This window comes from Lepidochelys olivacea, assembly GCF_965140295.1.
Source record: "Lepidochelys olivacea isolate rLepOli2 genome assembly, chromosome: 13".
In the NCBI taxonomy this organism is placed as follows: Eukaryota; Metazoa; Chordata; order Testudines; family Cheloniidae; genus Lepidochelys; species Lepidochelys olivacea.
Window position 1 is genome coordinate 36,489,537 of NC_140423.1, and position 72,089 is coordinate 36,561,625.

General features: G+C 43.5%; 1 protein-coding gene and 2 pseudogenes across 3 annotated transcripts; all 3 read left to right on the forward strand.

The window, feature by feature from the left end:
* Window positions 1–22,538: 22,538 nt before the first annotated feature.
* LOC311529903 (olfactory receptor 6N1-like) lies at window positions 22,539–48,581 on the forward strand (the record flags this gene model as incomplete). The annotated part of the gene is given in 5 exon segments (XM_084646210.1): window positions 22,539–23,007; window positions 23,010–23,023; window positions 23,027–23,238; window positions 44,031–44,166; window positions 47,616–48,581. Coding segments are annotated over 5 exon segments (1,797 nt in total).
* Window positions 48,582–53,450: 4,869 nt separating this feature from the next.
* LOC311529904 (olfactory receptor 11A1-like) lies at window positions 53,451–54,441 on the forward strand (annotated as a pseudogene). Its single transcript has one exon. The product of its transcript is annotated as an olfactory receptor 11A1-like (transcript).
* Window positions 54,442–65,363: 10,922 nt separating this feature from the next.
* LOC311529905 (olfactory receptor 14C36-like) lies at window positions 65,364–66,108 on the forward strand (annotated as a pseudogene). The gene has a single exon. The product of its transcript is annotated as an olfactory receptor 14C36-like (transcript).
* Window positions 66,109–72,089: the final 5,981 nt, after the last annotated feature.

Below are 72,089 nucleotides of genomic sequence, written 5' to 3' on the forward strand. Positions count from 1 at the left end.
GGTCAGCTGAAACTCCGGTATGGGGTTCGATAGTCCCTGGTGCCACGCCATGCTGCTTCAGTGCCGGTCGCACACACCGGGCCGGAACCCACAACGGTCCTTCAGGGAGAGACACAGCAGCATATCCCCGACCCCAAGTGATTAGAGGTACTGGGCCCAGCCATTGCGGATCAGGCAGCTGACGGTAATAGACACGTGGTCTTTCCAGCACCTCGGATTTATGAAAATGCCGATCCGCGGGGGTCTGCTGATCTGCGTTTAGCGTTAAGTTATTTAAAGTGAACAAAAGGATATGCAATTGTTGCTGAATGTCTCCCAAGGTTCGGAGACACAGCTCCCCTTGTTTTAATTGTTTGTCAAGCAAGGTTTTTAGCGTGCGATTTGCACGTTCAACAATGGCTTGGCCCGTGGAGTTATAAGGGATCCCGTGTGTGAGACGGACGTCCCATTGGACACAAAAGGAGGAAAGGGCTGTGGAGCAGTAGGCTGGGGCATTATATGTTTTTATTTGGCTCGGGCAACCCATAATAGCAAAACAGGCTAGCAGATGGTGAATAACTTTAGGAGTGGCTTCCCCACGCTGTGGGGTTGCCCAGAGGAATCCCGAATAGGTATCAATGGAAACATGTAAAAACGAATAGGGGCGGAATTGTGGCACGTGAGTGACATCCATTTGCCACAGCTGATTCGCTGCGGTACCTCTGGGGTTAACGGCATAAGAAAAGGTAGGGGCAGCAGCAGCACAGTGGGGGCAGGAACGAACAATGGAACGTGCATGATCAGCAGGAATGTGAAACTGTCAGGCCAAAACAGAGGCAGACTGATGAAAAAAGGCATGGCTTTCAATGGGGTCAGAAAAAAGAGAATTTACCTCACCACATAACGCGCGATCGGCGCGCGCATTGCCTTCAGTGAGTAGCCCAGGCAGAGGGGTATGACTGCAAATATGAGCAACAAAGTACGGGAAATTACGAGTGGTGATGAGATACTGTAAAGACAAAAACAGGCGAAGGAGGTCTGCATCGACCTGAGGGGTAATGAGGGCTAGGGGTAAATGATCAATTACTTGATAAACATAATGGGTGTCCACAATCAAATTAAAGGGACAATCAACAAAAAGTTGAAAGGCCAAAACAACAGCAGCCAATTCTGAGCGCTGCGCAGAACGCTGAGGCAGCGTAAAGCGAGAATGCCAACGAGGGGGGTCACCTAATTGATAGGTGACAACACCACGACGTGGAGAGCCATCAGTAAAAAGAGTGACGGCTGAAACAATGGGTTGAGAGCGACTAAGACGATGGACAACCAGGGGCACCTGTTGGGTAATTACCAATCGGGGATCTTTAGGGGGATTATAAGAGATCTCTCCCATATAATCACAAAGAGCAACCTGCCAGGCCAAGGAGGTGTCGCACAAAGAGTCAAATTCAGTATGGGACAAGGGGAGCACAATGGCAACCAAATCAGTGCCAGTAAGTTGCATTGCACGGTGGCGGGCTTTACGAACAAGATCAGATAGGGCATCTAAATACGGATAAATATTTCGAGGAGGGGTGGATGAAAGGTATAGCCACACTATAATAGAGACGGCTGTGTCTGTACGGGGTACAAACAGAGCCGCAGTTGGCGTATGAGGGGTGGCAAGAAGAACCAACCATAAGGGACGGACCTCTGGGAGTCTGTCCACAAACTGCTGACTCAATGCTGCATTGATTTGTCGAATGCAGGCAGTATGCTTTTCAGTGATGGCAATAACCGCACCCGGTGCCCGGGCTCCACGCAGGAGCTCGAACAACGGCTGCAGCATTGAAGTGGGGAGACGAAAGTAGGGCCGAATCCAATTTAAATGACCCAAAACTTGTTGTAATTTAACAAGGGTTAGGGGTTGAGGTAGAATTAATTCCGGACGAACCGGAGCAGCATAGGTTTGTAAAACCCTATGTCCGAGGTAGTGCTAGGGATAAGAGTGTTGGATTTTTTCTGGTGCCACTAATAGGCCATTTTGGCCGAGAATCTCGGACAGAGATTCAAGTTGTTCTGCCGTAACCTGGGGACCACTAAGCAAAATGTCATCCATATAATGGTAGACCTTTAGTGAGGGGTACCGGGCACGAAAAGGGGCAAGGGCCCGATCCACAAAGAGCTGACACAAGGTCGGAATATTTTGCATTCCCTGGGGCAAGACTTTCCATTGATACCTATGAGAGGGTTGCTGATTATTATACTGTGGCACTGTAAACGCGAATTTTTAGTGTCCAGGAAGTGGATCTCTTGTGTGGACTGTTCCAGGCTGAGGTTGATGGTGGGATGGAAATTGTTGAAATCATGGTGGAATTCGTCAAGGGCTTCTTTTGCATGGGTCCAGATGATGAAGATGTCATCAATGTAGCGCAAGTAGAGTACGAGAGCTGAGGAAGTGTTGTTCTAAGTCAGCCATAAAATGTTGGCATAATGTGGGGCCATGAGGGTACCCATAGCAGTGCCGCTGATTTGAAGGTATACATTGTCCCCAAATGTGAAATAGTTATGGGTGAGGACAAAGTCACAAAGTTCAGCCACCAGGTTTGCCGTGACATTATCGGGGATACTGTTCCTGATGGCTTGTAGTCCATCTTTGTGTGGAACGTTGGTGTAGAGGGCTTCTACATCCATAGTGGCTAGGATGGTGTTTTCATGAAGATCTCCGATGGATTGTAGTTTCCTCAGGAAGTCAGTGGTGTCTCGAAGATAGCTGGGAGTGCTGGTAGCATAGGGCCTGAGGAGGGAGTCTATATAGCCAGACAATCCTGCTGTCAGGGTGCCAATGCCTGAGATGATGGGGCGTCCAGGATTTCCAGGTTTATGGTTCTACCCAAGACACAAATCAGATGTCAAGAATTATAATATTCAAAAACCAGTTGGAGAACACTTCAATCTCTTTGGTCACTCGATTACAGACCTAAAAGTTGCAATTCTTCAATAAAAAAACTTCAAAAACAGACTCCAAGGAGAGACTGCTGAATTGGAATTAATTTGCAAACTGGATACAATTAAATTAGGCTTGAATAGAGACTGGGAGTGGATGGGTCATTGCACAAAGTAATATTCCCTCCCACCGCCCGCTGTTCCTCAGACATTCTTGTCAACTGCTGGAAATGGCCCACCTTGATTATCACTACAAAAAGCCCCCCCCCACCACCACCCGCTCTCCTGCTGGTAATAGCTCACCTTCAGTGATCACTCTCCTTACAGTGTATATGGTAACACCCATTGTTTCACATTCTCTGGGTATATAAATCTCCCCACTGTACTCCTTTTCTTTTTACTGCTCTAAAAGCTTCTCAACTCAGCTTCTTGTTTTGTGCAATTTGCAACATGACCTTGCAAATATACAGTGTGCACCTGTCCCCTTCTCTTCCTTATCTTCTGCTGCCTCCTAGTGCCCATTGTACAGTATAGTCACCCCTTTCCCACTCCCACTCCTCCTGCCCCTAGAGCCCATTATACAGTGTAGCCGCCCCTTCCCCACCCCCACCCTCTGTTGCCCCAGTGCCCATTATACAGTATAGCCACCCCTTCCCTATCCTTCAAACTCTGCTGCTCCTATTGTGCATTATACAGTATAGCCACCCCTTTTTAGTCCCTCATCCTCTGCTGCACCCTAAGGTCTACTGTCCAGTATACACTGTACAACAGTCTATTCTTCTTCACAAAGAGAAGGATGAGGAATGACTTGATTACTGTCTATAAGTATCTACTTGGGAGAAAATACTGAATTGCCATCTATTCAAAATAGCAGAGAATAATAGAGTCATAGAAATGTAGGACTGGAAGGGACCTTGACAGATCTTCTAGTCCAATCCCCTGCACTCATGGCAGTACTATGTATTATCTAGAGCATCCCTGATAGGTGATTGTCTAACCTGTTTTTTAAAACCTCCAATGCTTCAATTTAAGACCAAAGTCACATAGGGAAGGCTTTTAAGTAGAGGTGCTTGGGAATTTTTTGTAGGATGGATTTTCTGGCAAAAAATGCAGTTTCCACAAAAATGAATTCCGTTGGAAAACTTAAAATAGGAATGTTATGATTTGGGTCTGTTCGACTCAGATGATAATATTTTGTTTTTTGGAACTGAACCAAAATGATTTGTTTCAAAGCAGTTCAACAAAACATTAAACTGTAATTTCCTATCAGTGCATTACCTTCTGGGAGTTGTAATTCCAGCCCCCATTCTTTCTTAAGGGCCAGGCTCCCTGCAGGTCTACATCACCAGTAATACAATGTGGAATTCCACCTGCCCACATTCCATGGTGCATGATGGAGAATTATGTCTCTGGGTGGATTATCAGAAAGGTAGTACATTCAATGAGCCTCTTTCAGATGGGAGAATGGAGCCATCTGGTCAGCTTAACGAACAAAAAAAAATATTTTTTGTCTTTCAGAAAATCAGAGAAAACTGATGCCAGCTGAAAAGCAATTCAACATGATAGCCACCCTCATGTACAGCATCATCACCTCTGTCCTGAACCCCCTGATCTACACCCTGAGGAACCGGGAGGTGAAATCTGCCCTGAGGAAAGTGGTAGGAGGAAAACTGTTCCCTGGAAGGACATGAAAAAACTGAATGTTTTTCTCTGTCTCTAAGGCTGAGAATGAGAGTGGGTAATGTGCTTTCTCCCATTGAGTCTATTGTGCACTGGGAGCTGGCCATTAATGTGCAAGGAATCACTGTGCATTGGGCACTGGGAAATAGGCTGTAGATAACCTTCCTAAACTGGAGAATGGAGGTTAATAGTGTTAAAGAAAAGTTAGCATATGTGCATATGTGACTTCATTTTGGTTTGGGGCCCATCCATTGTCTAAAAGCAAACACATCATGTACCAGGAGGAGTGTACCTTAGATACTGCATTCCTGTGAAAATCCTCCTTCTTGTCTCCAGCCTGCCTTGACTCCCGGTATCTGTTCTTTGTCTGTCCCTAACTCCCTATCTCCTGGCCTTTGATGTGAGGCCTCCCAGCCTGATAATAAAAGTTACTGATGCATTGCTTTAGGACCATGTTGTGTAATTAACATACTAGTTTAGCACGAGGAATGCACCAAGCAGGGATAGGTGATAGATAAGAAAAGGGTTTGTTTATTGGCTAAGGTTTCCAATGTACGAGGGCAACATGCTTTGCTAAGAGGTATATAACCTTTGTATAATCTGTATTCGGGGTCCCCTCCTGGCTAGCAGGGGGGCACCACGCTCGAGCGTAATAAACTTGGTGTTTTTTGGGAACTCTGCAGTTTGGACTTTATTTATGTGCCTCAGCCTAGATTCGAACTGTGTGTGACCTATCAGGTATAATTCGTAGCATTTGTGTGCGTGACCTATCAGGTATAATTCGCAGCATTTGTGTGTGTATCCTACCAGGTATAATTTGCAGCAGTTGTGTGAGTGTCCTATCAGGTATAATTCGTAACCATAGTAAGGGAGAGGTTAATAGCAATGGAGGTTAATAGCAAGAATGGAGGTTAATAACAAGGGAGACTTTAAAGTCATAAAGAAAAGGAGGACTTGTGGCATCCGATGAATGCATCGGAATGTATCCGATGAAGTGAGCTGTAGCTCACGAAAGCTTATGCTCAAATAAATTGGTCAGTCTCTAAAGTGCCACAAGTACTCCTTTTCTTTTTGTGGATACAGACTAACACAGCTGCTACTCTGAAACCTTTAAAGTCAGAAGGGACCATTGTGATCATCTGGTCTGACCTCCTGTACATTGCAGACCACAGAACCTCACTCATCCACTCCTGTAATAGACCCCTAACCTCTGGCAGAGTAACTGAAGTCCTCAAATCATGGGTTAAATACTTCAAGTAAAAGAGAATTCACCACTGACACTAGTTGTGCACTGGTCAGCAGAAAATTGACAGTAGGGAATAAGAAGCCTGGGTGGAAATAAACAATACATTGGAAATTGATGGGGAACCTTTTCATTTGACAAAAAGAAACAAACTGAATAATTTGCCAACATTTTCAGTAGAAAATCTTGATTTTTCATGGAAGAAATGAAAATGGCCAAAACTCAAAAATGTACTGCCATAACTGAGCGGTTTTGTGGTTCAGCGGTGTTGGTTTCCCAATAGAAAGTCTTTCTTTTTGAGAAAAACAGACAGTTTGCACAAAAAATGTAGTAAAAAAAAGAAGGATGTTGAAAAACCCATTTTCCATCAGAAAGATTTCAATGGAAAAATTCACTCATACCTATCAAGAAGCCTTCTTCATTTGCATCTGTGGGTGGAGTCTCGGATTTTTAAAGGTGTCTGGTTCAGAAGGGCACCTATTGGCTGTTAATGAGAGTTTTAAGGGCACCCTTAAATCCCTTTGAAAATTTCATCCTCCATGCACAATTGCATAACAAGCTCAGCCCCCAACATACTGCAGAGCTCAATCCCTAAAGAACATCAAGCTCCCACCGAGATCTAACCTATATCAAGCCCACATAGGTCCCAAACCCATGTTCCCTACTGCAGCACAGACAAGTAGTTGTTCCTTGCAGTGTGCCATGAGGGTCAACAGAACAGGGCTATTTTGGATCTAAAAGGAAGAGGGATGGGTATATACTTGTATAAGTAGGGGCATAGCGAGCAGATCGAGGGACGTGATCGTTCCCCTCTATTCGACATTGGTGAGGCCTCATCTGGAGTACTGTGTCCAGTTTTGGGCCCCACACTTCAAGAAGGATGTGGATAAATTGGAGAGAGTCCAGCGAAGGGCAACAAAAATGATTAGGGGACTGGAACACATGAGTTATGAGGAGAGGCTGAGGGAGCTGGGATTGTTTAGCCTGCAGAAGAGAAGAATGAGGGGGGATTTGATAGCTGCTTTCAACTACCTGAAAGGGGGTTCCAAAGAGGATGGCTCTAGACTGTTCTCAATGGTAGCAGATGACAGAACGAGGAGTAATGGTCTCAAGTTGCAGTGGGGGAGGTTTAGATTGGATATTAGGAAAAACTTTTTCACTAAGAGGGTGGTGAAACACTGGAATGCGTTACCTAGGGAGGTGGTAGAATCTCCTTCCTTAGAGGTTTTTAAGGTCAGGCTTGACAAAGCCCTGGCTGGGATGATTTAACTGGGAATTGGTCCTGCTTCGAGCAGGGGGTTGGACTAGATGACCTTCTGGGGTCCCTTCCAACCCTGATATTCTATGATTCTATGGGCAGAGCTTCTTCTACAGTTGAGGCTCTCACAGAGCAGGCTTTGGACTAGATCCACAAAGGCATGTAGGCGTCTCCATCAAATTGGAGAAAATCCACAAGAGAGCAACAAAAATGACTAAAACATGACCTACGTGGAAAGGTTGAAAAGACTGGGTTTGTTTAGTTTGGAGAAGTGAAGACTGAGGGGGAAACATGATAACAGTTTTCAAGTACGTAAAAGTTTGTTATAAAGAGGTTAGTGATTAATTGTTCTCTGGAACCACTGAGGACAGGACAAGAAGTAATGGGCTTAAATTTCAGCAAGGTGGATTTTGGTTAAACATTAGGAAAAAAACTTAAGAATGGGTTAGACAAACACCAGATGGGGCAGTCTAGAGAATGCATAGTCCTGCCACAGTGAGGACTGGACTAGATGACCTGTTGAGTTCCCTCCCAGTCCTATGATTGTATGATTCTATGAGTAAGCTCTATGCACTCAGTATTGGGAAATTAAAGAGATAGCTTGAGAGTCCAGTGATGACTCAGAGTATCTGGAGAACAAGGGTGGTGCAATGTGGGGAAGGGTACCTGGAGACCTTGAACAGGGCCCAAGCCAGGATCACAGTAACGTGGTGGTAGGGATCTGGAGCCAGTTCTGTGGAAAGAGGAGGTACTGAGACAGAGGCGCATGATGCCATGGTCAAGCAACCCAGTGCAGACAATATAGAAGGCGTCATTGGTGTCAGATGAGGGTCTTCATGCTGAAGCAAAGGCGAGAGCAATAAGCAGGTGGAATAAGTCGCTATCCGCGGGGTAAGCATCTGACATAGTCAGTACCAATGTGGCCTGCTGACCTGCAGTGATCAGGAAAGACTGCTGTGTCAAAGAATTATCCAGACCCCATAGTACCTGAGAGAATACCAGAGTCAATGGCTCAGGTGTCTCTTATTCAGTCAGTATCAGAAGAAACAAGCCAAAGGGCACACTTTGCCTTTGGTACCTGATAGATCGTCTATGGAAGAATCTGTGACCCAGGGATTTCTTGATGCCAACTGGCAGAGGGCAGAGGGGGTGCATATGGGTTTACAGGGAAGACTGATGCTCACAGGCCTGCTTTTACTAACTGCAGCCAGAATATAACCCCATGGATAAGGACAGCAGCTTATTCAAAGAACTAGGCCCTTGCTGCTTGTTCAACTCAGGACGGTGCGGTGACATTAATTCCAAATCAATGCTGCATTGTTTTAAATGCATAGGATTTGTGGCCTGCATATGGACTGGTACTGAAAAAATCTGTATGTTAAATACTATTATTTGTTTGTTTGCATAGTACTTGCTGTGTTGCTGTAATGAGAAGATTGTGTTTAGATTTATGAGGAGTCTTCAATAACCCTGAAATTGTCCTCTTATAAATATCTAGATTTTTTTTAGTTGGAGCCCCTTTGCTGCATTGTTGTTTCTTTCTTCCAAACTGGACCAATTCAGGTTACAGGCATCCATGACTGTCCCAATTTGCATATTTGTCTGATGTGGTATTATCCACAGGAGGGAGTTCCATGGTCAAAACATACCAGACTCACTCACCATTCCTGCTCTAAAATGGAATTATTGTGGGTACTTGTGTAATCCAGATTGGGTGGGTCATGCCATCTCAGCCCTTCCTCACACACACACACACAGAGAAAGAGACCTCGTCCCACCAAATAGCCTGGTGGTTAGGGCATTCTGCTGGGAGCCAGGAGAAATGGGTTTCAGACTGTGATGGGTTGTTACCCTGGGGTGTAGTCTGGGAGCAGTTGGAATCGTTGTGCCCCCTAGCCATTCAGCTGGGTTGGCCTCTCTCACACTGCTCTGCTGGTGACTCTGCCAGCCTCTCCAGGCCCTGTTATCACCCAACATGACAGCAGGTGGTGCCACACACCTAACTGAATTAACTGAGTGCTTTATGTACCCCACTCATGGACAAACAGGGGGCCCCTAGCCAGCTTCCCAGCTCCCCAGCCTTTCACCCCTACTGAGGGATAAACCCAGAATTATACCATCTTGCACTGCACAGGGATCTGTGCAAAGTCCAGTGGAGGGCAACAAAAATGATTAGGGGGCTGGGGCACATGACTTATGAGGAGAGGCTGAGGGAACTGGGCTTATTTAGTCTGCAGAAGAGAAGAATGTGTGGGGGGAGGGATTTGATAGCAGCCTTCAACTATCTGAAGGGAGGTTCCAAAGAGGAGGGAGCTAGGTTGGTCTCAGTAGTGGCAGATAACAGGACAAGAAGCAATAGTTTAAGTTGCAGTGGGGGAGGTCTAAATTGGATATTAGGAAACACTATTTCACTACGAGGATGGTGAAGCACTGGAATGCGTTACCTAGGGAGGTGGTAGAATCTCCATCCTTAGAGGTTTTTAAGGCCCAGCTTGACAAAGCCCTGGCTGGGATGATTTATTTGGGATTGGTCCTGCTTTGAGCAGGGGGTTGGACTAGATGACCTCCTGAGGTCTCTTCCAACCCTAATCTTCTATGATAAACAAAACTGCAAACTAAGTCTTTTACAAACTAGACACGATTTGAATTAGCACTATCTCACCCTGTCTGGTGATACAAGCAGGCTTGCAGATTCTTGAGGCACAAGCTGCATCTGCCTTGCACTTTGGGTTCCCCTCCTTCATTCCAAGTCCTTTGTCTTCCATTACTTCTTTCAGGTGTTGAATTGTGGGGGAATGAGAACAAATCATGTTGTCGCTGCACACCGTATAGAGTTTCTCCATATGGTGGGAACCCTTTGTTACAAGCTAAGTTCTCAGCCCAGTTTGTGGAAAAATACAGGTACCAAAATGGAGTTCAGTATCATGTGGTCTGGTCACATGCCCTTGCCGGCCTTGCTGAGTCACAGCAGCCATTATTCATAGGCTGGTTGAAACGTTCCCAGGTGAGGACAAATCTTTTCCATGGTCCATTGTCTTTGCTGATGGGCCATTAGCACTGTCTAGCTTCTTCATTGTTGTGCATGAAAGGCTTGTTGTGTGTGTCACCCAGAGTAGGTACATTTGAAATACAGATACATAGTCAATATTCATAACTTCAGATATAAAGATGATACATGCACACAAATAGGATAATCATATTCAGCAAATCATAACATTTTTATAGACACCTCACATGACACATTTGGTACAGGATGCATCTTAATTATGTCAAAATCTATCATAATGATACCACTATGATGAATACGGGGTGTAGTGTCACACAGACCCGCCTCCAAATTAGGCAGAGGGCGGGATCCAGGGCTGTGGGTCTTCCACATCCCAGCTGAGTGCTCTAACCACTGAGATATCAGGTATAATGGGACACCTCACCAAAAAAATCTTATCCCCTGTTGACCTTTGTGTGTGGCACCTCCCAGAGGTACTCAAGGTTGTGAGATGCCTTGCCAGTGCCTGCCCTTAGCGTGAAGCAATCTTTTTCTATGCCTGCTGTGGTTCCGCTCCTGGAAACCAACAGCCTCTGTCCTCCAGGTCTCTGCAGACCTCTCCTTCTCTGTGTCTCTGTGCCCCTGCCACTGGATGGTCACAGTAATTACCAAGTCAGCTGCCACCAAAGAGACAGTGCACACACCAGCCTGTTTGATCTAGCTATGCAGTCACACTTTGCTTAATGTTACAGCACTGAGATCTACTTCTGATAAAACAAAGATTCATAGATATTTAGGTCAGAAGGGACCATTATGATCATCTAGTCTGACCTCCTGCACAATGCAGGCCACAGAATTTCACCCACCACTCCTAAAAAAGACCTCACACCTATATCTGTGCTATTGAAGTCCTCAAATTGTAGTTTGAAGACCTCAAGGAGCAGAGAATCCTCCAGCAAGTGACCCGTGCCCCATGCTACAGAGGAAGGCGAAAAACCTCCAGGGCCTTCCAATCTGCCCTGGAGGAAAATTCCTTCCCGACCCCAAATATGGCGATCAGCTAAACCCTGAGCATATGGGCAAGATTCATCAGCCAGATACTACAGAAAATTCTTTCCCGGGTAACTTGGATCTTACCCCATCTAAAAACCCATCACAGGCCATTGGGCCTATTTACCATGAATATTTAATTACCAAAACCATGTTATCCCATCATACCATCTCCTCCATAAACTTATTGAGTTTAATCTTAAAGCAAGATAGATCTTTTGCCCCCACTACTTCCCTCGGAAGGCTATTCCAAAACTTCACTCCTCTGATGGTTAGAAACCTTCGTCTAATTTCTAATCTAAATTTCCTAGTGGCCAGTTTATATCCATTTGTTCTTGTGTCCACATTGGTACTGAGTTTAAATAATTCCTCTCCCTCTCTGGTATTTATCCCTCTGATATATTTATAGAGAGTAATCATATCTCCCCTCAACCTTCTTTTAGTTAGGCTAAACAAGCCAAGCTCCCTGAGTCTCCTTTCATAAGACAAGTTTTCCATTCCTCGGATCATCCTAGTAGCCCTTCTCTGTACCTGTTCCAGTTTGAATTCATCCTTCTTAAACATGGGAGACCAGAACTGCACACAGTATTCCAGGTGAGGTCTCACCAGCGCCTTATATAACGGTACTAAAACCTCCTTATCCCTACTGGAAATACCTCTCCTGATGCATCCCAAGACGACATTAGCTTTTTTCACAGCCATATCACATTGGCAGCTCATAGTCATCCGATGATCAACCAATACTCCAAGGTCCTTTTCCTCCTCCGTTACTTCTAGTTGATGCGTCCCTAGCTTATAACTAAAATTCTTGTTATTAATCCCTAAATGCATGACCTTACACTTCTCACTATTAAATTTCATCCTATTCCTATTACTCCAGTTTACAAGGTCATCCAGATCCTCCTGTAGGGTATCCCTGTCCTTCTCTAAATTAGCAATACCTCCCAGCTTTGTATCATCTGCAAACTTTATTAGCACACTCCCACTTTTTGTGCCCAGGTCAGTAATAAAGAGATTAAATAAGATTGGTCCCAAAACTGATCCTTGAGGAACTCCACTGGTAACCTCCCTCCAACTTGACAGTTCACCTTTCAGTAGGACCTGTTGTAGTCTCCCCTTTAACCAATTCCCTATCCACCTTTCAATTTTCCTATTGATGCCCATCTTATCCAATTTAACTAATAATTCCCCATGTGGCACAGTATCAAACGCCTTACTAAAATCTAAGTAAATTAGATCCACTGCATTTCCTTTATCTAAAATATCTGTTACTCTCTCAAAGAAGGAGATCAGGTTGGTTTGGCACGATCTACCTTTTGTAAAACCATGTTGTATTTTGTCCCATTTACCATTGACTTCAATGTCCTTAACTACCTTCTCCTTCAAAATTTTTTCCAAGACCTTGCATACTACAGATGTCAAACTAACAGGCCTATAATTACTTGGATCACTTTTTTTCCCTTTCTTAAAAATAGGAACTATGTTAGCAATTCTCCAATCATACGGTACAACCCCTGAGTTTACAGATTCATTAAAAATTCTTGCTAATGGGCTTGCAATTTCTTGTGCCAATTCTTTTAATATTCTTGGATGAAGATTATCTGGGCCCCCCGATTTAGTCCCATTAAGCTGTTTGAGTTTCGCTTCTACCTCAGATATGGTGACGTCTACCTCCATATCCTCATTCCCATTTATCATGCTACCATTATCCCTAAGATCCTCTTTAGTCTTATTAAAGACTGAGGCAAAGTATTTGTTTAGATATTGGGCCATGCCTAGATTATCCTTGACCTCCACTCCATCCTCAGTTTTTAGCGGTCCCACTTCTTCTTTCTTTGTTTTCTTCCTATTTATATGACTATAGAACCTTTTACTATTGGTTTTAATTCCCTTTGCAAGGTCCAACTACTTGACTTTTAGCCTGTCTCACTTTATCCCTACATATTCTGACCTCAATAAGGTAGCTTTCCTTACTGATCCCTCCCTTCTTCCACTCCCTATATGCTTTCTGCTTATTCTTAATTACCTCTCTAAGATGCTTGCTCATCCAGCTTGGTCTACAACTCCTGCCTATGAATTTTTTCCCCTTTCTTGGGATGCAGGCTTCCGATAGCTTCTGCAGCTTTAATTTAAAATAATCCCAGGCCTCCTCTACCTTTAAACCCATAAATTCTTCAGTCCAATCCACTTCCCTAACTAATTTCCTTAATTTTTGAAAGTCAGCCCTTTTGAAATCAAAAACCCTAGTTGTAGATTTATTTTTGTTAATCCTTCCATTCAATTTGAACTGAATTAGCTCATGATCACTTGAGCCAAGATTATCCCCTACAACCATTTCCTCTATGAGGTCCTCATTACTCACCAAGACCAAATCTAAAATGGCATCCCCTCTAGTCGGTTCAGCAACTACTTGCTGAAGGAATCCATCAGCTATCGCATCTAGGAAAATCTGAGCCCTATTATTATTACTAGCACTCGTCCTCCAGTCTATATCTGGGAAGTTAAAGTCTCCCATGATCACAGTTCCCATTCGTATTTACTTTATTAAAAACATTAAAAAGGGCTCTATCCATATCCAAATTAGATCCTAGCGGTCTATAGCACACCCCAAGCACTATCCCAGGGGAGGCTCTAATAGTTTTCTTCCCCAATTTAATTGTTGCCCAGACAGACTCAGTCATATCCATTTCATCGCTTCTTATTTCTTTACATTCTATCTCATCATTGATATACAGTGCTACTCCACCACCTTTACCTTTATTTCGGTCTTTCCTAAACAGCACATACCCTTCAATACCTGTAGCCCAGTCATGACTACTATTCCACCAGGTCTCTGTTATACCTATAATATCTGGTTTCACTTCCTGCACCAGTAACTCTAGTTCCTCCATTTTGTTACCTAGGCTCCTTGCATTAGTGTACAAACATCTTAATTTTTGCTGTTTGGCCTCACTCACATTCTGTACCCTGTTAGGCACGGTTATTTTACTACCAGTATAACCTATTAGACTTGTATCTACACTGCCCTTCCTCCTACCTACAGCTGTATCCACTCTTACTTCATTTTCTTTCCACTCTATGCTAAATTCTGGCGTGGAGATTACCTGGACATCTCTCAACCATCTCCCCCAAATTCCTAGTTTAAAGCTCTTAATCAGTTGTGCCAGCCTCCATCCTAGAAGTCTATTTCCTTCCCTACTCAGATGAAGTCCATCCCGAGAGAACTGTCCTCTATCCATGAATGCCTCCCAATGGCCATACATCCCAAAGCCCTCCTTATAGCACCACTGCCTAAGCCATCTATTGATAGTCATAATCTTGTCACACCTTTGTTGCCCTTCTCTAGGAACAGGCAGAATCCCACTAAAGATCACCTGAGCCTCAATTTCCTTAAGCGTCCTCCCCAGCCTAGCATAGTCTCCCTTAATACTTTCCAGCGAGAATCTAGCCGTATCATTTCTTCCCACATGAAGGATAATTAGGGGATTCTTTCCCGCTCCCTTTAGAATCCTTTTCAACCTCAGGTCTACATCCCGTATCTTAGCACCTGGAAGACAGCACACCCTCCTATTTTCTGGATCAGCTCTGGTTACAGGCCTATCTATTCTTCTCAGTAAAGAGTCCCCAATCACATAGACCTGCCTTTTCCTAGTGATGGTGCTATTCTCCAGTCTATCCCCTGTTCCCTCTGGCTGCAAGTTTTTTCCATTCCCATTCTCCCTTGTAATTCTTTTTAACCCATCCTGTATCCTCCTGGGGCTCATATTTGGTGTAATCTCTATTAACTCTTCCCCTTTTCCTATAGGACTAACCGCTCTTCTCTTCTTCCTTGCCCTGTCACCTTCAGTGACTACCTGCTGAGCCCCTTCTTCATTTTCCAACTCTGCAAACCTATTCTGAAGCTCTATTTCTCCTTCACTAGCCCGTCTTTTCCTCTGCCTAGTTCTTTTAGTCACATGCTTCCACTGACCACTTTCCTCACCCAGTCTCCCCTCAGAATTCCCTAGTCCTGCTTCCATCTGCAAGTCTGAGCTTTTCCCTTCGGATACCTCATGTCTTTGCTCCATAATCTGCTCAAACCCCTTCCTAAACTCTACCAGACTTTCCACCTGCATCTCCAAACCTCTGATCTTTTCCTCCATCAGCTCTATCAGACGGCATTTCATGCAGACAAAACTCTTACCAGGTGCCACCTCCAGGATCATGTACATACCACAGCTTCCACATCCAGTCATTTTCATTGTGTCATCTGCTACATGGGTCACTCCCACTGCCACCTCTGAATCTGTCATAGCCTTCCCACCTAAATCCTGTTAATCTGGGAAACACAAACCACACCAAAACACCACCACCCACAGCAAAACCAAACCCCACACAAGCACCACAAGACAAACTCCCCTTTCAAACTCCCACTCAAACTCCCCTGTTTACAGCTCTGTTTGCTAGCTCCTGTGCCGCTGCCTGACTGGCTGCTACCTTTATAGGACCCCTAGTCAGTGAAGCCCCGCCCCCTAATCAGGGCTCAGCTTCTCTCCCAGCACAAAGCCCCTACAAGCCTCTACACATACAGATACTACCAATACAAAACCAAACACACACAAATACCTTCTCCTCCAACAGAACTCCCACTCAAACTCCCCTGTTTACAGCTCTGTTTGCTAGCTCCTGTGCCGCTGCAGCTGTCTGTGCAGAACTCCCACTCAAAGAGTTTATTAACAAAGATTGGAGTGATACTGAGTAAGGGCCAGAACTAGAGACTGTGTCTGGACTCTTCTTAGACCTAATTGATTTCAAAGCATCCACCTGGAGGACTCAGCCAGAGCTGTAACCTTATTGTTTGTTTTTTACCGTTCAACCAGGTCATCTGTGTCGATCTCAGTTTCTTGAAGGAACACTTGGCTTGTTTGTTCATTCAGTAACTCTCCAGTGGTGCATGAATCCTGTCCCAGAAGAGCCATCCACTGAATGGAAATCTTGCTTCCCTGATAATGCCATGGGTACTCCATGGAATATGGACATAATAAAAATGTTTCTTGCCTGCTCAGTCACCAAAGGTTTTCAGAACAACCAGGGCTCACTCCTCTCCTATGTTCTGAACTGACTGAAATTCCTGCAATTTCCCCACAACACACTTTGTCACCTGTCACTGTTGAAACAACTCATCTAGAAAGAGGACCAGTATCACTCAGGTAAGTGCTGGAAGGGGAAATAGCAGGAAAGCGCCCGCTAGTTTTCTAAATCCACAAATACAAGTATGTTCCTGATGTCTGGAATTACTGGTTTCTTTCTTTCTTTCTTTCTTTCTTTCTTTCTTTCTTTCTTTCTTTCTTTCTTTCTTTCTTTCTTTCTTTCTTTCTTTCTTTCTATTATAAAAAGGAGAGGCTGAGTAAGAGCTTGTCTACATGGCCCCGTGTTTTGGTCTATGGGGGCATGAATTGCAGAGTTCACTAGTATGCTGGACTGTAATTGTCCTGTGAGTGCAAATGCAAATCAAGTAGCTTTTAGTTCACACTTGCAGGGGGTACATGGGGCATTTACAACCAATCATGCTAGAGAGTGCTGTGACTTACACTCCTGTTGTCCAAACTGTGGACATGTCCTAAGGCACCGGTTTTCAACTTTTTTTTTCATTTGCAGAACCCTAAAAATGGATGTGTGTACCCCATTGGAAATATTAGACATAGTCCGTGGACCCCCAGGGGTCCTTGTACCATGTGTTGAAAACCACTGCACTAAGACAAGGTTATGGGAAATTCCTTAACACAGTTAGGTCCCTTATTTGCTAGGCTGCCTCCATACACATGAGAATGGTGCAGTGCACAGCAAATTAAGGTTAGATTTAGGGATTAGAAAGTTAGACACCAAAGTACCTCCCATTGAATGTCAGTGAGAGTTTGGCACCTGCTTCCCCATCGCTATAGTGAACATACAAATCTACAAAGAAATGTGGGAGATGACCGTGACAACAATGATGATGATTCTTCACTGATACGGCAGTTTCACCTGCAGTCTACAAGAGAGCAAGTTGAACCTCAGAGTTACAAACACCTCGGGAGTGGCGGTTGTTCGTAATTCTGAAATGTGCATAACTCTGAACAAAACGTTATGGGCAGCGATGAGCTGCCAAAATCTTAACAACCGGTTCCCTATAAAAAGCTCTGATTTAAGGGATGTGCCCCAGTATGTATTTTTTGTCCCAACAGGGTTACCATATGTCCGTATTTTCCTGGGAGGAATTTTTAAATTTTAAAAAATTTTAAAAATTCCTCCTGGGCGGCGATTTAAGAACCAAAAAGCCTGACCTGTCCGGGAAAATACGGGTGTGTGTTAACCCTGTCTAAAGTTCTTTGTTAAAAAGATGGGCCTGAACTAGAAATGAGCTCCGTGTCACATGTGTGGGGCCCCGCCACGCCCTGGGGGTCTGCTAGGGTGACCAGATGTCCCGATTTTATAGGGACAGTCCTGATTTTGGGGTCTTTTTCTTACATAGGCTCCTATTACCCGCCACCCTCTGTCCTGATTTTTCACACTTGCTGTCTGGTCACCCTAGGGTGTGCACATGTGTGGGTCCCAGCTGCTCCCTGCCCCCCTCATTGAACCAGGTGTGCAGGGTAACTGCCCTGGGAACTGCAGGGCACCAGTGGACGTGGGGCCAGCTGCAGAAAGGGGCATGAGGCAGGGATAGCTGGAGGCGGGGGTGCAGGGCTGGCTGCGGGCAGGGTAGGGGGTGCGGAGCTGGCTGGAGACTGGAGGGTGCGGGGTTGGCTGGAGACAAGGGGGAGCAGGGCTGGCTATGGGCAGGGCAGGGGGTGCGGAGCTGGCTGGAGACTGGAGGGTGCGGGGTTGGCTGGAGGCAAGGGGGTGTGGGGCTGGCTGGACACAGGGCAGGGGCTGACTGGAGGTAGGGGCTGGCTGCAGGCAAGGCAGGGGGGTGCAGGGCTGGCTGGAGACAAAGGCTGGCTGTGGGCAGGGCAGGGGGTGCGGCAGGGGCTGGTGCGGGCAGGGCAGGGGGTGCGTGCAGCAGGGGTTGGCTGGATACAGGGCAGGGGGTGCGGCAGGGGCCGGCTGCAGGCAGAGGGTGCAGGGGTGGCTGGAGACAGGGGCTGGTGCGGGCAGGGTGGTGGGTGCTCACAGGGAGAGCGGCTCAGAGCAGCCCGAGCAGCAGGACGCAGCCCAGGCCCAGCAGAGCAGCCGGGGACCCACCCGGCAACAGCAGGAGCCCCAGGGCCAGGGGAGCAGCAGCAGCAACAGGGCTCGTGCCCAGGGCCAGGCAGCAGCCCACGTGGCTCCCACAGCGCAGCGCCCCCGGCGTCCGGAGGAGGAATTACATCACTTCCCGGCCAGAGCCCATCAAAGCCTCAGCGCCCCCTGCAGGGAAGCGGGTTAACAACCCGTTCTAAAACTGCTCCAAAATTTAACAACTGGTTCACGCGAACCGGTGCGAACCAGCTCCAGCTCACCACTGGTTATGGGTGTTCTTTCAAAAGTTTACAATGGAACATTGATTTAATGCAGTTTTGAAACTTTACTATGGAGAAGAAAAATGCTGCTTTCCCTTTTTTTAGTTGTTTACATATAACACAGTACTGTACTATATTTGCTTTTTTTTTTTTGCTTCTACTGCTGCATGATTGCATACTCCTGGTTCCAAATGAGGTGTGTGGTTGACTGATTGTCATCCCATCCTCCTGCACTCCTGAGCTGCTGCTTGCTGGAGAGACACTGCCAAAGCAAAGGAAATAGCCCAAGAACTTAAATATGTATGGAAATGTTTCTCAGCCAAATATTTCAACCTGCTCTCTTGCAGACTGCAGGTGAAACTGCCGTATCAGTGCAGAATCATCATCATTGTTGTCACGGTCATCTCCCACATTTCTTTGTAGATTTGTGTCATCTGCAAAATGTTGTCCCTGTATTTAATGTTCACCTGCTTGTCTGGATTGTTAATAAACATAAAATAACGACACCAGCTCCTATAGGGAACCTTGTGGTGCTTAAATTATTTCACTTTTCCTAGTGCTTACGAAGGACAGTCGCTGCTCAGAAGGAGCTCATAGTCTCAGGTCAAATGAATACAAAGAAATCAGGGAAAGGGGAATAACAACGGGAAATTGTATTGAGTGTAAATCCAGAAGAGACCAATAGATAATCTAGTCTGATCACCTTTATAGTACAAGCCATTTCATTTCACCCTGCCGCCTCGGTACATAGCCCAATAATTTGTGTTTGGCTAAGGCATAGCTTGCAGAAAGGCAACCAGTCTTCATTTAAAGACATCAAGAGATGGAGAATCCATCTCTTGTTAGTGATTTCCTTGTTAGTGTTTTCTTATGGTTCAGCATTATTGCTGTTAAAAAAAACATTGTGCCTAACTCTCCATTTTGAATTTGTTTGGCTTTAACTTCCAGACATTGGTTCTTGTTCTACCTTTCTCCACTAAATTAAGGAGCCCTTTAGTATCCAGTATTTTCTCCCTATGAAAAAAGAAAAGGAGTACTTGTGGCACCTTAGAGACTAACTAATTTATTTGAGCATAAGCTTTTGTGAGCTACAGCTCACTTCATTGGATGCATTCAGTGGAAAATACAGTGGGGAGATTTATACACATAGAGAACATGAAACAATGGGTGTTACCGTACACACTGTAACCAGAGTGATCACTTAAGATGAGCTATTACCATCAGGAGAGCGGGGGCGGGGTGGTGGTGGTAAACCTTTTGTAGTGATAATCAAGGTGGGCCATTTCCAGCCGTTGACAAGAACGTCTGAGGAACAGTGGGGGGTGGGGGAGAGAAATAGTTTTACTTTGTGTAATGACCCATCCACTCCCAGTCTCTATTCAAGCTTAAGTTAATTGTATCCTGTTTGCAAATTAATTCCAATTCAGCAGTCTCTCATTGGAGTCTGTTTTTGAAGTTTTTTTGTTGAAGAATTGCAACTTTTAGGTCTGTAATCAAGTGACCAGAGAGATTGAAGTGTTCTCCAACTGGTTTTTGAATGTTATAATTCTTGACGTCTGATTTGTGTCCATTTATTCTTTTACGTAGAGACTGTCCAGTTTGACCAATGTACATAGCAGAGGGGCATTGCTGGCACAGGATGGCATTTATCACATTGGTAGATGTGCAGTGAACGAGCCTCTGATAGTGTGGCTGATGTGATTAGGCCCTATGGTGGTGTCCCCTGAATAGATATGTGGACACAGTTGGCAACGGGTTGTTGCAATGATAGGTACCTGGGTTAGTGGTTCTGTTGTGTAGTGTGTGGTTGCTGGTGAGTATTTGTTTCAGGTTGGGGGGCTGTCTGTAAGCGAGGACTGGCCTGTCTCCCAAGATCTGTGAGAGTGATGGGTCGTCCTTCAGGATAGGTCATAGATCCTTGATGATGCGTTGGAGAGGCTTTAGTTGGGGGATGAAGGTGATGGCTAGTGGCGTTCTGTTATTTTCTTTGTTGTCCTCTGTTCCTCAGATGTTCTTGTCAACTGCTGGAAATGGCCCTCCTTGATTATCACTACAAAAGGTTTACTGCACCCCCCCTCCCCCGCTCTCCTGCTGGTAATAGCTCATCTTAAGTGATCACCCTGGTTACAGTGTGTATGGTAACACCCATTGTTTCATGTTCTCTATGTATATAACTCTCCCCACTGTATTTTCCACTGAATGCATCCGATGAAGTGAGCTGTAGCTCATGAAACCTTATGCTCAGATAAATTTGTTAGTCTCTAAGGTGCCACAAGTACTCCTTTTCTTTTTGCAAATACAGACTAACACGGCTGCTACTCTGAAACCTCTCCCTATGAAAGTACTTAGTCACCTCTCAGCCTCCCTTTTGATAAACTAAATGGACTGAGCTCTTTGAGTCACTCAGGATTTGTCTATACTTCCAGCTAAATCAGCACAGCTGTGATAAATGCAGCAATATCAATTTAGAGGGTCTGGTGAAGACAAGCTAAGTCGATAGCAGAACCCTCTTCCATCAATGTCTGTACTCCACCTCCCCAAGAGGCATAAGGTAAGTCATTGGGAGAGTGTCTCCTGTCAACATAGCGTGGTGTAGACATCACTGTAAGTTGACCTAAGTTATGTTGACTTCAGTTATGTAACTTATACGTAAGAACATAAGAATGGCCATCCTGGGTCAGGCCAAAAGTCCATCTAGCCCAGTATCCTGTCTTTCAACAGTGGTCAATGCCAGGTGCCCCAGAGGGAATGAACTGAACAGGTAATCATCAAGTGACCCATTCCCTGTCACTCATTCCCAGTTTCTGGCAAACAGAGGCTAGAGACACCATCCCCACCCATCCTGGCTAATAGCCATTGATTGACCTATCCTCCATGCATTTATTTAGTTCTTTTTTGAACCCTGTTATAGTCTTGGCCTGCATAACTTAGGTCAACATACAGCTTTCGTGTAGACAAGCCTCCCTTGAAAGGCATTTTCTCTAATCATTTTTGTGGTTCTTTTCTGAACCCTCTCCAACTTTTTAGTGTATGAACAAGTCAGCTTTGATCATGGTGGGCAACACAGCAGAAATGGGGCTGTGAGAGGGACTTAAATGCGGGTAGAATAGGGGATTTATGGATGAGTTTGCAGAGGTTTACAATACATGGCACGGTGTGAGAATGGGACAAACAGAAGGACTATGAACTGGAGAGCATTGATGGAGTGAAAGGAACTGGAGGCATCAGAAAGCATGACAAGGGAGGATATACAGGGAAAGGCAGAGTTACTTAGAGCTTTCCAACTGGTGCCTAGAACCTGAGCTTTGATACAATATCCAGTGGGAAGCCAATGGATGGATCCAAAGAGTGAAGAGCTGCTAAGCTTGTTACTTCATGAAAATTGGCCCTTTAATGCTGCCCTTTGTTATCTCTCATACTTTTCCGCTTACCCCATGACCTCATAGATCCTTTCATAGCCTACTGTGAGGCACATAAAGGAATTTTGAAGGTCTAAATAAATGTCAACCCATTCTGCTTTATCTACTGTTTCGGTCACACAGTCACGTAATTCTAACAGATAAGTGAAACCCAATTTTCCTTTGCAAAATCTGTGCTGCTTAGACACTATCATATCATGATCCTCTGGGTCTTTTATTAATCTATCTGTAATTATTCTTTCAACCTCTTTATCGGGCTCATATGTTAGGCTTACTGGTCTGTAATTCCCTGGATCACCTCTAAGGACTTTTAAAAATGTAGGGAAAACATTTATTAGCCTCCAGTATAATAACTGATTCTGAGATTCTATCAAACTAAGAGAATGCTGAAGTAAATTTCAAAAGAATTATTTTTTTCTTGAAATTATTCATTTAATTTTTTTATTCAAAAAGAGAAAACTTTCAGCTCTACTCCTCATGTGGAATGATATGAGACACCCTGCAGCTATTCTGTCTCCTTTTCTTGTATATTCCAGTGATGGAGAACCAGACGGAGATAAGCAAGTTCATCCTCCTGGGCCTGACCAATCTCCAGGAGCTGTGGTGCTTCCTCTTCATTCTCTTCCAGATGCTTTACTTGGCCAGCATTCTGGGGAATGGGGCAATCATGGCCATTGTAATGGCTGAACCCCGGCTTCACACCCCCATGTACTTCTTCTTGGGCAACCTCTCCTGTCTGGACATCTTCTACTCAACAGTCACCGTGCCCAAGATGCTGGCTGGTTTCCTCTCAGGGCACCAGACCATCTCCTTCACTGATTGCCTGGCTCAGCTCCATTTCTTCCACTTCCTGGGAAGCAGTGAGGTCATTCTTCTGGCTGTCATGGCCTATGACTACTATGTGGCCATCTGCAACCCGCTTCGCTACATGCTGGTCATGAACCCACAGGTCTGCCTGCTCCTGGCAGCAGCCACCTGGACCACCGGCTTCCTACATGCCCTGCTGCACATGTCATGACCTCCTGACTGCACTTCTGTGGCTGCAACCATGTCCACCACTTTTTCTGTGACATCAAGCCCCTGCTGAGCCTGGCCTGCAGTAGCAACCGCTTCAACCTGAGCCTCCTCAACATCGTCACGGGGACCATCGCTCTGAGTCCCTTCATCATCACGCTCCTCTCCTACCTCTACATCATCTTCTTCCTCTTCCTGAAGGTCCAATCACAATCACAATCAATGTGATTTGGGCACACAACTTCCTTGGGCTCCATTGAAAATCCAAGACATAGACAATTACTCTCAGCCTGTTACACTTCCAAAGTCAATGAACAAATGTGGGAGAACTTTTGCATTTTAATATGGCTACATGTAAACATAAATCTCAGAGCAAAGAATGTAGGCCATGTCTATACGATGGGGGGCAGAATCCTGGGAAGCAGTGACTCTGAAACAGATTTGGTCGGGGGTGGATAATCAGGTGAACCTGAGGTCCCATCAAGATGCTGTGGGCAAAACGGTTAATGTGATCCAGGAATACATAAACAAGGGACTCTCGAGTAGGAGTAGAGAGGTTACTTGACCTCTGCATGTGGCACTGGTGCAACTGCTGCTGGAATTCTGTGAGCAATTCTGGCATCCAGAATTCAAGAAGGATGTTGATAAATTGGGGAGGGGTCAGAGACGAGCCATGAGAATGATCAAAGGATGAGAAAACTTGCCATGTAGTGGTAGACTCAAAGAGCGTAATCTAGTTAGCTTAACAAAGAGAAGGTTAAGGGGTGACTTGATTACAGTCTGCAAGTACCTATATGGGGAGCAAATATTTAATGCTGGGCTTTTCAATTTAGCAGAGAAAGGTAAAACACAATACAATGGCTGGAAACTGAAGTTAGACAAATTCAGACTGGAAAAAATGTCTAAATTTTTAACAGTGAGAGTAATTAACCATTGGAACAATTTACCAAGGACCGTGGTGGATTCTTCATCACTGGTAATTTTTAAATCAAGATTGGATGTTTTTTCTAAAAGATCTGCTCTAGGAATTATTGTGGAGAAATTCTATGGCCTGTGTTCTACAGGAGGTCAGACAAAATGGTCCCTTCTGGCCTTGGAATATGTATATCTATGTACTCCACTCCTTTTAAGTTTACCACTGCCCGCGTTGTGAGATTATTATTTGATGTTATTCTATCAGGGCCAAGCCCGACCTTGTCCATATTCAGAGTTGCATTGGTTTCTATTTAAATTGGTTTGAAATTTATTTAGCAGACCCAGTGTAAAACCATGTGCGGATGTTTTTTATTTGGATTTAAGAGAGGCTAATCTCAATTAGACTTCTGCTCCTAACACCTTAGGTGCTTTGGAAAATCTCACCTGACATTTGTTTTACAAACACACCTTCAGTTAAAACAGTGCATGCTTGTGTGCAGTCAGCGCCTCATTGAAGCCGGTTTTGACTGGAGCTGGTCAAAAGTTTTCCTGTGCAATGTTTTTCCATCAGAAACTGCTGTTTCAGTGACACTGAAACTTTCTGTGATAATGTGCCGAACTTTTTGTTTTGAAAAAATTGGAAAAAAACATTAATCGATTCATAGATTCTGCAGCCAGTAGGGACTTTTTTGTGATAATGTAACCTGACCGCCTGTATAGTACAGGGCATAGAAATTGAACCTGACAAGGTTCAAACGTTCCATTGTCAGAATTGAAAATTTCAATATTTTGTTTCGAAATGAAATATTTAATGAGTAACTAATCCCTGGGTGAATGGTTAGAAAATGTAACACCTGATGTGTCACTTTCAGTGGCTTTCTTTAGCAGACTTCCCCAGAAAGCGATGGTCCCTATGGATTGAGCAATTGATCATTCGATAATAACCTGTCTGTCTATGTGTTTTAGTTTCGTATATAGCACCTATCGGTGTGTTATTGAAATGCTTCTCACATCAATTTTATAGTGGTAATCATAGGCACCGACTTACTCAGATCCTGGGGGGTGCTCAACCCCCACTCCACCCCTTCCTCCAAGTTCCCTCCTCACCACACTTCTTCCCATCCCAGGCCACACCGCCACTCCACCCCTTTCTCCAAGCCCCCACCCTGCCCCACCTCTTCCTTCCCTTAGAATCATAGAATCATAGAATATCAGGGTTGGAAGGGACCTCAGGAGGTCATCTAGTCCAACCCCCTGCTCAAAGCAGGACCAATCCCCAATTTTTGACCCAAATGGCCCCCTCAAGGATTGAACCCACAACCCTGGGTTTAGCAGGCCAATGCTCAAACCACTGAGCTATCCCTCCCCCCAAAAACAACTGTCAAACAGAATGGCCCCGTCAAGGATTGAACTCAAAACCCTGGGTTTAGCAGACCAATGCTCAACCCACTAAGCTATCCCTCCCTCTAAACCCACTAAGCTATCCCTCCCTTCTCCTCCTCCTCCCTCCCAAGACCCTCTGCACACTGCTAAACAGCTGATCTGTGGGCAGGAGGTGCTGCGGGGAGGAAGAGGTGCTGATCTGGGGGGATGCCACAATTTTTTCTGTGGGTGCTCCAGCCCCAGAGCACCCTTGGAGTCACTGCCTATGGTGCTAATCTTGAAATCCTTCCTTGAACAGAAGTTCTAACATGCCTGATTCTCCCCTCACCCATCCTGGTGTAAATCAGGAGTGACTCCATGAGAGTCTATGAGTCTGATTCCCCTCTCACTTACTCTAATTCTCCAATAACGCTACTGGAGTCAAGGGAGCTGATTCCCAACTCATGGCCCCTAGTGTGAAGCAGGAGTAACTCCATTGGAGTTAATGCACTTACACTAGTTGTGAGGGAAGAGTCTGACTCATTTGGGCTACAGAGAATGTTTAGCACAAAATCAAATAACAGGAGGCAGAGGACACTGTTGGGTATAAATAATACATCTCAGTGGTGTAAAGACACGGGGGAAATTTTGTTCTCAACTATACTGGTGTAAATCTGGAGTAAGTTCCTTAATGTCAATCTATGTAAGGCACCTCTATTGCCTGTTATCCACTGTAGGTGCCGAAAGGCTTTTAACAATCCCACTAGGTGCCTTAATACCTTTAAAAAACCAACCCCAGGTGACTTGTTTATTATCACATAGGGAGTTTATAGCAGAGGAAAGATCTGAACCTTGGTCTCCTGAAAAGTCTTAACCACTAGCCTGCAATTCCTGTGTGCTTAGAGTAGTCTGGAGTTACCAGTATATCTGAGAGTGAGATGTGGTCTATTGTGTGATGAGATAATTTAAATCATTAAAGAGAGAAGGTGGGTCAGGTAATATCTTTTATTGGACCAACTTCGATTGGTGAAAGAGACATAGAGCTCTTCTTCTGATATTATGGGACCAACATGGCTACAACAACTCTGCAAATGTTAAAGTATTCAGACACACAAGCCAACAGCAGTAGAGTGAAGGCAAACTTAAAGGGTGTTCTTAATAAAGTGAGTGTGTAGAGGTATTTAGCAAAGAGGTGGAGTGATAACTGGTAGAGTTGGTCAGAAAATGGGATTTTCCCGTTCAAAGCTACCTTTCTTTTCAAAATTTAAGCTAATTAGAGAAAACTATATAAGCAATGGTCAAAGCAATGGTCAAAGCTGAAACAACACATTTGGAAATTATCAAAACAAAATCTTTCAACAGACACAAATGGAAAGTTTTTTGCAGATTTTCTGTTCAGGAACATTTCTGAGATTGGTCAGTTTGGATGAGCTATTGCCAGCAGGAGAGTGAGTTTGTGCATGTGTGTGTGTCCCTGGGAAAAAAGAAAGGGGGGGGGGGGTGAGAAAGCCTGGATTTGTGCTGGACATGGCCCACCTTGATTACCATGCACATTGTAGGGAGAGTGGTCACTTTGGATGAGCTATTACCAGCAGGAGAGTGAGTTTGTGTGTGTATGGGGGTGGGGGGGGTGTAAGAAAACCAGGATTTGTGCTGGAAATGGCCCACCTTGATTATCATGCACACTGTAGGGAGAGTGGTCACTTTGGATGAGCTATTACCAGCAGGATTGTGAGTTTGTGTGTGTGTTTTTTGGAGGGGGGTGAGGGGGTGAGAGAACCTGGATTTTTGCAGGAAATGGCCCAACTTGATTATCATGCACATTGTGTAGAGAGTTGTCACTTTGGATGGGCTATTACCAGCAGGAGAGTGAGTTTGTGTGTGGGGGGGGTGGAGGGTGAGAAAACCTGGATTTGTGCTGGAAATGGCCCTACTTGATGATCACTTTAGATAAACTATTACCAGCAGGACAGTGGGGTGGGAGGAGGTATTGTTTCATGATCTCTGTGTGTATATAAAGTCTGCTGCAGTTTCCACGGTATGCATCCGATGAAGTGAACTGTAGCTCACGAAAGCTCATGCTCAAATAAATTGGTTAGTTTCTAAGGTGCCACAAGTACTCCTTTTCTTTTTGCGAATACAGACTAACACGGCTGTTACTCTGAAACCTGAGATTTCTACTGTTCATCCCAGTTCTGGATGGGAACATTTTTTCCATAACTTGAAAAGTTTAGTGCAATGGGAAAACCATTTCCTGCATACCTCTGTAGTGGACTGCTAGTGTGGTCCAGGGAACCGAGCATTAGGTTAGGGGATAGTGTGTATGTCTACTCTGCAACGAAAACCACACAGCACCAAGTCTTAGAGTCTGGGACAATTGATGAGAACTCGCAGAGCTTGGGCTGTAGAACAAAACAGTTCAGTGTAGACATTCCCAGCTGGTCTAGAGCCCAGTCTCCAAGACCCTTACCCCTCAACAGGATTCAGAGATTGGGCTCCAGCCCAAGACTGAATGTCTACACTCCCACAGCCTGAGCCCCATGAATCTGAGTCAACTGAACAAGGCTCTCAGACTCAGCACCACCGACTTTGCAGTGTAGATGTAACCTGAGGCTCTAGTCCCATCTCTGTCAATGACTAAGGCAGCAGTTTTCAGACTTCATTGCAACCCGCTTCTGACAACAAAAATGACTACATTACCCCCGGAGGAGACATGTGGCCAGAGCTGGAGCCAGAGCCGGATCCCTGCTGCCCTGGGCAGATAACGGGGGTTGAAGCCCAAACTCTGCCATCCTGAGCTGTTTCTACACCAGAGTTATACTGCTTTAGCAATACTGATATAAACCAGCACACACATCCACCCCAGTGTGGATGCAGTTATGCTGTACAATGGTGCTCTATATCAGTATCACTTATTACCCCCTGGGAAGGGCAATAAGCTATGTCTCCGTGCCTCTATAGATCACAACTGAGAATGCCAAATTCAGGACAAATTGATGAGAAATAGGGCAGATTACCCCAAACTTGTGGTTTTACTCTCATTAGATTATACCAAGCCAGCAACAAAAGTGAACTTCTGTCTCACCACACTCGTTAACAAGAAGTCAAAAATGCAGTCTCCTTACATAGTCCAACCCTTGGCTCACCACCCAGCCACTGGACTTTATGATGCGTGGTTGCTGAAAACCAATTTTATCAGATATAGGGTGCTTCCAATCCCAAGAGATCAGCTACTTAGCCAGGTCAATATATAACTCCGATTTTACCTAATAATCATGCGGATGCCAATCCTTTTAGTAACCAAAAAATATTTCATTTATTATATTTAATAATATAAAAAAAGAAAGAAAAAAAGGTTGTTATTGAATGGTGAAATGATCATATACTTACAAGTGATTTTCACAGGATTACAGCACTAATGGAATAAACTACTAGTTTACAAAAGTCTCTCTGGAATCACTCAAACAGATTGGGGGTCATGAGACGTTCTTTAGATCTTCCTTGGTAGAAATCTGGCCCAGGGAAATGAAGCAGGAAATAAAGAGAAAATGGAGATGTCTCAGGTGTTTGTTCATATCCTCTGCCATGTGAGTGGAAAATTACTGTTCCTGTCATAAATATAAAGGGAAGGGTAAACCCCTTTGAAATCCCTCCTGGCCAGGGGAAAGCTCCTCTCACCTGTAAAGGGTTAAGAAGCTAAAGGTAACCTTGCTGGCACCCGACCAAAATGACCAATGAGGAGACAAGATACTTTCAAAAGCTGGGAGGAGGGAGAGAAACAAAGGGTCTGTGTCTGTCTATATGCTGGTCTTTGTCGGGGATAGACCAGGAATGGAGTCTTAGAACTTTTAGTAAGTAATCTAGCTAGGTATGTGTTAGATTATGATTTCTTTAAATGGCTGAGAAAAGAATTGTGCTGAATAGAATAACTATCTCTGTCTGTGTATCTTTTTTGTAACTTAAGGTTTTGCCTAGAGGGGTTCTCTATGTTTTTGAATCTAATTACCCTGTAAGATATCTACCATCCTGATTTTACAGGGGGGATTTCTTTATTTCTATTTACTTCTATTTTTATTAAAAGTCTTCTTGTAAGAAACTGAATGCTTTTTCATTGTTCTCAGATCCAAGGGTTTGGGTCTGTGGTCACCTATGCAAATTGGTGAGGCTTTTTATCCAACATTTCCCAGGAAAGGGGGGGTGCAAGTGTTGGGAGGATTGTTCATTGTTCTTAAGATCCAACGGTCTGGGTCTGTAGTCACCTAGGCAAATTGGTGAGGCTTTTTACCAAACCTTGTCCAGGAAGTGGGGTGCAAGGTTTTGGGAAGTATTTTGGGGGGAAGGACGCGTCCAAACAGCTCTTCCCCAGTAACCAGTATTAGTTTGGTGGTGGTAGCGGCCAGTCCAAGGACAACGGGTGGAATATTTTGTACCTTGGGGAAGTTTTGACCTAAGCTGGTAAAGATAAGCTTAGGACGTTTTTCATGCAGGTCCCCACATCTGTACCCTAGAGTTCAGAGTGGGGGAGGAACCTTGAGAGTTCCAAACACAGACATCAGCCCCTGTTTTTGGAAAGGTTTCAGAGTAACAGCCGTGTTAGTCTGTATTCGCAAAAAAGAAAAGGAGTACTTGTGGCACCTTAGAGACTAACCAATTTATTTGAGCATGAGCTTTCGTGAAAGCTTTTTGGAAAGTTACTGGAGCAAGATGGTGTCCAGGGTCACATGAGCATATCACATGTCCTTACATAGTTGGCTGAATCACAGGGGGTGGTCACTGGTGGTCAGTGTCTAAAGCATCCTCACGGAGAGCTATCTGGGTGGAATGAGTTTCTTCTATGACCCATTGTTAGAGTGAAGTGTCCTCAATGGAAAATCAACACATAGCTGTCTGGCCTTGCTATGAATCTATTTTTGAGGTGTCACCAAAGAACAGACACATCTGAGATACAAATACATAGTCAATATTCATTACTTTAGCTATAAAGATGACACATAGATTTAACCAGGATAATAATATTTTATGAATTGTAACTTTTCCATTCAGACCTTACATCAGTTTGTATGTATGTGATGAAATCAATTTTTACTAATAAAATTCAAATCATTCTGAGCCTAAATATAAATGATTGTCGTTGCCAGACGCCTAAGATTGGTAGAATGGAAAGAGTTTAGAGGAAAATTGTCTTGTCCTCGACTGAGTCACTTTGTCTAATACATGCATTTGATATCACTTTGGGTGAAATTCCCCAAGCTGGGGATTTTCAGTTAAAACACCCAACTCCTAATGCATCACAATGGAGTAAAGTGCCTAACTCCCTTAGGCCCTTTGGAAACTCCATCCCTTGGGCAGAGAGACAGCACAATTCCAATTATTATTATTGCTATATGACAATAGGCATATGAACATAGGCCAATTTCTGATCATCATCAATAAGACTATAAAAGTAAACTATTGTTGTAATATGTGCCCAATTTATTAATAATAATGACAATAGGTTTGTGTTTGTATTGTGATTGTTCCCCTTGCTTTCACCTAATGAATTAAGCAGGCATGCTAACAGAGATTTGTCTCTCTGCTGTCTTTTGCTAGTTGGGAACCCTGCTGTGAAAGAATAAAATCAGAAGCCTTTTTTTTCTGGGTGTTTCATTAGGTGAAGGATTTTCTTGGCCCTAAGCCCAGTCAGTGCCCTGGGTCCACAGGGACTTTTTAGAGCTTGGTTAAAAATTGCCTCCCTGCTAATTAAGGTAGGAAGTCACGGCAAGGAAACGGTGTAGCTTTGCATGTCCTGTAGGGTCTCATTAGACTAGATGAATGGGGTTCTTACCAGCTGGGCATCCCAGAGGCAAAGCTGGGAGCATCTTTGATGTGTCTGTAGCTGCAATGACTGACACTCCTGTCGCTTGTCATTTCACATCTAATCAACCTCTCACTGTGGGTCCCACATCCCTGGCCAGAGCCCGTAATTGAATTATGTGTGAAACCACCCTCCCCTTGTGCATCCCCTGTGATTTGAGTCGAGCTGGGTCATTCACAGCATTTTCAATGTACACAAGTACCGGGAAAGCCCCTTGGGAAGCTCTGCAACTGAACTAGCAGCTGAGAATTGCTGGGCAGGAATGGTCACAGTGAAAACCACTGGGATGGTGGCAGATTGAGCCAAAGAGCAATATTTTATTATGATAATTTATGGTTTGTATCATGGTAGCACCTGCAGCCGCAGCCCACCTCAGGACTTTGTAAGGGCTCGGGAAACTGGAAGCTAACAAGTGCAATTTACAGAAGCACCTATGTGATTTAGGAGCATAAGGGACAGTTTTTAAAGGCATACAAGTGGGAGTTAGGGGCTTGGGCACTATTGAATATCCCTCTGGACACCCAGCTGCTTTTTTAGGCACCTAAATATCGCTATGGGCCTCATAGATTCATAAACTTTAAGTCCAGAAGGAACCATCAGGATCATCTAGTCTGATCTCCTACCCATTGCAGGCCACAGAACCTCACCCACCCACTCCTCTCATAGACCCCTAACCTCCGTCTGAGATACTGAAGACCTCAAATAATGATTTAAAGACTTCAAGTTTCAGAGAATTCACCATTTACACTAGTTTAAACCAGCAAGTTACTCGTGCACCATTCTGCAGAGGAAGGTGGAAGCCCCCAGGGGCTCTGCCAGTCTGACCTGGGGGAAATTCCTTCCTAGTCCCAAATAAGATGGTCAGTTAGTTTTTTTTTGGCCCCTACTGCTCTCCTTGGAAGTCTGTTCCAAACTTCATTCCTCTGGTGGATAGAAACCTTGATCTAATTTCAAGTCTAAACGTGTTGATGTCCAGTTTATATCCATTTGTTCTTGTGTACACATTGGGGCTTAACTTAAATAACTCCTCTCCCTCCCTGATATTTTTCCTCTGATGTATTTATAGAGAGCAATCATATCTCTCCTCAGTCTTCTTTTAGTTAGGGTAAACAAGCCACGCTCTTTGAGCCTCCTCTCGCAAGGTAGGTTTTCCATTCCTCTGATCACCCTAGTAACCCTTCTCTGCACCTGTTCCAGTCTGAATTAATCTTTCTCAAACATGGGAGACCAGAATTGCTCAGTATTCCAGATGAGGTCTCATCAGCGCCTTGTATAATATATTAACACTTTTCTGTCTCTACTGGAAATGTCTTTCCTGATGCATCCTAGGACTGCATTAGCCCTTTTTCACAGCTGCATCACATTGGTGGCTCATAGTCATCCTGTGATCAACCAATATACCCAGGTCTTTCTCCTCCTCTGCCACTTCCAACGGATACGTCCCCAGTTTATAGCAAAAAATATTGTTGTTAGTTCCTAAATGCATGAACTTGCACTTTGCACTATTAAATTTCATTCCATTTCTATTAATTCCAGTTTACAGGGATGCCCAGATCAGTAATAAAAAATGTCAAATAAAATTGGTCCCAAGACCGATCCCTGAGGAACTCCACTAGTAACCTCCTTCAACCCTGATAGTTCACCTTTTGGTATGACCCATTGTAGTCTCCCCTTTAACCAGTTCTTTATCCACCTTTCAATTTTCATATTAATCCCCATCTTCTCCAATTTAACTAATAATTTCCCAGGTGGAACTGTATCAAATGCCTTACTGAAAGCCAGGTAGATTAGATCTACTACATTTCCTTTGTCTAAAAAATCCGTTATCTTCTCAAAGAAGGAGATCAGTTTGGTCCAGCGTGATCAACTTTTTGTAAAACTGTGTTGCATTTTATCCCAATTACTGTTCACCTCTATGTTCTTAACTGCTTTGTCTTCCAAAATTTGTTCCAAGACCTTGCATACAATTGAGGTCAAACTAAAAGGTCTGCAGTTTGCTGGATCACTTTTTTCCCTTTCTTAAAAATAGGACCTATATTAGCAATTCTCCAGTCATAGGGTACGACCCCTGAAGTTTACAGATTCATTGATCTTTTGGGTTTCTTTGAGAATCCCAGCCAGAGAGATTGAAAACACCACAACTGTACAGGGCTCAATCCTGCAAGGTGCTGGGAATTGCCCTTAAATGCTCCCAATTCCCACTGAGAACTCAGATGTCCCTGAGATTTGAGGACATTTCCTATAGAAATTAGGTGCCCATCTCCCATTGAATCTTTAGAGTATTAATTTTTCAAGGCAATTTTCTATGGAAAAAAGACACTTTTCATGAAATATTTCCTTGAAAATCTAATTTTCTGTTCAAAAGAAGTTTCAGCAGAATTTTTTTGACCAGCCCATATATAATGTAATGAATTATTAGAGAAGGCCAAACTTTCTCAAGAGAAAGAAATAGTGAAACAATAAAATAGAAAATAAGGTTAAAAGCAGAGTAAGTGAAAGTCCACTTCTTCTCAGTGCATCCTTAACTGAGGATGTTATACAGGCCAGTGGCTTAAAAAGATGGTAAAAATATATTTGGTGGTGAGAATGAATGGGAATAGCACCTGAAGTGAACCAAACTGGCGTATTTAGCGCTATCAACCAATGTGATTATCAAATGATGGTCAGGATTTTTTTCTTTCTTTCTGGTATATAGCAGAGATAGACCTGATACAAAATAATAAAACACATTGGTTCAATTTTGACTTTTTAAAGTTTTATTATATATAATTTTACTTTTATTTTTGTATTCGAATTTGTGATATTTTATTTTTATGTTATTTTAATTGCATTGTGTAGTATTTTACATTATATTCCACTACAAGTTATGATATAACATAAAATTCATTTCTAAACAAAAGAAGATATTTCAAATAAAAAAATCAAAATGTTCCATCCTAATAAAGTGAAAATGGAATATTTCAACCATAGTGAATTGCATCTTTATTTGTTTGTTTATTTGGTTTACTTTATGTTTTTGAACAAAGTTGTGTCAAAAACATAGAATCATAGGACTGGAAGGGACCTTGAGAGGTCATCTAGTCCAGTCCACTGCACTCAAGGCAGGACTAAGTATTATCTAGTCCATCCCTGACAGGTGTTTGTCTAAGCTGCTCTTAAAAATCTCCAGTGATGGAGACTCCACAACTTCCCTAGGCATCTATTCCAGTGCTTAACCACCCTGTCAGTTAGGAAATTTTTCCTAGTGTCCAACCTAAACCTCCCTTGCTGCAGTTTAAGCCCATTGCTTCTTGTCCTATCCTCAGAAGTTAAGAAGAACAATTTTTCTCCCTCCTCCTTGTAACAACCTCTTATGTACTTGAAAACTGTTATCATGTCCCCTCTCAATCTTCTTGGAGAGCTGGAACTCCAGCAACTAAAGGAAGTTACTAGATCACAGGCCCTGGTTCTCATGGGAGACTTCAATCACCCTGAAATCTGCTGGGAGAGCACTACGACGGTGCAAGACAATCCAGGAAGTTTTTGGAAAGTGTAGGGGACAACTTCCTGGTGCAATGCTGGAGGAACCAACTAGGGGCAGAGCTCTTCTTGACCTGCTGCTCACAAACCGGGAAGAATTAGTAGGAGAAGCAAAATTGGATGGGTACCTGGGAGGCAGTGACCATGAGATGGTCAAGTTCAGGATCCTCACACAAGGAAGAAAGGAGAGCAGCAGAATACGGACCCTGGACTTCAGAAAAGCAGACTTTGACTCCCTCAAGGAACTGATGGGCAGGATCCCCTGGGAGAATAACATGAGGGGGAAAGGAGTCCAGGAGAGCTGGCTGTATTTTAAAGGTTACAGGGACAAACCCTCCCGAACTGCAGAAAGAATAGTAAATATGGCAGGCAACCAGTTTGGCTTAACAGTGAAATCCTTGCTGATCTTAAACACAAAAAAGAAGCTTACAAGAAGTGGAAGATTGGACAAATGAGCAGGGAAGAGTATAAAAATATTGCTCGGGGATGTAGGAGTGAAATCAGGAAGGCCAAATTGCACCTGGAGATCAGGAAGGCCAAATCGCATCTGGAGTTGCAGCTAGCAAGAGATATTAAGAGTAACAAGAAGGGTTTCTTCAGGTATGTTGGCAACAAGAAGAAAGCCAAGGAAAGTTTGGGCCCCTAACTGAATGAGGGAGGCAACCTAGTGACAGAGGATGTGGAAAAAGCTAATGTACTCAATGCTTTTTTTGCCTCTGTCTTCACGAACAAGGTCAGCTCCCAGACTGCTGCACTGGGCAGCACAGCATGGGGAGGAGGTGGCCAGCCCTCTGTGGAGAAAGAGGTGATTATGGACTATTTAGAAAAGCTGGACGTGCACAAGTCTATGGGGCCGGACGCGTTGCATCCGAGAGTGCTAAAGGAATTGGCGGCTGTGATTGCAGAGCCATTGGCCATTATCTTTGAAAACTCATGGCAAACGGGGGAGGTCCCGGATGACTGGAAAAAGGCTAATGTAGTGCCAATCTTTAAAAAAGGGAAGAAGGAGGATCCTGGGAACTACAGGCCAGTCAGCCTCACCTCAGTCCCCGGAAAAATCATGGAGCAGGTCCTCAAGGAATTCATTCTGAAGCACTTAGAGGAGAGGAAAGTGATCAGAAACAGTCAGCATGGATTCACCAAGGGCAAGTCATGCCTGACTAATCTAATTGCCTTCTATGATAAGATAACTGGCTCTGTGGATGAGGGGAAAGCAGTGGATATATTGTTTCTTGACTTTAGCAAAGCTAAAGTCTTCCTGATTTCATTCCTACATGCCCGAGCAATAATATTATACTCTTCCCTGGTCAGTTGTCCTATCTTCCTTGATGTTAGCAAAGCTTTTCACACAGTCTCCAACAGTATTCTTGCCAGCAACTTAAAGAAGTACAGGATGGATGAATGGACTATAAGGTGGATAGAAAGTTGGCTAGATTGTCGGGCTCAACAAGTAGTGATCAATGGCTCCATGTCTAGTTGGCAGCCGGTATCAAGTGGAGTGCCCCAAGGGTCAGTCCTGGGGCCAGTTTTGTTCAATATCTTCATAAATGATCTGGAGAATGGTGTGGATTGCACCCTCAGCAAGTCTGCAGATGACACTAAACTGGGAGGAGAGGTAGTTACGCTGAAGGGAAGGGATAGGATCCAGAGGGACCTAGACAAATTGGAGGATTGGGCCAAAAGAAATCTGATGAGGTTCAACAAGGACAAGTGCAGAGTCCTGCACTTAGGACGGAAGAATCCCATGCACCGCTACAGACTAGGGACCAAATGGCTCGGCAGCAGTTCTGCAGAAAAGGACCTAGGGGTGACAGTGGATATGAAGCTGGATATGAGTCAACAGTGTGCCCTTGTTGCCAAGAAGGCCAATGGCATTTTGGGCTCTATAAGTAGGGGCATAGCCAGCACATAGAGGGATGTAATCGTTCCCCTCTATTTGACATTGGTGAGGCCTCATCTGGAGTACTGTGTCTAGTTTTGGGCCCCACACTACAAGAAGGATGTGAAAAAGTTGGAAAGCATCCAGCGGAGGGGAACAAAAATGATTAGGGGTCTGGAACACAGGACTTATGAGGAGAGGCTGAGGGAACTGGGATTGTTTAGTCTGTAGAAGAGAAGAATGAGGGGGGATTTGATAGCTGCTTTCAACTACTTGAAAGGGGGTTCCAAAGGGGATGGATCAAGACTGTTCACAGTGGTAGCAGATGACAGAACAAGGAGTAATGGTCTCAAGTTGCAGTGAGGGAGATTTAGGTTGGATATTAGGAAAAACTTTTTCACTAGGAGGGTGGTGAAGCACTGGAATGCGTTACCTAGCGAGGTGGTGGAATCTCCTTCCTTCCTTCTAGAATTCTATGATTCTATGATTGGAGTACACTGGTCGACCGGAGAGTGCTCTGCTGTCAATTTAGTGGGTCTTCATTAGACCCCCTAAATCACACAGGACATGACATTTTTCACAGTCCTCATCAATGTAGCTAGGTCAACCTAATTTTTAGGTGTAGCCCAGGCTTGAGTGTGTAATCTTGGGAAAGTTCTTTCCCCTCCCAGTGCCTCTGCTCCTCCTCCCACCCTGTGTCTGCCTTGTCTATTTGGACTGTGAGTTCTTTGGGGTAGGGGCTGTCTCTCACTGTTTGTATGTACGGTACTTAGTACAATGGAGCCCCAATCCCAGGTAGGGCTTCTAGGCATGACTATAATATACAATTTGTAATATAAAATAATCCAATGATTGGGGTCTGGAACACATGACTTATGAGGAGAGGCTGAGGGAACTGGGATTTTTAGTCTGCGGAAGAGAAGAATGAGGGAGGATTTGATAGCTGCTTTCAACTACCTGAGAGGTGGTTCCAGAGAGGATGGTTCTAGACTATTCTCAGTGGTGGAAGAGGACAGGACAAGGAGTAATGGTCTGAAGTTGCAGTGGGGGAGGTTTAGGTTGGATATTAGGAAAAACTTTTTCACTAGGAGGGTGGTGAAACACTGGAATGCGTTGCCTAGGGAGGTGGTGGAATCAGACTTGACAAAGCCCTGGCTGGGATGATTTAATTGGGGATGGGTCCTACTTTTGAGCAGGGGGTTGGACTAGATGACCTCCTGAGGTCCCTTCCAACCCTGATATTCTATGATTCTATGATTCTATGATTCAATCCCCCTCCCCCATTGAACCCCTTAACGTCTTGTTCAGAGTTACATAACACTTAAGAGTTATGAACAACCTCCATTCCCGAGGTGTCTGTAACTCTGAAATTCTACTGTATATAATAATAATTGTGTTGGCCAGGCAGAATTTTCCCCGTATGACTTTCTTGAGAAGAAACAGAACCTCAATAAATGACAAGACAAGCTATATTTTCATTGTCTTCCCATGCTATTTTTAAAATGACCATTTTATCTCAGCATTGAAAAGCCTCTAAAATACACATGGAACATGGTGGCTTTTTTTGAAAGGCATGCACTGATTCAGATGAGGGGGTTGATGGCAGTAGTCAGGACCACGTGAAAGGGAGGGAAGACTTTATTCAGCTCTCTCCAAGTGTCAGCTGTTGGTGACAGATACACAACGATCAAGGTCCCTTAGAAGATGGTCACCACAATCAGGTGAGAGGAGCAGGTGGAGAAATCCTTTTTCCTCCCGGTGGTGGTCTTGATTCTCAGGATGCTGATGATGGTATAAACGTAGGAGGCCACTGATAGCAGAAATGGGGTAATGTCCCTACAGACACCAACACAAAGGTAACCAGCCTGACCTGGTGTGTATCACTACAGGAGAGTTTTAACATGGCCAATAGGTCATTGCAGCATTGCAACATTTTCATCAAAGATCTGGAAGAAAATACAAAATCATTGCTGATAAAATTTATAGAAGACACAAAGGTTAGCAGAGTGGTAAATCAAGATGAGGAAAAACGCAGTCACACAGAGTGATCTGAAGCTTTTAGTAAGTTGGGCCTAGACAAACTGAATATATTTTAAAAGAGAAAAAGGCAAAGTTTTCCAGTATGGAATCCCAGACATATGTACAGAATGGGAGACTCTATCCAGGAAAAAAGGAGTGAGAAGGATTTAGAGGTCATAGTGGACAAAGAACTGAACAAAATGCAGTGCAATGATATGAAAAACAGGGCTAATGTGATCCTTGCATGTATAAACAGGGGAGTAATGAGGAGGTGAGGATTTTATTTGCATATACGGCATTGGCTGAGACTGGTACTGGAATACTGCATCCAGTTTTGCATCCTTCGAAAGCATCATGAAAAAATGGGAGGGTGCAAGAAAGAAAGAAAGAAAGAAAGAAAAACTCACACACACACAAATGATCCAAGGGTTGGAGAATATGCCCAACAGTGAGAGAGCTAGATAATTCAATCAAGATTGAGAGGGGAGTCGATCACAGGGAGAAATTACATTACATTCACTGGGAGAAAATACTGAGTATGAAAGTGTTCTTTAATCTAGTGGAGAAAGGCGTAACAAGAACCAATGGCTGGAAACTGAAGCCAGAAAAATCCAGATTAGAAATTAGGCACACTTTCTGATGTTGATTAATCAGTGGAACAAACTACCAAGGAAGAGTGAGATTCTTCATCTCTTGATGTCTTCAGATCAAGACTGAATTCTTGTCCAGAAGGTGCTTTAGTCAACATATTAGGCTTGGAGAATGGGGTACTTGGGTGAAATTTAATGGCAGGCCCTTTCAAAGTTTCTAAGAAGGCCTCGATATCATCGCCTGCCTTGTAGGTGGGGAACTTACTGGGCTGGGAAGTGGTACCTGGAGAAGGATTGCTAGGGTTTGTTGGTATATTCTGCGGAGCCCTTTCCTTCTCCATCTCCAGTTCATGCATCCTCTCTTTTTCCTTCTCCTCCAGTTCTTTTTCCTTTGCCTGCATAGCTCTCCTGTGAGCAGCCGCTTGGTGTTGTTCTGTCTCTTTCGCTGCCTCCCTTTCTTTGTCCTTTGCCTCCATTTCTTTGTCCTTTGCCTCCATTTCCATCCGCATGAGTTCTATCTGTCTTTCATGTTCCTTTTATTTTTCCTGAGCCTCGAATCTGGCTAATTCCAGCTTTTGTTGAGCTGTGGAGTCTGTCATCCTAACCTCTCTGTTTTTAACTAACTTTACACCCAAGAGTTAGACAGAAAACCAAAACAAAAAAAAAAGACTTGGCTTGTAAAATTTTGCTGTGCTGAATATGATACCTATATTCTCTGATAGTGATTGCAGAGAAATCCTAAAAAAAAAAAAAAAACTACAGAATCCTTAAAAAAAATCCTTAAAAAAAAAAAACCCTAACACCTTTGTCTCCAGGCAAATAGGCAGAAAACCCCTCTAGTTACTTTTAGGTAAAAGAAAAACTTCAGGTCTGTGAAGACTTGTGAATTTCCTTGCAGGAGGTTAACTACTCTGCCTTTAGGTAGAAAAAAACTGCAATTCAGAAAAGATAATTCCCTTTTATCTCTGCTCTGGCCCCGAAGCAAAGCAAAAAAAACCACCTTTCCAACTATTTCCAGTTGGAGAGCTGCTTTCTAGCAGCCCAAAGGATTTTAAAAATTTCCTTTTAAAATCTGTTTTTCTGGTTCAAAAAAATCTTAAATTGATCTCAAATTGATTTCAGGTTAATCCCACCACTCTGCCACCATGTCAAGGTTCCTTCTCCACTCTGAACTCTAGGGTACAGATGTGGGGACCTGCATGAAAACCTCCTAAGCTTACTTTTACCAGCTTAGGTTAAAACTTCCCCAAGGTACAAACTATTTTACCCTTTGCCCTTGGACTTCCACTGCCACCACCAAACTTTATCTGGGTTCCTGAAAAAATGACATTTTTTTCCAGCCTCCGTCCCTAACCCCAAAGCCCCATACTGATCCATAGAGTATATGACTTTTACAGCCCATACTGCAATTTGTCCACATCCTTTCTGTAGTGGGGGGCCGAAAACTGGATGCAGTACTCCAGATGTGGCCTCACCAGTGCTGAATAGAGGTTATACATCTAGGACAAAGAAAAACTGGTCATACTTGCAGGATGGGGGACTTATACTGGAAAGAAGTGACTCTGCTTATCAAAAAGAAACCCTGACAATCCTTTTTTTTTTAGCTCCCCCAACCAAAAAAAATTTTTTTTCTCAAAATAAAATATATTTAGGGTTTTCCAGATGAAAATATTAGGGGTTTGGTTGAAAACCAAGACATTTCAGCTGAAAACAAAAGTTGTGTTTGGACTGAAAATGTTTGGTTTTCAGATTTTTCAGTTAAGAGGGTTTTTTTGTTTCTTTCTTTGTTTGTTATTTGGTAGTTATGGGGTTTTTTGCAAGCAAAAAAGGGATTTCTGTGTTTTTTGTCAATCCAAGATAACACAAGATTTCTGTGTTTTTTGTCAATCCAAATTTTGCATCTTAATATGGCTTGATAGAATTATAAATGCTGAGTTTCATGTCATTTTAAACTTAGAGATTTTAGCTGAGATTTTCAAAGCTGCCTTGCTGATATGGATACTCAAATCCCATTAAATCTAATGGGAATTGGGGGCCCATTCTCCTAGGCAGCTTGGAAACCCTCAAATTTTAAGGATCAAAGGTTTGCACTGTACTTTTAGGATTGCTGCTTTAATATATGTTCATTGAGACCTAGTCCTAAATATTCCAACCACCCTTGTGGCTGGCACATCCAGAACTGAACAGGGAGTGTTAAGGGCTAAATATATGAACCAGTACAGAATGAGCTAAAAAGCCAAACCTTTGTAAGTATGGGCTGTAAAAGTCATATACTCTATGAATTAGCACGGGGCTTCGGGGTTAGGGACGGAGGCTGGTAATATACACTCATGAGTGGGTCATACCAACACATACATATGAGTAACTTTTCTCAGTTACATAGAATCATAGAATCATAGAATCATAGAATATTAGGGTTGGAAGGGACCCCAGAAGGTCATCTAGTCCAACCCCCTGCTCAAAGCAGGACCAATTCCCAGTTAAATCATCCCAGCCAGGGCTTTGTCAAGCCTGACCTTAACAACCTCTAAGGAAGGAGATTCTACCACCTCCCTAGGTAACTCATTCCAGTGTTTCACCACCCTCTTAGTGAAAAAGTTTTTCCTAATATCCAATCTAAACCTCCCCCACTGCAACTTGAGACCATTACTCCTCGTTCTGTCATCTGCTACCATTGAGAACAGTCTAGAGCCATCCTCTTTGGAACCCCCTTTCAGGTAGTTGAAAGCAGCTATCAAATCCCCCCTCATTCTTCTCTTCTGCAGGCTAAACAATCCCAGCTCCCTCAGCCTCTCCTCATAAGTCATGTGTTCCAGTCCTCTAATAATTTTCGTTGCCCTTCGCTGGACTCTCTCCAATTTATCCACATCCTTCTTGAAGTGTGGGGCCCAAAACTGGACACAGTACTCTAGATGAGGCCTCACCAATGTTTAATAGAGGGGAACGATCACGTCCCTCGATCTGCTCGCTATGCCCCTACTTATACATCCCAAAATGCCATTGGCCTTCTTGGCAACAAGAGCACACTGCTGACTCATATCCAGCTTCTCGTCCACTGTCACCCCTAGGTCCTTTTCCGCAGAACTGCTGCCTAGCCATTTGGTCCCTAGTCTGTAGCTGTGCATTGGGTTCTTCCGTCCTAAGTGCAGGACCCTGCACTTATCCTTATTGAACCTCATCAGATTCCTTTTGGCCCAATCTTCCAATTGGTCTAGGTCCTTCTGTATCCTATCCCTCCCCTCCAGCGTATCTACCACTCCTCCCAGTTTAGTATCATCCGCAAATTTGCTGAGAGTGCAATCCACACCATCCTCCAGATCATTTATGAAGATATTGAATAAAACCGGCCCCAGGACCGACCCTTGGGGCACTCCACTTGATACCGGCTGCCAACTAGACATGGAGCCATTGATCATAGTCTATTGAAAGTGCTTGTAAGCCTGAGTCCATAGGCTGTAAAGAATCTCTGCAGAGCTCGACATAGAGATGATGTTGATAACTTAACAGCACCTTGACATTTAAATTGAGATCCACAAAATTCACTACATGAGCTCTAAAAGTGTTTGTGATTTTGGTCAGTCTGAGTTTGCATGTTCCTGTGACTAAATAAAGTCACAAATATTGAGTTTCCTGCAGGGTTAAATGTACAGATTTTAGCTGGGATTTTTAGAGATGCCCACATGATGTGGTTGGAACTGTATGTTCGTATCTTCTGGGCAACTTTGAAACTTTGAAAATATGAGCCTTTAAATGACTCGATAATGCCAAAAGTTTGTAGAAGTAATGCTGTGCACACTTTATAGAGCCTGGGACAAGGAGTCAGAAAACCTGGGCTCCTTTTCTAACGCTACCACTGACTTTTAGCACTGTCACTTCCCTGCTATGTGACTCAGTTTCCACTCCCACCTTTAATCCATTTAGATTGTACTCTCAGCACGGCAGGATCTGTTTTTTACTATGTGCACGCACAGGACTTAGCACAATGGGGCCCTGGTCTCAGCTGAGATCTCTTGGCATTAAACCAATAACAACAGAAATATAGAAACCATACTGAGATAACATACTTTGCCTTTGATCAGTGGACAAGGGTTGTATGAGAGATTCAGAGCCCTTTAAGGTATGGGACGTCCATTCCCCTTCCTTCTAATGGAAATTAGGCATCTAACTCCCTTGGGCAACTCTGAAAATCTCAACCTGAATGTTACTGTGAAAAGATAATCCCCCCCACCTCCCACAAAACTGGGATTGGGTCAGCTGACATGCATTGCTCCCACAATTTCAAAATGTTTCATTTCAATTTTGACCTTTTTATTTTTTGCAATAAGTTAAAATAAATTTCAATGTGAAATGCAAAAATGCAAATGTGGCTGCAACAATAATTGGAAGCTTTTCATTTAGGAAATGTTGAGATGAGGATTTTTGTGGATGAGGACAAGCTCAGTCATTTTGGATTCCCAACACAAGGAAATGTGTCAAAACTTTCTCTTCTGAAAGAACAGTGTCAGTGTTGATAAACTGGCATTTTCCAGTGGAAAACAAAAGTTTTTAAAAAAGAGTCTGGACCATCTCTATATCTAACGATAAATAAAATGGCTGATTTTTTCAAAAGAACAAAAGGGAGGACTGTGTTCAAATCCCACATGGAAACCCCTGCCATTGTTATTGCCGCCATCAGCTAAAATGTCAAGGGAGGTTTCCCCTTCTCCCACAACGAATAAATAAGGAATTAGGAGAGACGCTGACATTCAATAGACGGATAGAAGGCAAAATGAATGCAGCTGGGTAGCAGAACTGACACATATAGTCAAGCATAGGCAAAACTCCTTATTGAACGATCTCACCTGAACATAGTCGCTGACTCCATGGGTGCTCCTCCAGAGGAAGCCGGCACCCATGCATCATAATGATGAGGAGGAGGATGGAAGATAGACAGCAGAACCCATATCCTGGTGTCAATACTATGAGTGAAGAGTTCACATCAGAGATTTTGGCTGGTAATACCTCCTTCTTAAAGGTAAACCAATTTACAGATTTATGGAATTTAAGGACAGAAAGAACCATTATGGTCATCTAGTCTGACCTCCTGCATAATACGGGCAAGATAATTTCAGCCAGTGATTCTTGCATAGAATGACAACTTCTGGTTGAAATTAGGGCATACCTTTAAGAAACATATTCAGTCATGACTTTTATAACTTTAAGTGACAGAGACTATATCACATCCCTTTGTAAGTAGTTCCAGTTTTCTATCCTCTTTAGGGAAGATAAAAGATTTGATAGATCATCTTGCGGAATCCTTTGTTTCCACTGCAACATTTGCCCCTCTAAGTTGGAAACCACTATAGACTCTGATTCAGGAAGGTACTTAAACATATGCATAACTTTAAGCTTATGAGCAATCCCATGTAAGTTAATCGGACTGCTCCTGTGCTAAAAGCTAAGTGCAAGTTGAGTATCTTCTTGAATTGGGGTCATAATACTTTAGACAGAAAGGAGTCATAACCTTTTTTTTGACATTTCCTTCACCAGGGAGTAGCAGATGTAAATCACTGTGTTGATTTAGAGTCAGTATTAGCAAGAGGGAAAGTAGAAGGGGTTTCATAGGAATGTCTTCCTCCATTATTGGTTTGGAACTGAATTCCATTGAGCGTTTGAAGTCAGGATGAAGAAAGAGTCAGAGGTTAGAAATATGGGTAGAAAAGGAGAAAACAAAATTCAGCCTGGGAAGATGCAGGCAATTCATAGAGGGAAAGCCAAACTGAATATGTATTGAATTGGAGGGTCTCATAAATATAAAGGGAGGGTAAACACCTTTAAAATCCCTCCTGACCAGAGGAAAAAGCCTTTCACCAGTAAAGGGTTAAGAAGCTAGGATAACCTCGCTGGCACCTGACCAAAATGACCTATGAGGAGACAGAATACTTTCAGAGCTGGAGGAGGTGGGGAGGAGAAACAAAGGTTCTCTCTGTCTGTGTGATGCTTTTGCCGGGGACAGAACAGGAATGGAGTCTTAGAACTTAGTAAGTAATCTAGCTAGAGATGCGTTAGATTCTGTTTTGTTTATAAAAAGAAAAGGAGTACTTGTGGCACCTTAGAGACTAACCAATTTATTTGAGCATAAGCTTTCGTGAGCTACAGCTCACTTCATCGGATGCATACTGTGGAAACTGCAGAAGACATTATATACACAGAGACCATGAAACAATACCTCCTCCCACCCCACTCTCCTGCTGGTAATAGCTTATCTAAAGTGATCACTCTCCTTACAATGTGTATGATAATCAAGTTGGGCCATTTCCAGCACAAATCCAGGTTTTCTCACCCTCCGCCCCCCCCCCCCCCAAACTCACTCTCCTGCTGGTAATAGCCCATCCAAAGTGACCACTCTCTTTACAATAAGAAAAGGAGGACTTGTGGCACCTTAGAGACTAACCAATTTATTAGAGCATGAGCTTTCGTGAGCTACAGCTCACTTCCTCAGATGCATATCGTGGAAACTGCAGCAGGCTTTATATATACACAGAGAATATGAAACAATACCTATTCCCACCCCACTGTCCTGCTGGTAATAGCTTATCTAAAGTGATTTCCAGCACAAATCCAGGTTTTCTCACCCTCCACCCCCCACACAAATTCACTCTCCTGCTGGTGATAGCCCATCCAAAGTGACAACTCTTTACACAATGTGCATGACAATCAAGCTGGGCTATTTCCTGCATAAATCCAGGTTCTCACATCCCCCCCCACCCCCATACACACACAAACTCACTCTCCTGCTGGTAATAGCTCATCCAAACTGACCACTCTTCAAGTTAAAATCCAAGTTAAACCAGAACATCTGGGGGGGGGGTAGGAAAAAACAAGAGGAAACAGGCTACCTTGCATAATGACTTAGCCACTCCCAGTCTCTATTTAAGCCTAAATTAATAGTATCCAATTTGCAAATGAATTCCAATTCAGCAGTTTCTCGCTGGAGTCTGGATTTGAAGTTTTTTTGTTTTATTATTTATTGTTTATTACTTATGATTATCATACACATTGTAAAGAGAGTGGTCACTTTGGATGGGCTATTACCAGCGGGAGAGTGAGTTTGTGTGTGGGGGGGTGGAGGGTGAGAAAACCTGGATTTGTGCTGGAAATGGCCCAACTTGATTATCATACTCATTGTAAGGAGAGTGATCACTTTAGATAAGCTATTACCAGCAGGAGAGTGGGGCGGGAGGAGGTATTGTTTCATGGTCTCTGTGTATATAATGTCTTCTGCAGTTTCCACAGTATGCATCCGATGAAGTGAGCTGTAGCTCACGAAAGCTTATGCTCAAATAAATTGGTTAGTCTCTAAGGTGCCACAAGTACTCCTTTTCTTTTTGCGAATACAGACTAACACGGCTGTTACTCTGAAACCTGTTTTGTTTATATGGCTGATAAAACAGCTGTGCTGAATGGAATGTAGATTTCTGTCTGTGTGTCTTTTTGGAACTTAAGGTTTTGCCTAGAGGGATTCTCTATGTTTTGAATCTGACTACCCTGTAAGGTATTTACCTCCTGATTTTACAGAGGTGATTCTTTTACTTTTTCTTCAATTAAAATTCTTCTTTGAAGAACCTGATTGCTTTTTCCTTGTTCTTAAGATCCAAGGGTTTGGGTCTGTGGTCACCTATGCAAATTGGTGAGGATTTTTATCAAGCTTTCCCCAGGAAAAGGGGTGTAGGGTTTGGGGAGGATTTTGGGGGGAAAGACATTTCCAGGCGTGCTCTTTCCCTGTTTTATATTTGTTAGACGCTTGGTGGTGGCAGCAATAAAGTCCAGAGACAAAAGGTAAAATAGTTTGTACCTTGGGAAAGTTTTAGCCTAAGCTGGTAAAAATAAGCTTAATGGTTTTTTCATGCAGGTCCCCACATCTGTACCCTAGAGTTCAGAGTGGGGAAGGAACCTTGACAGAGGGCAAAACCTGGAAAGCGGTAATAATGAAAGATATCTATCTATGTTCATCTGCCTCACTATACTTCACTTCCAACAATTACTCTCTCTCTCTGCTCATTCATTCTTGAGTGTGTGTCACTTTGTCTCTCTCTTTGTCAGTCTGCCTATCCATTCTTCTGTCCATCAATCTCAATCTATCTCTGTTTGTCTGACTTCCCATTCTTTGATTCAAACAAGCTCTCTCTCTCTCTCACATGATCATTGCTGCGGTGTCTGAGTGCTTTATCAAAGGACAAAAAAGTGGACATGCATTTTCAGTATAATCGAGTTACCAATAAAGCCAGTAATGGTTTTTGTAGAGACACTGAGCCTCCATATGATTGCCGTAAGGAGAGATCTGAGTGAAAACTCCACAAGAAAAAATAAAAATAAAATTTGGAACACATGTAAACCAGTTTTGTATAAAACTGATCTCCTTGCAATACTAGTTGATACTTAGTTAATACTAAACATACTATAAAGTTTCTTTTCTTCCCCCAGCTTCACTTCCAGACCCATGCAGAAGCTGGAAATCAAACGCCCATCACAAAATTAATCCTGCTGGGATTTGGGGATCTCCCTGAACTACAGATTCTTCTCTTCCTGCTGTTCCTAGTGATCTACTTTGTGACAATGTCTGGGAACATCCTCATTGTTGTTCTAATTGTGGCTAATCAACACCTGCACACCCCCATGTACTTCTTCCTGGGGAACCTGTCCTGCTTGGAGATCGGCTATACCTCCACCATCCTGCCCAGGATGCTGGCCAGTCTCCTGACAGGGGACAGAACCATTTCTGTTAGCGGGTGCATCATGCAATTTAATTGGTTCAGCTCCCTGGTAGCTGTAGAATGTGCTCTCCTAGCAGTGATGTCTTATGATCGGTACTTAGCAATATGTAAACCCCTGCACTATGCAATGCAGATGAATGTCAGCTTGTGCCTCCAGATGGCATCTTTGTCTTGGATTAGTGGCTTTCTGGCTAGCACTGTCACAACATCTTTGTTAGCACAGTCCACTTTCTGCGGCCCAAATGAAATTGATCATTTCTTCTGTGATTTCACCCCTCTGATCAAACTCTGCTGCAGTGACACCAGCCAGATGGAACTTGTGACCTGCATACTTGCCTCCATCTTCACTCTTCCCACATTCCTATTAACTGTGACATCCTACATTTCTATCATCGCCTCTATCCTGAGAATCCCTTCCACCACCAAGAGGCAAAAGGCCTTTTCCACCTGCTCTTCTCACCTCATTTTGGTGACAATTTTCTATGGAACACTAATGATTGTCTACATGCTACCAGATCGTGCTACAGTGGGAAACCTGAACAAAGTATTCTCTATCTTCTACACAGTCCTGACTCCCATGGTCAACCCCCTCATCTACAGCCTGAGAAACAAGGAGGTGAACAGGGCCCTGAGGAAAGCTCTGGTAAATGTGTGCCTTTCCCACAAAAATCAGTAAAGGCAAACTCGATTTGCTAACATTTGCATGAAATGGAGGTACATAAGAATGGCCATACTGGGTCAGACCCAAGGTCCATCTAACCCAGTATCCTGTCTTATCACAGTGGCCAATGCCAGGTGCCCCAGAGGGAATGAACAGAACAGGTAACCATTAAGTGATACCTGTTGTGTCTCCCGTTGTGTCACCCATTCCCAGCTTTTGGCAAACAGAGGCTAGGGACACCATCCCTGCCCAATCAGAGCTCAGCATGCTGTGCCCCATCCCTTAACACCCACCCCTCTGGTAAACTCTTGTTCATGTGTGTGGTCCTTAGTTATATGTGTTTTTTCCTATGAAAATAATCAAAAAATGTAATTTTCTGCAAAAAATATCATGACATTTTTAATATTTTTTCAAAGAAAATCACATTTAAAGGATTCTTAAAATGTTTCATTTATCCACTGTTTGGTAAATGAAAAGAATTAATAGCCATTTCAATAATATGTTCAACAAAATGAAAAAAAAAGGATTGAAAAAATTGTACAAAAACTATTGAAATAAACTTGTTTTTAACCCCTTGAAATGAAAATATTCCCGATTTTTTTATTTTGTCTTAACACAATATTTTCTCTAAATGTGCAAATTCATCAGGGAAGAAAACCTTGTTCTCACTATGTCTTTGGGTCAGGAAATCACTCTTTTCCTTTAACAATTTACCTTGCAGGTCAGTTCCAATACAGTGAAGAATTATCTATCTTTCTATAGATTTTAAGGGCAAATGGGGCCATTACAATCATCTAGTCTGCATATTATATGGAATATAATTTCTCTCAGTACTTCCTACATTAGTTTTGCATTAGATTCATAGATACTAAGGTCAGAAGGGACCATTATGATCATCTAGTCTGACCTCCTGCACAGCGCAGGCCACAGAATCTCACCCACCCACTCCTGCAAAAAACCTTACCTATGTCTGAGCTATTGAAGTCCTCAAATCGTGGTTTAAAGACTTCAAGGAGCAGAGAATCCTCCAGCAAGTGACCCGTGCCCCATGCTACAGAGGAAGGCAAAAAACCTCCAGGGCCTCTTCCAATCTGCCCTGGAGGAAAATTCCTTCCCGACCCCAAATATGGCGATCAGCTAAACCCTGAGCATATGGGCAAGATTCACCAGCCAGATACTTTAAACACTTCAGGTGATAGAAATCCATCACATCCCTGGATAAGTAGTTCCAATTGTTACTTAATCTCACTGTTGAAGAGATATTACTTATTTACAGTTTGAATTTCTCTAGAATAAGCTTCCATCCATTGGATATTTTGACACATTGTGTGCAAGATTAGCCATTTAATCAATGTATCTAACTGTCTGACAAAGCTGGTTGATTTTTTTCCCAATAGGGAAAATTAGCACCAGTAAATTTTGACTTTAAATTTTTAAAAAAGGGCAAAAAACTACCAAGAAGTGAAAATATTTCAGCCCTAAAACAAAAGTATATACATTTTTTTTGGATTTTCTGATGAAAATTTAATTTTCTGTGAAAAATTTAGTTTTAACCAAAACTCCAATTTTCCATTTTTTTGAGAAGCTCTATCTATCTATCTATCTATCTATCTATCTATCTATCTATCTATCTATCTATCTATCTATCTATCTATCTATCTATCTATCTATCTATCAAATAAAATTGTACAATGCTGATTCCACAGTAATATATAGATTAAAGGTTTCAGAGTGGTAGCTGTGTTAGTTTGCATCAGCAAAAACAATGAGGAATCTTTGTGGCACCTTAGAGACTAACAAATTTGTTTGGGCATAAGCTTTCATGGGCGAGAGCCCACTTTATCAGATGCATCTGATGAAGTGGGCTCTAGCCCAAGAAAGCTTATGCCCAAATAAATGTGCCAATATAATTGCAAACGTGTCAGTCTTCTTTCATAAGCAGACCTATATTTTCTCCTATATTTGACTTATGGGGCTGGCTCACCAGCTGGTTGCCTAACTTTGGATGGCTAAAAACCTTGTTTGTGTATGGAGTGGGATTCCTTATGATTGTAGGTCTGCTGTTCTGCTGTGTGTCCAGTTGTTGTGCCCTCTTCCACCGGGTATGTACAAAAGCCATGAGCCCAGTGAAGATATTATATGTAAGAAAGGGTGCTGTTAACCAAGATGAAAAGCATATGAACATGTTAAACAATGAATAATGAGCCATGTAAGATAATTATCTTCAGGCTCAAAGGGGGGAACTGATAAAGAAAAGAACCAGAAAACAACCCTATAATCATGTACAGCTAGGCTTCTGTCTTTTTTCTATGCTTATCTGTCCTTTCCCTATGTTTATGGGTAGAAAGAATTTGAACTATGTGTAACCTGTGTTCCCTGTTTGGGGAAAGAATTCCTTATACAGATGGGCCTCCATGTTCATACCTCAGGACTCAGACCAACAGGGGTTGACCGGTTTGAACTGGAAGAGGTATCACAAAATATGTTGAACCAAGCTATAAAAGCTCTACCTTGTTCTTTGCTCTCGGCTTCACCATATTTCTCTGTGTAGGAATTGGTGAGCCCTTCAGCTGTCGTACTTGCTAGCATTAAAGTGCCTCATTTTATCTAAGAGTCCTGACTCTGTGTTTGTTTGGCTAATACAGAAGTCCAGGGAAGGCTCCCCCTCAACCCTAGACGGGAGGGAAACCCTTTTTCCCTAACAACTGTGTGTAGGGCTTAAGAAAGATGTGCACAAAGTGGATAGAGTCCAATGGGGAGCAATGAAAATGATCAAAGGGTTTAGCAAATCTGAGTTGTGAGGAAAGGTTAAAAAAACTGGGCGTGTTCACGCTTGAGAAAAGACGACCGAGGGGGGACCTGAGAACAGTCTTCTGATATGTGACGGGCTGTTTCAAAGAGGATGGAAATCAAAAGATATGCTCCAGAAATATGCATTGAAGCTAGTTACCTTTATAATACATTTTGACAAGTTACAAAACGCTATACATCATGAAAATCCAACCCACCAGTTTGTAACAGCTCCATAACTTGTTGCTTTGTTCTATACTTTTCTCATCTCTGTTTTGGATACTGCATTCCAAACCAGTTGCTCAAAGAATGGCCACCTGAAAGGCGATTGCCCATCAACTTTGATAACACATGGCTAGAGGCATCAGCTTGTCCTTTGTCTTTGAGAAACCAGTCTACCCCCTCTTGCTGTCCAGAGGACCCTGTTTACTATTTATATGTAAACTGAGGTAAACATGCATTTCTTTGTTTTGGGCTATGTGCTTTTGGACATGGGCTTATAACATCATAGAGGGAGATTTCATAATTTGACATATCATGTTGCTACATACATTTCACCAGAATAGTATTGACCAGCAAGTTATTAGTTTTCAAATGATACCTCACAAGGCATAAGTTGTACCAAGATTACTGCAATAGAGGGGTGCATTCGGTCACACAACCCTTTTGCATTTGCGTTCCATGAACATATGAGCACACAAGGCCAGACCCACACCTCATATAAACTGATGTAGCTGCATTAATGCCGGTGGAGCTATTGTGATTTATATCAGCTGAGGACATGACCCTTAAGATTAACAAGCTGAAATACAGCCCAGGAGACAAAGTTAAATGATACCTTTAAGCCTCAACTTATAGTACATGCCAGGCTAGGCAGTCATCCAATGAAGGGTGGAGGAAACACCGCCAGAGAAATGTAACAGAACACCTCTGTGTAAATTTTGAGTAACACACTTTCTGAGAATGATCTGGAGACAAAATATTCTTTACTGATGAACTCTATGAGCACTTTTATATCATGAATATATTGGAGAATTTTTGTTTCTGTTCTCAGACAATTCAAAAAAGAAAGTAATAGAAATGATGAAAAGCTGCAATTCATGAAATAACTTCTTTGTTCTGTGTTATTCAATCCTCTCGAGAAATGCCAGTGGTGGAGAATTGGCCAACAGACCATACAAGTGGGCGTTGATTTAAAAAAAATGGAAGTTAGAGGGCCAGTGTTACCTCACATTTCATTTAACGTCTGCGTTAATTATCTGAAAGGGGCATGTTAATGAAATACCCAAAGTATTTTCAAATACATCTCTGAATGACATACACGACAGAAGGAAACAGACAGAGCTAGAGGTTAGTAAGACGGACAGAAAAATCTATCTATCTATCTATCCATCTACATTACTATGGTATCACAACTAAGGCCCTGATCTTACAAAAATTGCCCACATATTTAATTTTGCACACTATAATCAGTCCCATTGACTTCCATTCATTGCACTATTGGGCTCCAAGGGTGATATGGGGAAAAACTAAAAATAAAATGAGTGGTTGTAAAGTGATGTGGTTGCCAAAAGGTCCAGTGTAGAGAAATCAATGCACCCTTCCATCTGTCCTCCATTAAGAATGATCAGAGTGAAATGGCTATAAAAAAATCTACACTGATGGGCATAAATATAAACAGCAGACATGATGGCAAGAGGAAGTTGTTTCTATATTTCTGAATGCAGAACATTGTGCATGGTCTCTCAGCTGAGAGGTGGAATGACTGACCAAAGGTTGGAAACAAAACCCAGGTCTTCTCAGTTCCATGCTACAATGCAGCCCACCCACAGTGCATTGGAGAGGTGTCACTCCAGCAACGGATCATGTGGCAAGAGAAATATACAAGCAATATTGCTGAGGAAAATGTTTAGATTTCTCCAGCAGCAGTGATAGCTGGTGGTAAACACCCCAGTCCAGTTTCTTCAAGTAAGACTAGGGATGGTAATCATCAGAGGGGTCCTTTTTTGCAATAATTGAATTGTAAATGTTGGCACTGTACTACAAAAGCAAATGTCTCTTTATTATCATTGCAGCGTTCTCTTCCCCCCTCCCATGGATACTCCCCCTGGCACACATGAAAGCAGAAATCAAACGTTCATCATGGAATTTATCCTCCTGGGATTTGGGAATGTACCAGAACTGCAGGTTCTTCTCTTGCTGTTGTTTCTAGTGATCTACATCATGACCATGGCCGGGAACATCCTCACTGTTGTGCTAGTTGTGGCTGATCCGCACCTTCAGACCCCCATGTACTTCTTCTTGGGGAACCTGTCCTGCTTAGAGACTTGCTACACCTCCAACATCCTGCCCAGGATGCTGGCCAGTCTCCAGACTGGGGATTTCTGTGAGTGGCTGCTTCATGCAGCTTTATTGTTTTGGAGTCTTGGCATGTTCAGAATGCTATCTCCTGGCAGCGATGTCTTATGATAGGTATTTAGCGATATGTAAACCACTGCACTATGTGTCCCTTATGAATGATAGGCTCTGCTTCCAGCTAGTGGTAGGGTCTTGGATTAGTGGATTTGTGGCTGCTTCCATAATAGTATCTGGGATATCGATGTTAATGTTCTGCGGTCCCAATAAAATTGACCATTTCCTGTGTGAATTCAACATAGTGATAAAACTCTCCTGCAGTGACACCCACAGCATGGTACTTGTGGCTTTCCTGCTGTCCTCCTTATTCACACTACCACCATTTCTATTAACCCTGACTTCCTACATTTCTATCATCACCACCATCCTGAGAATCCCTTCCAGCACTGGCAGGCAAAAGGTATTTTCCACTTGCTCCTCTCACCTCATGGTGGTGACCATTTACTATGGGACCCTAATCATTGTTTACTTGCTCCCAGACATCAACACACTGCGAGGCATGACCAAAGTCTTCTCTGTCTTCTACACCATCCTTACACCACTGGTCAATCCCCTCATCTACAGCCTGAGAAACAAAGAAGTAAAGGAGGCCCTGAGGAAAGTTGTCAGGAAACTTGGGACTTTCACAGCAGTTCAGAGAATTCAAGCTAATGCCTTTAGATCAAAATGAAAATGGAGACCATGTGATGCAGCTCATGTTATCTGAACTCGGAGTCCGATCCTGCTATCTTTGGCTCAAGTCAGTCCTTCATGAACGTTATCCCGTTGAAACAAACTATATGGAATGTCAGTCCTACTGAAATCAATGTGATTTACAGGTGTTCACTGAATGTGCCATGTATTGAATTGTATTGTGTATTGACAAGTGTGTTAAAATCACAAGTTATCATTCCAAGTTTGGAAGGGGTTTACTGGTCCTGCATGCAGGCAAAGGGCTCTGTAGAGAAGCCTGCAATCTAGGAGTAGGAGTCAGTCTGCACAGAGCCAACCTAGAGCAAGATGCAGTGAATTATGCCTGAGGGAGAAGCCTGCTTTGTCTCTCACTGGTTTGGGGGTTTTGTGAACTATCGTTCTGTATTCTAAGAAATAAAGTCATATTATGTTGCAACCTTCCAGCAAGAGTGTTTTATGTTTGCATCTAAATTTCTGTGTTTGTGCTGTGAGCATAAAATTCAGTGCCTATCATGCTGTGGTTTCTTCTGAATAGAACTAATCAGGAATTCCATCCACACACACCCCATGAAAAAATTTGGAAAAAAAATCCATTTTCAGCTACATTTTTTGATGATTTTTTTGAGATTTTCAACAACAAAAATCAACCACTATTTTTTAAAAATTGAAAATAGACATTTCCCCAAGGAAAAGTCCATTTTGATGAAATAGCCATTTTCTGCCCAAACTCCTCCCCTCTGCCCCCCCCCCCCATGTTTCTAATGGAAAATCTCAACCATTTCTACTACTGAGCTAGATTTCTCATTAACTTTCTGGACTGATATTTTTCATACATCACAATCATTCATGGAGGGGTGGATGAGTGGATGGATGAAGTGCTGGTCATTTTGGTGAAACTTTCAGGTTAAATTCCCATGGCCATTGTGATGCTTCCCAGAGGAACCTGGGTTTGGGAGGCACTTTGCCAACACCTGTCCTTGGTGCAAGGGAGACTTGTTTGTGCCTGATGTGGATTAGCTCCCTGAAACCACCAGCCTCTGGTCACACAAGCTTGTCCTTCTAAGACTCTGTAGGCCTACACATGCCAATCATAACATATGGTGTAAAACTTGTCCAAAGCACCAACTACCCCAACAGCAACAATATCGGTGAAATGAGACAATCAGTACGCTCATGAAAGAACTCACACAGAAAAATGATAAAAGACAAAAGCAAACTATCACTGATGGGCAAACACTTTTCACAAAATGATCACTCCATATCTGACCTCTCAGTCCTCATCCTCAAAGGAAACCTTTCAAAAGATGAGCTTGGGAGCTTAAATTCATCAATACATCAAAACTCATCAATGCCTCCTGAACCAGTAGGACACAGCTGTCAAATTCAGGATTGCCCACCTCCCAAATCTCAGCCACTTACTCATTGATCCTTCCGGTAGGCTGAGCAGAAAGAAGAATTATTTTAGAAGAGATGATGACCATATCAGGTCCTTCCATTGAACAAAACATTTCACAAAACGGCTTCCAGAGAGCTTCCAGAGTTCAAATCATGGCTTAATGGTAAGAAATGTTCCACATTAGCTATGGTACATGTCAAAAGATCCATAATTTTGTGGAGTTTTGCTGGTATTATTATTTTTATTTGTTTTCAGGTTAGTCAATAACATTGTAGACTTTATGAACTATGGCTGGGATTTTCAAAGGAGACTAAGGAAGTTAGATGCTCAAATCCCATTTACATTCAAAGACAATACATTAATCAGGTGGTTTTATTGCTTTAAACAGTAAAAAGAGTGTGAAAAAGGAATTTCCTGCAGATTTTCTTATACATCACCAACTTTACTCCAGTTGGAAACCAGTAACAATGGTCATATTTGCCCTTATGTTTCATTTGGTAAATTAGGCTGGAAAACGTTCCTTTTTCAACCAACTAATTTAGAAGGCATCGTTGTGGAACTCAGAAGGCCTGGTTACATTTTTGGCTCAACCACAGACCCCCTGGATGACCTTTGCTGAGTCACTTAGAATCATAGAATATCAGGGTTGGAAGGGACCTCAGGAGGTCATCTAGTCCAACCCCCTGCTCAAAGCAGGACCAATCCTCAATTTTTGCCCCGATCCCTAAATGGCCCCCTCAAGGATTGAACTCACAATCCTGGGTTTAGCAGGCCAAATCTCAAACCACTGAGCTATCCCTCCACCCAAATGTTCTTTATTGTTCAGTGGTCATCCATAAGAAAAGAGAGCACAAAACCGAAGCATAATATCATATTCTACCACCCCCTGTTGGGAAGCTGTGTATCAAACACCCATGCTCTGGTTTCCCCATCTGCATGCGAATAACATAGACCACCCTCAAAGAGGTGCTGCTAGAGTAAACTCAATTCATCTCTAAAAAATGTTAATCTATCCAACTATACTCTTAGCCCAGCAGAAGAATCTGTCCTATCTCGGGGCCTCTCCTTCTGCCCCTCCACCCCCACAACCATGATACAGTTCTGTGGTGACCTAGAATCCTATTTTCGACATCTCAGACTCAAGGAATATTTCCAACACACCTCTGAACAACATTCTAACCCACAGATACCTTCATACCAACACTACAAAAAGAAGCATTGTGTGTGGACTCCTCCTGATGGTCGAAACAACAGACTAGACTTCTACATAGATGGCTTCCGCCGACGTGCATGGGCTGAAATGGTGGAAAAGCAGCATCACTTGCCCCATAATCTCAGCTGTGCAGAACACAATGCCATCCACAGCCTCAGAAACAACTCTGACGTCATAATCAAAAAGGCTGACAAAGGAGGTGCTGTCGTCATCATGAATAGGTCAGAATATGAACAAGAGGCTGCTAAGCAGCTGTCAAGGTTTCTTTCCCGCTCTGAACTCTAGGGTACAGATGTGGGGACCTGCATGAAAAAACCCCTAAGCTTATTTTTACCAGCTGAGGTTAAAACTTCCCCAAGGTACAAACTATTTTACCTTTTGTCCCTGGACTTTATTGCTGCCACCACCAAGCATCGAACAAAATATAACTGGGAAAGAGCCCGCTTGGAAACGTCTTTCCCCACAAAATCCCCCGAAGCCCTATACCCCCTTTCCTGGGGAAGACTTGATAAAAATCCTCACCAGTTTGCATAGATGAACACTGACTCAAACCCTTGGATCTTAAGAACAAGGAAAAAGCAATCAGGTTCTTCAAAAACAAATTTTAATTGAAGAAAAAGTAAAAGAATCACCTCTGTAAAATCAGGATGATAAATACATTACAGGGTAATCAGATTCAAAACACAGAAAATCCCTCTAGGCAAAACCTTAAGTTCCAAAAAGACACAGAAACAGGAATATATATTCCATTCAGCACAACCTATTTTATCCGCCATTAAAACAAAACAGAATCTAATGCATATCTAACTAGATTGCTCACTGATTTTTTTTTTACAGGAGTTCTGACCTGCATTTCTGCTCTGGTCCCGGCAAAAGACACACAGACAGAGAGAACCCTTTGTTCCCGCCCCCCCAGCTTTGAAAGTATCTTGTCTCCTCATTGGTCATTTTGGTCAGGTGCCAGCGAGGTTACCTTTAGCTTCTTAACCCTTTACAGGTGAGAGGAGCTTTCCCCTGGCCAGGAGGGAATTCAAAGGGGTTTACCCTTCCCTTTATATTTATGACACGCCCCCCAAATCTCAGCTAGGGTGAAACACTGGCTGGGATTTCTTCCTGGAGCTCTAGGAGAAAACAGAGTTAATAAGACACATGCACCTCTAAATATACTACCAAGGATATAAAGACTAACAATATTTTCCACATCTCAAGGATGATTTTAACCAGTTGATTCTGGGAAACTTTCATGGGAGAGTACATCAGCCACTTTGTTAGAAGCTCCTGAGATGTGTTGGATGTCGAAGTCGAAATCTTGGAGAGCTAAACTCCACCAAATAAGTTTTTTTGTTATTTCCCATGGTGGTATGAAGCCACTGTAGCACAGCATGGTCTGTTTGCAGGTGGAAACGCCATCCCCAAACATATGGGCGTAGCTTTTCCAGAGAGTAGACAATGGTGTAACATTCTTTTTCACTGACTGACCAGTTGCTTTCCCTCTCAGACAGCTTCTTGCTGAGAAACACTACAGGATGGAATTCTTGATCAGGTCCTTCCTGCGTTAAAACTGCTCCCACACCATGCTCGGTATGCATCTGTGGTTACTAGGAACAGTTTGTCAAAGTCTGGGGCCCTTAGCACAGCGTCAGACATGAGTGTCACATTAAGCTCGTTAAAGGCCTTCTGACACTCTTGGGTCCACTGAACGGCATTTGGCTGTTTCTTTTTGGCTAGGTGGGTCAGTGGGACGGCAATTTGGCGGTATTGTGGTACAAATTGCCTGTAATATCCGGCCAAGCCTAAGAAGGATTGGACCTGTTTCTTTCACTTTGGGAAAGGCCACTTTTGGATAGCATCCACTTTGGCCTGTAGGGGGTTGATAGTTCCTTGACCCACCTGGTGTCCAAGGTAAGTCACTCTGTTTAGGCCTATTTGACACTTCTTAGCCTTAACAGTTAGTCCTGCCCCCCTTATGTGCTCGAAGACTTTTTGTAGATGTTCCAGGTGTTCTGCCCAGGAATCCGAAAATATGGCCACATTGTCAAGGTAGGCGACTGCATAGTCTCCCAATCCTGCTAGGAGACCATCTACAAGTCTTTGGAAGGTGGTGGGTGCATTCCACAGCCCGAAAGGGAGTACATTAAATTCATACATCCCGACATGTGTGGTGAGGGCTTACCATTCCTTGGCGGATTCATCCAGTGGTACCTGCCAGTACTGCTTAAGGTCAAGGTAGAGATGAACTGGGCCATTCCCAGTTTCTCCAAAAGTTCATCTGTGCATGGCATTGGATTGTTGTCTGGGCAAGTTACAGCATTTAGCTTACAGTAGGCCATGCAAAAACATATTTCCCCACCTGGTTTGGGAACTAGAACCACTGGATTACACTAGAACCACTAGATTACACCCATCTGTAGCATATCCTGCATCTCCCGTTCTATAGCAGTTGTAGCTTAATGAGACATCCGGTAAGGTTGAACTTTAATTGGGTGAGCATTACCTGTGCCAATGGAGTGGTATGCCCGTTCACTAAGTCCTGGTGTGGCTGAGAACGTTGGCACGTAGCTAGTGCACAGCTCCTTGATCTGCTGTCACTGCATACGCCCAAGGGTCATGGAGAGGTTCACCTCTTCCACACCACCAGCACTTTTCCCTTCATAGTAGACACCTTCAGGCCACTCAACATCATCTCCTCCCTGGGCTGTAAACTGACAAACCTTTAATTCTCTGGATTAAAGGGCTTTAGAGAATTAATATGGTACACCTTCGGCTTTTGGTTGGAGGTGGGGAATGCTATGAGATAATTAACAGCTCCCAGGCGCTCCTGGACCGTGAATTGCCCTTCCCATGACGCTTCAATTTTATGGGCCTGGAGCACCTTTAAGACCATGATCTGGTCCCCTACTTAGAAGGAACACTCTGTGGCATGTTTATCATTCCATGCTTTTTGCTCTTTTTGAGCATCCTGTAGGTTTTCTTTAGCAAGGGCTAAAGAGGTTTGGAGGGTGTTTTGTAGGTTGGTTACAAAGTCCAGAATGTTAGTTCCTGGAGAAGGTGTAAACCCCTCCCATTGCTGCTTCACCAACTGTAATGGCCCCTTAACCTCACGGCCATATACAACTTCAAATGGTGAAAACATGAAACTGGGATGTGGTACAGCTCTGTAGGCAAAGAGCAACTGCTGCAACACTAGGTTCCAATAATTGGAGTGTTCATTTACGAATTTTCGTATCATGCCCCCCAAAGTTCCATTAAACTTCTCCACCATGCCATTTATTTGATGGTGGTAAGGAGCGGCAACCAAGTGATTTACCCCATAAGCTTCCCAAAGGCTTTCCTTAGTTCCTGCCAGGAAATTAGTCCCTGCATCTGTGAGGATGTTGTAGGGCCAACCTACCCTGGCAAAAATGTCTGTTAGTGCCTGACACACACTTTTAGCCCCAGTGTTGCTCAGAGCTACGGCTTCCGGCCATTGGATGCAAAATCCATGAAAGTCAGCGTGTACTGCTTTCTTCTGGGTGCCTTTTTCGTAAAAGGACCCAGAATATCCACAGCTACTTGCTGAAATGGATCCTTAAAGATGGGGAGTGGCTGGAGAGGGGCTTTGACCTGGTCTTGGGGTTTTCCCACTCTTTTCACACCTCACAAGTCCGGACATAGGGAGAAATATCCTTGCCCATTCCCTCCCAGTGTTCAGCCTGGCATGGCCAATAGGATGATCGTGGGCTAAGCTTAAGAACTGTACCCGGTACTTAGTTGGAACTACCAACTGTCTCTGAGGATGCCAGTCTTTCTGGTGTCCACCAGAAAGAGTTTCCTTGAATAAAAGTCCTCTTTCTACAACAAACCTTGATCGCTGAAAAGAGCTGAGAGGCAGTGGGTTGCTCCGTGCCACCATCCAAGCTCTTTGGAGGCTTTCATCTGCTTCCTGTTCGGTCTGGAACTGTTCCCTTGATGCTGAAGATATCAGTTCCTCACTGGATTGTGGATCTGGGCTTGGTTCCTCTGGAAGCGATGCAGGTGATAGGGCTGTTTCTGTTGCCTGTGAACAGCTCTCCGCTGGTGCACTATGTTGGGGTTCAGGCTCCAGCTGAGCCTCTTGTGTCGGATTATCTGCTGCTGCCAGTGCAGGTTCAGTGGGGCCCACTGGTGTTGGGGTTGCAAGTACTGGATTCAGTGCTGGGAATGGTTCTATTGCTGTTTGTTCTGCCAGTTCCAGTTCTGAGACTGGCTCTGTCTGGGTCTCTGAGACTGGATCCACTACTGCTTTGCAGACTTTGGCATGGGGTCTGGTTCCATCACCTCTTACCGGGTCCTGGTAGAAGTTTCCGGAACAGAGCTAGGCGTGACAGCTTGCTTAGCTTGGCTGCGGGTGACCATTCCCACCCTCTTGGCTAGCTTCACATGATTGGCCAACAGCATGGGGATGGGATAATCATCATAGACTGCAAAAGTCCATGTTCCTGACCAGCCCTTGTACTGGACTGGCAACTTGGCTGTAGGCAAGTCAAAAGAGTTTGACTTGAAGGGTTGAATCGTCACTTGGACATCTGAGTCGATTAAATTGGGGTCCACTAAGAAAGCATGGAGAGCCGACACCTGTGCTACAGTGTCCCTCCACACGGTGACCTTCTTCCCACCCACACTCACAGCTTCCCTCCGCTCTGAGGGTATCTGGGAGGTAACTGGGCCTGAGGACCTCTGGTGTGATTCTGGTGCAATGAACTGTAAACTGTTTGGGCTCTTGGGGCGGCTGGCCTTTACATGCCTCGGCTCGTTATATTTAAAACATCGTGCAGCTGACGGGTCACTGGGGCAAGGTGGGTTGCTGGAGAACAGTGTGGCGGGACTATAAGGTGTCTGGAGTGTTCCTTGGGGTGTACTTGGGGCCTTGGGCGCCCCCGATAGTAGGGTGAGGTCTGAGGTTGTCCCTTCTGGTATCCGCTCCAACTGCGACCAGGGTTGCTTCTCTCTCCTCCCTCCATCCATTTTGTTCCGGTTTGCCCCACCTCTCTGGTGGTCTGGGACTGCTCGTATTGATCAGCATAAGAAGCAAGACTTTCTGCTGAGTCCATTTCCTTATCCCACAAACACTGTTTCATTTCCTCCTTGTACATATTCAGGAATTGCTCCTGAGCCATCAAATCACACATTCCTTAAAAGCTAGTTACACCCCTTGCTTTGACTCATTTATCTAACAGATCCTTTATCTGGTTTAGATAAGCCACATTACTTAGTCCAGGTCCTCTCTTAAGGGCTCTAAATTTTACTCTGTAAGTTTCAGGTGTAACTTGAAATTCCTTTAAAACCAAATCCTTGAATTTATTATAGTTAGAAGGCTCATCAATAGGCATCTTATTGAATATGTCCAGATCTCTTCCAGTCAATTTTGCAACCAACATGGTCATCTTGTGAGCTTCAGGAGTTTTGTAGAGTGTGCACAGTCTCTCAAAGGTGAGAAAATATTCAGCAATATCACTGGATTCATCATACTGTGGACATAGTTGCTCCCATTTGTGGACTGTTGGGTAAAGATTGTTAGGGTTATCCGGTATATTCTGCTGAGCCTTTGCTTTCTCCATCTCCAGTGCATGCTTTCACTCTTTCCTTTGCCTCCATTTCTTTTTCCTTTACCTCCATTTCTCTCCTGTGGGCAGCCTCTTTGGCTTTTTCTGCCTTGGGTTCTGTCATCTTAGCCTCTCCTTTTTTTACTAACTTTACACCTGAGAGTTAAAAAAAAAAACTGGCTTGTAAAATTTTTGTGCTGTAATGTGATACCTATGTTCTCTGATAGCTATTCTTAGCCTACAGAAAAATCTTTTTTCTCCAGGCAAATAGACAGAAAAACCCTCTAGTTGCTCTTAGCTTAAAAGAAAAAAAACAACCTCTTCAGGTCTGTGAAAAACTTGTGAATTTTCCTGCAGGAGGTTAACTACCCTGCCTTGAGGTAGAAAAAACTCCAGCTCAAAAAGGATAAATCCCGTTTGTTATGCCTGCTGCTCTGGCCCCCAGGCAGAGACAGCGAAACTCTAACTGCTTTCAGCTTAAAACCTGCTTCTAAGCAGCCCAAAGTGGAAGAAAATTCCTTTTAAAATCCTACTGTGCTTCTGTTTCAAAATGATCTCAAAAAATAATCTCAAACTAATCCCACCGTTCTGCCACCATGTCAAGATTCCTTTCCCACTCTGAACTCTACAGTTAAAGATGTGGGAACCTGCACAAAAGACCCCCTAAGCTTATTCTTACCAGCTTACGTTAAAAACTTCATCAAGGTACAAACTTTGCCTTGTTCTTGAACCCTATGCTGCCACCACCAAGCGTATTAAACAAAGAACAGGGAAAAATCCCACTTGGAGACATCTTCCCCCTAAAATATCCCCCCAAGCCCTACAGCCCCTTTCCTGGGGAAGGCTTGATAAAAATCCTCACCAATTTGCATAGGTGAACACAGACCCAAACCCTTGGATCTTAAGAACAAGGAAAAAGCAATCAGGTTCTTCAAAAAAGAATTTTAATTGAAGAAAAAGTAAAAGAATCCCCTCTGTAAAATCAGGATGATAAATACCTTACAGGGTAATCAGATTCAAAACATAGAGAATCCCTCTAGGCAAAACCTTAAGTTACAAAAAGACACAAAAACAGGAATCTGCATTCCATTCAGCTCAGCTATTTTACCAGCCATTTAACAAAAGAAAATCTAACGCATTTCTAGCTAGATTGCTTACTAACTTTTTAGAGGAGTTCTGAAGAGCATTCCTGATCTGTTCCCAGCAAAAGTATCACACAGACAGCCCGACCCTTTGTTCCCCACCACCACCTCCTCCAGCTTTGAAAGTATCTTTTGTCCTCATAGGTCATTTTGGTCAGGTGCCAGCGAGGTTATCTTAGCTTCTTAACCCTTTACAGGTGAAAGGGTTTTGCCTCTGGCCAGGAGGGATTTTATAGTTCTGTATATAGAAAGGTGGTTACCCTTCCCTTTATATTTATGACAGTTATATAGATATCTGCTTATGGGGACATAATACATTTTCTTCACAGTTGATTCCTTCCAACCTATAAAAACTCTGTTCCTCCCCACTTCTATCTTCATTTTTCATTATCTTTCTTTTTTATGCCTAGCACTGAATGTACTGTTCAAGGTGCCCTGGGGAATCAGATAGAATGAGACTCCCAGCCACCACCACCTGTTTCTTTTGGTTATCCCACCAAAAACAGCATCATTGTTTTTTTTTTAACACCATAAGTACGTCCATACTGGGGGATAAAAATGCCCCACAGCAGCAAGCTTCAAAGCTTCAAGCTTCAGTCAACTGACACGAGCTCATGGGGCTCAGGCTACAGGGCTGAAAATAGCAGAGTAGACATTCCCATTCAGGCTGGAGCTGGGGTCTGAGATCCTTTCACTTCACTGGGTTTTAAAGCCGGTCCTCCAGCCCAACCGGGAATGTCTACACTGCTACTTTTATCCTAGTATCACGAGCTCAAATCAGTTGACCTAGCCTCTGATACTCATCGCTAAAGGGAGTTTTTTTGCAATGCTGACATACCCTATATAACACTGTAAATACATGGCCATGGAGTGTGCCAATGTCCTCTCTATTGAATTATAAGAATGCTTGGAAGAATAAGAGATTTATCAAGAAAAGTCGGTAAATATTAATTTCAATATATACACAAAAACCAATGAAAAATATTTCCACTGATAATAATAAAAATGTGCAGCAATGTAAAATAAGAAAAATCCTACTTGAGAACTTAGTTGTGCTTCGTTTTCAGGGTATTTACTTTGAATATTTTGACGTGATATTGACAACTTGCATTTTAACGGTTACAAACCTTTAATTTTTTCAGTTTCAATGTCATTACAAAAATATTGTCTGTGCCCCATTCTATGTTGTCCTCCAAATAATTTCCAGCAACTGTGAAAATTTAAATAGATAAAATGCAAGGAAAAAATGCTTAAAACTCATGAATTATTGTAACTGTGAAACAGAATTTGTCCCAATGCATTTCTCTAGCTGTAAATGAGGCTGAATCATTTTGAAGAGCAAATAAATTTGGGAAAATTTCAATCGACTATAGGACATAGCATGAACATTAAATTCACAAAATGTATCTGAATAAATGTTTCATTGAGAATAATTTGTCACTAATACTTTCTCCTTGGATCTGAATGACCTTAGAAAAGGACTATTCTTTGCACTAGTTCTAGAATCCAGAATCTTTTCTACAGAAGAATAACTACATATAGTGTCCTCTTTTCTTCTTTTTTACCCTCATCTGGTTTTATCTTGCATTTCTCTCCACACAGCAGGAAATGTCCAACCAAAGCACCGTGACCAAGTTCCTTCTCCTGAGATTCTCTGATGTTCGGGAGCTGCAGATTTTGCACTTTGTGGTGTTCCTGGTGATTTACCTGGCAGCCCTGATGGGCAATCTTCTTATCATCGTAGCTGTAGCTCTCGACCACCATCTTCACAGCCCTATGTATTTCTTCCTAGACATCTCCGTCACCATCCCCAAGTCCATGGTGAACTCCCTAACCAACACCAGACAGATCTCTTTCTCTGGCTCTGTTGCCCAAGTCTATTTTGGTATCTTCTTTGCCTTTTCAGAGTTGGTCCTTCTCACAGTGATGGCATATGACTGCTACATTGAAATCTGCCATCCTTTGCGTTACAGGGTCATCATGACCAGAGGGGCATGTGCACAGATGGCAGCTGGTTCCTGGATCAGCAGCTGTATTTATTCATTGCTCCTCACTGCTAATGCCTTCCTATTACCTTTCTGTGTGTCCAGTGTTGTTGATCAGTTCTTCTGTGATATCCCACAGCTACTGAAACTCTCGTGCTGATACAAGTGCTAATGAAATAGTGGATATTGTATGTAGTGCTTTTGTGGGGTTATTTTTCTTAATCTCCATATTGGTGTCCTACATTCACATCTTTTCTGTTGTGCTGAGAATTCCCTCTGCACAGGGCAGGTATAAAGCCTTCTCCACTTGTCTGCCACACCTACTTGTGTTTTCATTGTTTATTAGCACGGAATATACATGTAGCTAAGGCCAGGATCAGAATCTTCCCCATATCAGGGCATGCTGGCTACTATATTGTATTCTGTGGTTACCCCAGTAATAAATCCACTCATTTACAGCCTGAGAAACAAAGAGATAAAAGAAGCTCTGGGCAAAATTTCAAGCAAGATATTTTTTACCAAGAGCCTTTTTACTTCTTAATATGTATATAGGTTAATATTCCCTCCCCTGTCCAGGGTCTCGTATTCATAAATGAATGGCGGAATTCCTTTCAAATGCAGAGATGCTTTTAAATTCACTACAGCAGCAGTTCTCAAACTGTGGGTCGGAACCCCAAAATGGGTCCTGACCCCAATTTAATGCGGTCACCAGGGCTCACTTAGACTTTCTGGGGCCCAGGGCAGAAGCCTGAGCTCCACCATCCAATGCTGAAGTCAAAGCTGGAGGGCTTCAGGCCTGGGCAGAGGGGCTCAGGTTGTAGATCCCTGACTGGGCCTGAAACCCTTGGGATTTGACCCCCTGCCCTGGGTGGAGGGGCTCGGGCGGGCTCAGGCTTCAGGTTGTTTAGTAATTGTTGTTGTCAGAAGGTTGTCATGGTGCAATGAAGTTTGAGAACCCCTGCACTACAGGACAGTGCTAAGGTACTGTGATGATGGGTATATTATGAAAAGTCATGTACAGCAGAACACAATTCTGGGAGTCTTCATTACATGCTAAAATCAGTAATGTGTCTCTAAGCAGTGTTTAAACATGGTGCGTGGGACAGATCTCGCAAGTTCCTGCAATAGCATTGAAAAAACCTGACTGTATTAAGTTTCAAAGTCTTTGGAGTCCATTGTAATGAATGCAAAGTTTGTGTAATATTTGTATATATTTGTATATATGAGGGGAAAGCAGTGGACGTGTTGTTCCTTGACTTTAGCAAAGCTTTTGACACGGTCTCCCACAGTATTCTTGCCAGCAAGTTAAAGAAGTATGGGCTGGATGAATGGACTATAAAGTGGATAGAAAGCTGGCTAGATTGTCAGGCTCAACAGATAGTGATCAATGGCTCCATGTCTAGTTGGCAGCCAGTATCAAGTGGAGTGCCCCAAGGGTCGGTCCTGGGGCTGGTTTTGTTCAATATTTTCATAAATGATCTGGAGGATGGTGTGGATTGCACCCTCAGCAAGTTTGCAGATGACACTAAACTGGGAGGAGAGATAGATATGCTGGAGGGTAGGGATAGGATACAGAGGGCCCTAGACAAATTGGAGGGTTGGGCCAAAAGAAATCTGACGAGGTTCAACAAGGACAAGTGCAGAGTTCTGCACTTAGGATGGAAGAATCCCATGCACCGCTACAGACTAGGGACCGAATGGCTCGGCAGCAGTTCTGCAGAAAAGGACCTACGGGTTAAGTGGATGAAAAACTGGATATGAGTCAACAGTGTGCCCTTGTTGCCAAGAAGGCCAATGGCATTTTGGGCTGTATAAGTAGGGGCATTGCCAGCAGATCGAGGGACGTGATTGTTCCCCTCTATTCGACATTGGTGAGGCCTCATCTGGAGTACTGTGTCCAGTTTTGGGCCCCACACTACAAAAAGGATGTGGAAAAATTGGAAAGAGTCCAGAGGAGGGCAACAAAAATGATTAAGGGACTGGAACACATGACTTATGAGGAGAGGCTGAGGGAACTGGGATTGTTTAGCCTGCAGAAGAGAAGAAAGAGGGGGGATTTGATAGCTGCTTTCAACTACCTGAAAGGGGGTTCCAAAGAGGATGGCTCTAGACTGTTCTCAGCGGTAGCAGATGACAGAACAAGGAGTAATGGTCTCAAGTTGCAGTGGGGGAGGTGTAGGTTGGATATTAGGAAAAACTTTTTCACTACGAGGCTGGTCAAACACTGGAATGCGTTACCTAGGGAGATGGTGGAATCTCCTTCCTTAGAAGTTTTTAAGATCAGGGTTGATCACAGCAGAGCAGGGTGAGGCTGGCTCCCAGAGTCCAAGATTGGAGTGATCTAGCAGATCACTGGTCCTGATAACAACAGAGGGAAACATCAAACCCTTCTTGCCTTCTTGCTGCTCTCCTGGGCTGTTCACGCACAGCCTCTGGCATGTAAGCTACATGGATTGTGCAACCGAATGACACTAGCCAATATCTCCAGTCCTAGACACAATCCTACGAACCTCCTTCTTACAGTATCCAGTTATGTCCACTGGATGCTGCATCAAACCCTTCTTGCCCCCAAATAATTGGGTGTAAACATGCAACCTTGTCCTACCACTCCCATCTCCCATCTGGTTTGTAAGGCTTGTGTGTGGCGTTCCATTGTCCCTCAAGGGGATGGCTACCCCACAATGGATTGAACATCTCCCCACCATGGAAATATTATACATGGCAATTTTTTCAACCAAAAGTAGAAATAAGGCAGGGATGCCTCCCTGTCAAGTAGCTCTCCACCATGCACTGCTTGTAACATCAGAGAGGTCTAGCAAGGGAGATTATTCAGACCTCCCCATTGGCTAAATTCCTCTCTCTGCCCCATCTCACCGGCAATCAGGGCCCAGGAATTCTGGTGGTCTAAATTCAGCTTTTCTGGGGGAAGCTGGAGGGATATTGATTCCCCACTCCACGGGGATGGCCTGTTGTTCCCCAAACACTCAGGCAAGGAGAGCAGATTTCCTCTCCTGCCCAGCTCAGGGTCCATTACCTTTCCACAGGACAACAGGGAGTCAGAAACTGTGGGAAAACGTCTCACCTCCTTCCTGGTTGTAGTTACTTTTGTCATCTCCCAAGCAGCTGTAGTGCACTTTACTTGGACATTTCCAACCCTGGGATAGGTGCTGTAGATTTGGCAGTGCATTGAGGTTGCCTCAGCATCCCTACATTTGGATGGAGACACTGCCCTCACCATGCTCTGTACTGCAACCCAGTCTCTGATAAGGATAGGCCACTTAGAAATGTATTCCTGATCACTGCACATTGTGGAGTCTCATGCACCCTTTATCTTGTACTGTGTCATGCAGTTATCTCTTCTTCACCTTCTTGTGACGGATTGGATCACAGAAACCCCCTTTGGGACTGCCACCAAATGTGCTTTGACTACCTCTGAGTCTGTTTTCCCTGCCAGCTTAGGACTTCAGGGCCCTGCCTGGTTTGAGCCAGACATGCTTGCCTGCTGAAAACACAGACCCAGGTCTGAAACATGTCCCCTAAAAGCTGCAGGCTTAACTGAAAACAGCTTAAGAAGTGCTCCTGTCTCCAACACTCAGATGCCCAGATCCAAATGGGGTCCAAACCCTAAAGAAATCTGGTTTACCCTGTATAAATCTTATACAGGGCAAACTCATAAATTGCTTGCCCTCTATAACACTGATAGAGAGATATGCACAGCTGTTTGCCCCCCCCCCCCATTCCAGCTCCCCAGTACTAATATATACTCTGGGTTAATTAATAAGTAAAAAGTGATTTTATTAAATACAAAAGGTAGGATTTAAGTGGTTCCAAGTAATAACAGACAGAACAAAGTGAATTACCCAGTAAAATAAAATAAAACATGCAAGTCTATGTCTAATACAGTAAGAAAGTGTTTACAGATGAAATCTCACCCTCAGAGATGTTCCAGTAAGCTCCTTTTACAGACTAGGCTCCTTCTAGTCTGGGTCCAGCAATCACTCACACCCCTGCGGTTACTGTCCTTTGTTCCAGTTTCTTTCAAGTATCCTTTGGGGATGGAGAAGCTATCACTTGAGCCACCTGAATACCAAATGGAGGGGTCTCCCGGGGGCTTAAACAGACTCTCCCTTGTGGGTGGAGACCCCTCCTCTCTCGTATGCAAAATCTAGCTCCAATATGGAATTTTGGAGTCACATGGGCAAGTCACATGTCCGTGCATGACTCAGTTTTTACAGGCAGCAGTCATTGTTTACATGCTATCTTGAACATCCTCAAGTAGACTTCTTATGTGGATTGTCGCCTTCCAAGATCCATCATCCATTAAGTGTTCCTTGATTGGGCACTTAACTTGCAAATTCCTTTCTAAAGAAGCTGACCAAATACCTCACTAAGGCTATGTGACGATGTGACGCAGCAGGGAGGGGGGAGTGTTGACCTGGGAATGTGCCTTGGGGATGGGAGACCTGAGAGCCTGTAACCTGAGCCAGGAGGGGGAGGGGGAGGTAACACCTCTGCCCAGGAATGTGAAGACAGGCTGCAGGAGAGAGCCTGCTGGGGGGGGGTTTAGTTTCAGTTTGGGGGCTGGGTGGAGGAACACAGGGAACCCCAGGGCTGGGGTCTAAGCTCCCTGCTCCCGCAGAAGGACTTGACTGAGGGGTCCTGGGTGTACCCACAAGCTCTGTTTTGGACTGTGTTCCTGTTGTCCAATAAACCTTCTGTTTTACTGGCTGGCTGAGAGTCTCAGTGAATCCCAGGAAGAGGGGTGCAGGGCCTGGACTCCCCCACACTCCGTGACAGGCTACTTAAAATCAAACAAGTACACAGCCAATATTCATAACTTTGAATACAAAAATGATACATGCATACAAATAGGATGAATATATTCAGTAGAACATAATCTTTGCAGAGATATGTTACAAGGCATATGTAGCATAAAACATATTCCAGTTATGTCATATTTACATTCATAAGTATATTTCCATAAAGCATTATGAGGTGCAACATCACACTTCTTATGAAGAAAGTTCTGTAATATTCCTAGCCGTGCCTTAGCCTATGTTCATTTGGGATTTGTGTCCTCAGAATGGGCCATGTTCTCAAATTCCTTAAATCTCCATTGTCATAAATATAAAGGGAAGGGTAAACACTTTTAAATCCCTCCTGGCCAGAGGAAAAATTCTTTCACCTGTAAAGGGTTAAGAAGCTAGGATAACCTCGCTGGCACCTGACCAAAATGACCAATGAGGAGACAAGATACTTTCAAAGCTGGAGGGGGGAGAAACAAACGTTCCCTCTGTCTGTGTGTTGTTTTTTCCAGGACCGGAGCAGGAATGCAGGTCAGAACTCCTGTAAAAAAAAATCAGTGAGCAATCTAGTTAGATATGCATTAGATTCTGTTTTGTTTAAATGGCTGAGAAAATAAGTTGGGCTGAATGGAATGTATATTCCTGTTTTTGTGTCTTTTTGTAACTTAAGGTTTTGCCTAGAGGGATTCTCTATGTTTTGAATCTGATTACCTTGTAAGGTATTTACCATCCTGACTTTACAGAGGTGATTCTTTTACTTTTTCTTCAATTAAAATTCTTCTTTTAAGAACCTGATTGCTTTTTCCTTGTTCTTAAGATCCAAGGGTTTGGGTCTGTATTCACCTATGCAAATTGGTGAGGGTTTTTATCAAGCCTTCCCCAGGAAAGGGGGTGTAGGGTTTGGGGAGGATTTTTGGGGGGAAGACGTTTCCAAGCGGGCTCTTTCCCTGTTATATATTTGTTAGGTGCCTAGTGGTGGCAGCAATAAAGTCCAGGGACAAAAGGTAAAATAGTTTGTACCTTGGGGAAGTTTTAACCTAAGCTGGTAAAAATAAGCTTAGGGGGTTTTTCATGCAGGTCCCCACATCTGTACCCTAGAGTTCAGAGTGGGGAAGGAACCTTGACATCCATAAATCCATTGTATACCCCTGGCCTCACTGACTTCATTGGAGCTATACTGGGGATCTGGGGAACTCACCTGATTTCAATGGATCTACACTGATTTACCCAAGTTGGGGATCTGGTCCATTGATTTGAGATTATCTGCACTTAGAGCTATGCACAGATACAAAATGTATATCCGTGGCTGTGTATATCCACACATATAAATTGGACCTTTGTGGAGCTGCAGGGCTCTAGTGACAATGTGTGAGACCAGCAGGATCAAGGCCAGCAACTGGACCATAAACTGCAGCGGCCAAAGCAGCAGAATGTCGGGCCTCCGCTCGCAAGAGCCAGCACCCAGCCCAGGCAGTTCTTTCTTTATGGCTGTACTGCCCCCAGCATGGCCCACGGGTGCAAGCACCAGGCTCACCAGCAGCTGT